The following is a 69,547-nucleotide window of genomic DNA, read 5'->3' as shown; positions in this document are numbered from 1 at the left end:
CTCTTCAACAGGGAATCCTGTGAGTATTTATGCCATTTAGGAACAAAGGAAATATCGATTATAGCTTTATTATCAGGGCAACAGGTAATTAAATAAAGCAGCCAACCAGAATTACAGGTTTCTCTGGAAGTTTGTTTTCACAGGTAACAGCACTGATGTCTGAAGTCTTCGAATTTAACAAGACCCCTTTGTTCAAATCACAGTTTCAAAGACGGGCTTATAGTATTAGAGAACAAAGTACATTTGTAACAGATGCAATTATCAACACGCAGCTTATTGCCCATAAAACAAGAGAGATAGTCTTGCGGAAGTTCTGTTTTATTACCCGACCAAATCAAATCCTTTTATCTCGTTTTAATTTGCAGAATGGTATTTCTTCCTCCATAAACATAGGGGAAATGAGACATTGCCTTCATGTCTTTCTTAGACAACTTTTTGTTAAAGATTCTCATTTTTAAAGCAGACTCTGGAGTTTCACTCATTATAGTTTATAAAACGAAGAAAATTGCTGTGGAGCTCAGTTTTACTTGCATGGAAAGTGGGCTGATGAGGAATTAATTAACAGTAAAATAGGGAGCATGTAGAGTTGTTTTCTGTAGATGAAATCCACAAAGAAAAGAAAGAGTGGTCAGGGGCTAAAACAGTGGTTCACAAAATGTGGCCTCTGGACCAGCAGTACCAGCAGTACCTGGAAACTTGTTAGAAATGCACATTCTTAAGCCCCAGTACAGACTGACTGAATTAGAAACCGGAGTGTGGCCCAGTGATCTGTGTTTCATCGAGGCCTCCAGGTGATTCTGAGGCACACTGAGGTTTGATAACCACTGGGCTTGAAAGTGACAGGGATGTCACACTAGAAGGGTAGGTGGGGAAGCTCTCTGTGAGGGAGGTGACATTTATTATCTGTCTCCTCCTTTAGAATGTAAGCTGCTTGAGGGCCAGGATTTTTGTCTGTCTTGTTCTGTGCACTAGAACAGCATCTTGCACCTAAAAGGTACTCAACAAATTGTTGAGTGAATTTAACCTAATAATCAGAGCACCTGCCATATGCCAGGCACTGTTCTAACACTTTTAAAAATCCTAACTCCCAATCCTTGCCACAAATCCTACGATGTAGGTGCTATCACTGTGCTCGTTTTACAGAGGAGGAAACTGAGGCTCAAGGACGGCAATGTTACCTACATTTACTCTGTTGAAACATGGCAGAGCCAGCTTTCTCCTAACTACCCCCTCCACAGACCCAGAAAGTGTTCCCAACTGGGCCCCCGAGGCAGCAGATAACCCCATTGGCTCCTTCTGCATCCCTCTTCCCACACTCCTGTCACTTCCCCTTCTCACTTCCCTTGTGCTAACCTCCCCCCCCCCCCATGCTGACTGCAGGGAACCTCACTTTCGTGAAAGACCACGGCTGAGGTTAAGTCAGGATGGAGGATGAAGCAATGACCCCGATGCCCCCTCCACCCCTAAGCACTTCCTGCGCATTTCACCCTTGTTCAACAACCCCATGAGGTTGACCCTGTAATTATGGTATAGATTATGCATCTTACGGATGGGGAAACTGGGACGCAAAGTGGTTAAAGTGACTTGCCCAAGGTCACACAGCCAGGAAGTTTGTCTTGCTCCATGCTATGCGCCATTTCCCTTGAGTAAGAATTTGCCCAAAGAGCACTGATTGAGCACTCAAGGGTTGCTAGGCAGAGTGCTAGGTGCTGGGGATGCGGCGACAAACAAAACAGGATGGAATGAGACGGGAAACAAGGCAGGGACCAGAGGTCCAGGGATGGAGGCAAGGTCAGGGCAGCAGAGGCCTGCACAGCACCTTCCCCTCCCCGCCCCCGTCTGCCCCGGCGCCCTCCCAGTTCCTCCTGCAGCCTGGTTCCTCTTTCCCTGCTGGCTCCAGGAGGCAGGGCAGCCCAGATAAAGCCAGACTTCCTCTCTGGCGTTGGCACAGTCAGTGCTCAGCATGACCACTCAAGCACGGGCCTCTCGGTTGCTGCTGCTGCCGTTGCCGCTGCTGCTGTTCACCCTGCCCGCCACAGGTAAGTGAGGGAAGACCTCACTGGCCTCCCCCAGGGGTGCCCAGGTCCCCCACTCCCCTGACCCTGCCTTCCTACCCGGCCCCATCACAGGCTCAGACCCCGTCCTCTGCTTCACCCGGTATGAGGAATCCACAGGCAAGTGCAAGGACCTCCTAGGGGGAGGTGTCAGTACCGAAGACTGCTGCCTCAATGCTGCCTATGCCTTCCAGGAGCCAGGCGGTGGGCTCTGTCAGGCATGCAAGTAAGGGGGGAGCTGGGGCAGTGTTGGGGTGGGGGCAGCGTGGGGAGGCAGAAAGGGCTATCTGCAGGGTAACCCAGGGCTGAGCTCTGTCCTTCTCTGGGGTTTTCAAGGGTCATTCTGAGACCCTGACTGTGACCACAGCTCAGGTTTCTCAACTTTGGCACTAGTGACATTTGGAGCCAGAAAATTCTTTGTTGTGGGGGGGGCTGTACTGTGCATTGTAGGATATTTATTAGCATCCCTGGCCTCTACCCAATAGATGCCAGCAGCAGCACACACACACCCCTCCCCAGATTGTGACAACCAAAAATGTCTCCAGACATTGCTGAACATTCCCTGGGGAGCAAAACCACGCCAGGTTGAGAACTGCCGCAGGAGCTCACACACATGGGGCCCTTCCTGCATACTAGAAGCAGGGTGGGGTGAGGCAGGGTGGGGCGGGGCGCAGCTCGGGGATTGCCGAAGATATCCCTAGTCCCGTAATCATGATGACGGATCTTATTTATTGCGTGCCTACTGTATGTGGGCACACTGTGGAGGTGAGAAAGTCTGGGGAGTTCAAAGGGCAGCTCCAGGCCCCTAATTAGGAAGACACATGACATTCATTGAGCACTTTCGGCAGACCAGATGCACTGCCGAGGTGGAGGGCAGCTTGAGGATTCCTGAGGGTAGCTCTAGTCTTCAAATCAAGATGCCAGCTTACATTTATTGAGCCCTTACTCTATACCGGATACATTTTCTAAATGTTTACTGTATATACCAGACACATTTTGGGGATTTCTGAGGGCAGCTCTGGGCCCCTGGGGCATGTCAACAGTTCACTTCTAATTGTCACTAACAGCCCTACTCAGTGCTGTGCAGGGGGTTGGGGATTGGTCTGGGGTATTTCTAAGAGGGGCTCTAAGACCCCTTATCAGGATGGTGGCTCCTATTTATTAAGCACTTACTGTTTGCCTACCTCCCCCCCATGCAGGGTAGTGGCCTGATGGGTTTCTGACAGCAGTTCTGTGCCCCTCTTCCTTACATTTGCTTACTGTGTGCCTGGCACTGTATTTGGGGACTTCCAAGGGTGATTCCAGGTCCCTAGTCATGAAGATAAATAACATTTATTAAACACTTACTGTGTGCCCACCTCTTCTCATTGAATCTTCCAACATCCCTAAAAGGTAGGTGCTCTTATGAATCCATTCCACACGCATTTATCCAGCACCCCACGTGTACCTACCCACACTCTGCAGTCCCACACGCCATTCTTGCCACCTTCACGGCACCAGCTCCAACCAGAATGGGACACGTGCTCCTTTCCGCAGGAACCCGCAATGGTCACCGTGGTCCTTGTGGACCCCCTGTTCGGTGTCCTGCACTGAGGGCTCCCAGCTGCGGCACCGGCGCTGCGTGGGCCGGGGCGGACAGTGCTTTGAGAAGGTGGAGCCTGGGACCCTTGAATGGCAGCTGCAGGCCTGTGAGGACCACGCGTGCTGTCCTGGTGAGGAGGCTCAGCGAGGCGGGCAAGCACTCCTTATTACAGAGGCCCTGAGGGTGGAATCGTGCCTGATGTTTTCGAGGAACAGTCAGGGGGAGGCCAATGTGGCTGGAAGAGAGCGAGTGAGGGGGAGAGTGATGGGAGGGGAGGTCAGAGAAGTGACGGGGGCCTGATGGTGTAGGGCCTCGTGGGCCATGGTGAGGACTTTGGTTTTCACTCAGTGGGGTTATGGGCAGGAGAGACATGATCAGTTGCGCTATAAAGGAGGGATCAGTGTGAAGCTTACCACAATAGCCCAGCCTGACTGTGACAGAGAACCAGGTGTGGTACCAGAAAATGTGGGGACAGGATCAGCAGCCAGATCAGATGTGGGGCATGTGTGGAAGCAAGAAGTCCTGAATGACGCACCTCCCCCCCATCCTGTCCTCCTTTCTTCTCCCCCTCAGTGATGGGCGGCTGGTCCGAATGGGGACCCTGGGGTCCCTGCTCTGTCACCTGCTACAAAGGGACCCGGAGCCGCCAGCGAGCCTGTGACCACCCCACCCCCAAGTGCGGGGGCAGCTGCCCAGGAGAGTCACACAATTTAGAGGCCTGCGACACCCAGAAGGTCTGCCCCAGTGAGTGAAGGCAGCCACAGGGCGCTGATGGGGGCATCCAGGGTGGGTCTGTGGGGTTACAGCAGGAACTGCCAGGGTGGGACAGAATGCATGACCGCACTTGGTATTTCCCCACCCCCACCCCACCACAGCCCACGGGGCCTGGGCTGCCTGGGGCCCCTGGGGCCCCTGCTCAGGCTCCTGCCATGGTGGACCCCATGCACCTGTGGAGAGACGAAGCCGCACCTGTTCTGCACCCGAGCCCTCCAAACAGCCTCCCGGGAAGCCCTGCCCAGGGTCAGCCTATGAGCAGCAGGGCTGCAGCAACCTGCCACCCTGTCCAGGTACGCAGGCCCGAGGCCTTTGACACTCTGCCAACAGAGCTCTTGATTCAGGGCACAGATACTCTGTGCGCACAGATACTCTGCCAATTCAGGGGCTAGAGGTCCCAGATAATGTGACCCTAGAGCTCTTCATTTGGGGGCAGTCTGCCTTAGGGGTCTAGGGACTGTGGTGGCCTCTCTCCTTACTCTCTTTTTCCCCCCAACAGTGGCTGGGGGCTGGGGGCCATGGAGCTCTATCGGCATCTGCTCCGTGACCTGCGGCCTGGGCCAGACCCTGCAACAGCGGACATGTGATCAACCCGTTCCCCAGCACGGAGGTTCCTTCTGTGCTGGTGACTCGACACGGACCCACATCTGCAACAAGGGCGTGCCCTGCCCTGGTCAGCACCTCAGGATGTTTCTATTTGCATGCCTAAGCCTCCCTGCCCATCTGTTGCCTGGTTTCTGCTGCCGATGCCTTATTCCTGCCTCCTAATTCCTCCATTCCTGGCCCGATGCCTTGGTTTCACCTCTTATCCCCCATTCCCACATCTGAGAGCCCCCATTTCCTCCCACAGACCTCATTTCTTCCTCTTGAACCCCTCTCTGGCTCCCTGGGTTGGTCTGAGCCCCTGTTGCCCCCTGTCTCTGCAGTGGATGGCGAGTGGGAACCCTGGGGAGAGTGGACCCCCTGCTCCCGCCCAAGCATGAAGTCCATCAGCTGTGAGGAGATCCCAGGGCAGCAGACACGCTCGAGAATCTGCAAGGGCCGCAAGTTCAATGGACAACGATGTCCTGAGAATCACCAGGATATCCGACACTGCTATAACATCCAGCGCTGCCGCTGTGAGTCTCCCACAGACTACACCGTGAGGCTGGGGCAGCCCATGCAGGGGCAAGGGTTCTCGGAATCTCTGCCCTGGACACCATGTCCCTGCAGCTCCTCTCTCGCCTCCCCAGTGAGACCTCCAACTCTGACTCAGTGACTCTCTTCCCTCATTCCAGGGAACGGCTTATGGTCGGAGTGGACTAACTGGGGGCTGTGCACACCTCCATGTGGACCCAACCCCACCCGCAGCCGTCAGCGCCTCTGCACGGCCTCACTCCCCAAGTTCCCGTGAGTGAAGGGGCAGAGGATGTCAGCAGTCAGGCTGGGGAAGTCAGCTACCCACAACCAGGGCTTCGACCTCTGGGCCTGAGGTGCCTGCCTTGCCGGGGGCCATCTCCTAGCTGCAGGAAGAAGGGAGAAACTAAAGAAGAAAATGAGAAAAAAAGATACTGGGGGAGAGTTAGCAGCCTCTGTGCCCCTCAGTTATGCATTCAGTCACTCAGCCATTCTACCATTATCTCAGTCCTTCAGGTATCCATTTAGTCTTATTTCTCAGGTACCCAGGCTTTGATGGCATCGTTCAGTCACTCATGCCTCCGTTGCACTGACCCATTCCTTCAGTCATTCACGCCCCCATTCACTCACTTGCTATCTCACTGCCCCAAGGCACTCCAAGGCAACACTTGAAGACACAGAGAACCTAGATCCCATGGATGCTCCAAGGGATCCCAGGTGGGCAGGGGTCTAACAGAAAGCATATTAGGGACAGCTGTTGCATAGAAAAGGGACTGTCGCTTTAACCAGGTCGAGGAAGCAGATCGGACCTCCCCTAGCAGGTAAGGGTTAAGAAAGGCATTCCCGGCATTCAAGTCTGTGTGAGCAGAGTCCTGGACACAGGATGGTCAGCCACCCAAAGTGTTTACATGTGACCAGAGTGGCCCAGGTATTGGAGAGGGTTAAGATACTCACTCATTCATCCCTTCCTTGTTTCCATGTACATCAAGCTACTAGATTAAGTGGACTGTTGCCAACTCATGGAAGGCCTGCCGTCTGGGAAGTGGTCTCCCTGCTGTAGGATTTAGAGTGGGTCCTGAAGATGAGTTAGGGGTGTTGAATGGAGGCACATAGGACTTGACTAAGTGAGACAGCTACTGGAGGAAGGAGTGATTGAGAGGAGGGGAGGAGTGAATGAAGAGCCTGCCAAGCAGAAGAAATAACCCAGGCAAAGGCCTTTCTGGACATGGGACTGTGTCTGGATAAAGCAGAGGGGAGAAGTAGAGCTCAGGCTTGGGGACAGGGATGGAGGCCCAACAACAAGGCCTTGAGTGTCAGGACAAGGCATTTAGTTTTATCCAGTTAGAAGTGGGGAGAGATGTAAAGAGTTTGGAAGGTAAAAGAGGGTAGCTATGTCAACAATAATTACCAGCATTTATTGAGCACTTAACTGTGGGCCAGGCACTGCTTTGAACATTTTACCTGAATCAACTCATTTATCCTCACGCAGCCCAGTAAAGTGGGTATTATTATTATTATTATTCCCATTTTGCAGATTAGGAAAACTGAGGTGCAGGGAAGATAAATCAATTACCCAGTATCTCACAACTAAAAAGTAATGTTGGGCACATACTAGACACTCGGTAAGTTTGTTGAATGCACTTTTGCCTTCCCTGAGTTTCTCCCCTCTGCTCACCCCTTCCCCTGCAACGATCCAGGCTCACCTTTTCCCCGGTCGAAGGGCAGGAAAAGAAGAACTTGACCTTCTGGGGAAAGCCATGGCCCCAGTGCCAGGAGCTGCAGGGGCAGAAGCTGGTGGTGGAGGAGAAGCGGCCATGTCTACACGTCCCTGCCTGCAAAGATCCTGAGGAGGTGAAGCCCTAACACCTCTCCCTCCAACTCTGAACCCCTAACCTCCCTGACCTCAATAAACCAGCCTCTTCAGGCTCTTCTAATGTTCCTTGAAGGAGGAAAAGCTCACCATCCGCCTCCCTAGGAGTTGGGCAATAGCATCTTCTAGAGCAAAGGGCACAGCACGGGCAAAGTCGCAGAGGCCTGTTTGTGGAAAACAGTTTGGCCCCAGGTTGGCAGGAGCGAAGGCGAGTATACAGCTCCAACCGCCCTTCGCAGTTGCCAGAACCCCAATGTCTGTGCGCACGACCAACTCACCCGCGCACCCCCGCTTACCTTGGTGCCCCGGGACCAGCCAGCACGTCCCTTTGCAGAGCGCCGTGTTACGGGATTTCTGATTGGCTGTTCGCCCTGGGATGCACTTTCTGGTTGGCTGGCATGTTTGTCAATTGCCATCTCCCCGCCTTCTGAAGCACTTTCTAGGTTCCCGCCCGCCCGAGCCCGGGCTCGCGGATTCAGCACCAAATCTGACGCTGAACCGCAGCGGAGTGGCTGGGTTGGCTCCCCGCTGCGCGAGCACCTGCACCCACCCACTCCCAAGAGCCCAACCCCAGCGCTACAATTAGCGGCGGCAAATAGCTTCACGGGGCGGGAGGCGGACCAAGGAAGTGCCTACGATGTGCTCTGAGCTGGGAAGGGAGCTGGAGTTACTCCTGTACGCTGGAGCTAAGTCTGGGCATTAAGGCTGGAGGAGTGCTGGCAGGAGAGGACGTCTGAACCAAGACCTCTCTCCCTATTGAGGAGGACAAGCCAAGACATATCTTTCAGCATTTGGACATTCTTTCATTTATTAGCACCTACCGTATACTAAAGCCAGGGCTGAGCATCGTGGGGGTGGGGAGGTAAAGACGAGATGTCTGAGCAAGGGAATAGACTCAGATTAGGTGGTCCTTTCTTTTGAACATTTGTTCAGCACTTATTAGTGGCTACTGTATGCCAACGATAGTGCTGGACATCATGGGGGATAGAGAACAAACCCGGACACCAATACTCTTAGCATTTGCTCATTCATTTAACACTTACTGAGTGCTGGGCCCCTTAAGGTGAGACAAATTACAAGAATAATCATAATGATTTGGGTAATAGACTTAGAGAGTTCTTACTATGTGCTTGGTAGTGTTTTAAGGCGTTCTATAGCATGAAATCATTTAATTTTCACAACAAACCCATAGGGTCAGTATTATTATTACCCCTGTTTTACAAAGGAGGAAACAGGCATGAAAAGGTAGTGGGCTGCACAAGTCTGAAGTACCATAGATTGTGGCAAGGCCTTAAATGTCAGCAGCAGAGTTTAGGACTTTGTACTGTGAGTGCAGGGGCCACCCCTCTGTGTGGGAGGGTTTGGATGGTAGATTTATGATACCAGGATTCTGTCAGGAAGCCCACTTGACTTCTCTGGGTCAGTTTCCTCTTGTGTAAATGGATTGGTTGATGTGTTGTGGTGAGAATGCTTGGTCATCTTAGGAAGACTGGGCCAAAGTGAGAGATTCTGGTTGCTACTACAGGGTGTGAGAGAGGTTGTGTGTGCTTACAGGAAAGTGGCAGTTTGGCTGTGGGTGTGCATTATAAGATGCATACCTTTGCGTATGTGTGACATGCAGGCCTATGGGTCTGTGCAAGAATTAAGGATGCATTGGGTGTATATGGAGTTTGCATAAGATTACAACCAAGTATCTGCCGTAACAATATGTGAGTTATAGGTGTATGTGTATGTGTGTATGTATATGTGCATGTGCCTTAAGGTGCCTCCCTATACTTTTGTGTGAGATGGGTGTACAGTTGTGTGAATTTAGGGTGTCTTGAATGCACATGGTGTATGTGGGTTACAATGGTGTGTAGAGGCATGGAAGTGCAAGCTCTGTGTGTGTCTTGCATGTGTGTGTATGAGTGTGTCTTGTGTGTGTATATACATTAGGGTGTCAACATGTGCATATGATATGAACAGATGAGTGTATGTGAATTAAGGGTGTATTGATTGTTTATGGTATGCAGGGTTGAGACTATGGTTTATGGTTCGAGTGTGAGTTTTGTGTGCATTATGTAGATATAAACATGGGTATTAGGCATATATGATGTGTTTGTACTCTGTGTAGGGGGCAGGTTTGAGTGTGTATTTTATAACTGTTGAGGGTGTATGTGAGTGAGTGTGTACATTATGATGTGTGTGCAAGTGTGCTAAGTAGAGGGCATGTGTGAATTAGGACTGTATTGAGTGTATATGGTGAGGGGATTACAACTGTGGAGGATGTATAACCATGTGTGAATTATGGGTGACGTATGTGAAAGCATGGTTATGTCATCTCTGTCATTAGAGTGTTCACTGTGGCTGTGCAAGTGAGTTAGGGTCCTAGATAAGTGGTATGGACATATACATATGTAAGTCATAAACGTGGGTCCAATACTGATTATGCACACAAAATTATTCTTGAAGTCCCCTCTGTAGGCCCATTCCTGCTGGAGAAGATAGAGATAGTACTCTGCCTCAGGGAGTTGAGACATTCCTGGGGGGATTCCTCATTCCTCTGTAAACCAATCTATAAAAAATTAACTTCTGGAAGTTGAGCCACCTGCAGAAAGGGGCTGCCCTTGAGGGCGACAAGTACTGGGAACAGGGTCTCTGGGAAGAGGCACAGTCTGGAGACAGATTCCTGAAGAACATGAATTTGAGCCAAGAGAGCCAGGAAGGTCTGTAGGCCTGCATCTGCTCCCGTCCCCAGAGAAGATACCATGGATCCAGCACAGCTTGTTTGCTCCAGTTACTAAGCAAAACCACTGGGAAGCACACATTTCAAAATGTCGGAAAATATCCGATTCATGGGGAGTTTCCTCATCCTGGGAACACTGGGACTTGGAATGCCAGAGAGGGCATCCAGGAGAGATGGGGAAGGAATGGTCAAAGTAAGGGCCTAGAGGTGGACTGAAGCTGTCTGGGGTGAAGGAGGGATGCAGAGGATGGTTTGGGAAGTATTTGACTTGGGGACTGTGGGAAACTAAGTGTTAGAGGGGCTAAGTCACCTTCCCAAGTGAATGATAGGGACCTAGTTTGAACCCAGACACTCTGCCTTCAGACCCCACACTATTACTGCCTCTTTAGAATGGGCCAATGATTTAATGAATGAAGAATGAAGAATGAACAAGTGAAGAAGTGGATAATTCACCTGAAAATCCTGCAGGCAAAACAGACCCCCAATCTGCCTACTTCTCACCATTTCTTCTGCCACCTCATCTAGTCCACCATCATTGCTCCTGTGGCCCACAAGGCCCTACCTAATCTGGCCCCTGCTAACCTCCTTGACTTCATCTTCCATGATCTCCCCCACTTGCTTTGTTCCAGCTGCCCTGGTATTGGCTGTTCACTTTTCCTGGCAAATTCTTAAAAGTAAAAAACATATATGAATCACAAAGTGAATATGACCCTGTGGGAATGAATTGGCATTCTCAGTTTCCCTTAACTTGTTGTGTGAGTTGAATGAGAATGCATGTAAGCAGTTTAGTTTAGTTTTGGTACAATCAGTCAATACATTATTTTTAAATTAATTTGTGCTTTCATTATAGTCAGGGTCTTGTACGGGTTGACAGGATGGCTTCCACAGCCCACCTCTGCCCTGACCATAAGGTCATTCACTCACTTGGCAAATATTATTAGGCACCTACCAAGTGCATGCCCTGGGCTGGGTCTGCCTCTGTCTGTGGGAAGTTCTCAGGTGTAGGAGTAGACACCATGAACATGGATGACACCAGGTGGTTAGCCTGGTTTTTGGCTGCATCCAGAGCGGAGAGATGGAGGCATATCAATGGAGTGGGGGAAGGGGTGGACATGTGTCAGGCTACAGCTGCAGGGAACATGTGTTGTAGATCTAGGTGTGCCCATGATTGTCTGTGGATGTGTGTTTTGCCTGAGTGTACATGCTTGTGTGTTTCCCTGGGTCTCTGTTTGTCTATGCAGTAATGTTTGTGTGTACACACGTGTGCATACACACATGCCCATGTGTGTTACCCTGGTCTTGTGTGTATCTCTGTATAAACCTAGATCTGGGTGTGTTCTCTGTCTTTGGATGACCCGTGTGCTTCCTTACTTTTGTGTGTCATTCCCTGTGTGCCTCCAGGGCCCCCTCCACCCGGGACAAGTGTGTGTACCCCGCCCAAGTGTCCACCTCCTCATGTATGATGCTGTCTACGCCGCCCCTGCACTCTTCTTTATGCCTTGCTGAGCCTGTGTGGATATAGGAGACTGATCTCCTCGTGGGGCACTACGTGTGATCCCACCTGGTCGAGAGGGGGTTATTTCTCCACTTTTGTGCCTTGGGGTGTGCCCTGCACCCCCTCCCCTAAAATGCCTTCTGCGGTGACTATCAATACTGGAAACTGAGTATCTGCGGAGGGTCCTGCGTGACTGAGTGGGTGTGAGGACTATGTTGAGACAGGTTGGGGGTGATCCTGCCTGATAATCGACCTCGACCCTCGGGAAAAACACCTACCCCGCCCCCACTTCCCAAATTGCGCATCCCCAACCGGAGGGGGGAGGGGAAGCAGGATGCGGCGCGGCGCGTGCGCACTGCAGTTTTCAGCACCGCGGACAGAGTCTTCGCCCCCGCCTGCAAGCGCACACCACCGCCGCCCTGGCACTGAAAGCGCGCTGACGTCACTCGCCGTTTCTCCTCAAACTCCCCTTTCCGGCTGCCTTGGTCGCGCCCGCGCTGCCGGCGGCCCAGCCGGGCTACACCACGCGGCGCGCGAGATAGGGGGACACGGGCGCGACCATCCGCGCTGCGGCGGCGGCGATTTGGAGCTGCTTCAGTCTGCGGCGGGCAGCGGAGGAGTCGCATCGTGTCGGAGAGCGCGGCTGTGCTCTTGGGCCCCGCGAGGTCCGCCCCCGCGGACCCTAGCCAGACTGCCCCCAGGACCCCCTGCCCCGCGCCGCAGCCATGAACTACCTGCGGCGCCGCCTGTCGGACAGCAACTTCATGGCCAATCTGCCAAATGGGTACATGACAGACCTGCAGCGCCCGCAGCCGCCCCCGCCGCCGCCCGCTGCCCCTAGCCCGGGAGCCACGCCCGGCCCCGCGACCGCCACTGCTGACAGGGCCTCCGCAGCTGCCCCTGTGGCCTCTCCGGCCGCCCCTAGCCCCGGGTCTTCAGGAGGCGGTGGCTTCTTCTCATCGTTGTCCAACGCGGTCAAGCAGACCACAGCAGCCGCGGCTGCCACCTTCAGCGAGCAGGTGGGCGGCGGTGCTGGGGGCGCAGGCCGCGGGGGCGCAGCCGCCAGAGTGCTGCTGGTCATCGACGAGCCGCACACCGACTGGTAAGCCACTGCTGAGGACGTCTCCCCGCGGGCCTGGGTCCCCGGATCGTCCCGCAGCGAGCAATTATCAAGCGCCGCTTATGTGCCGGTCACTTGGCCACCTCCCTCAAAGCCTTTTCCTTTAGATTATTCTGGGTGCTTCTGTGTGCCCCAGCCTTGCCCCCTACCCATTCGCCCACCCAAAGCCTTCTCGATGGATAGAGGGAGCAATTATGAAACGCCTGCTGTGTACCTCTTCCCCAATACCCCCTCCCCAAAGCCTGTGGCTTCAATACATCCTGTGAACATTTGAAAGCCTAATATGTTTCCTAATACCCACCCCTCGCCCTAAAGGTCTTTTCTGCTAATGGATCTGGGGAGCATTTATCAAGTACCTGCAATGTACCTCATAGAGGAGCCCTTCCTCAAGGCCCTTGGCTTCACTGAATTTTGTAAACATTTATTAAGAGTCCTATCCGTGCCCTGTCCCCCCCCCCAACCCTTGACCTAAAGCCTTCTCTAATGAATCTTGTGAGTATGTATCCAGTCTGTGCTGTGTGTCCCACCCCCAGCCCCCTCCTCAAAGACCTTTTAGACTGTTCAGTGAACATTGATTGAGTGCCTGCTGTGGATCCCTACCCTAACTACTGGCCCAAAGCTTTGCCTTTAGTGGATTCTGTGAGCCTTTATTGAATACCTTCTGTGTGCCCCAACTCCAGGCCCACTACCTAGGGCCTTTTCCTTGAAAGGATTTAGGAAGCATTTATTAAGTGTTTGCTATATGCCCCGCCCCCAAACCCCTTTCCCAAACAAATCCTTTTCCTCATGCTCATAAGCAGTTTTGAACCATCTGTGTGTGACTCGTTTCTTTTCCTATAATGTATCTAGAAAACGTTTGAGTGCCTCCTCAATTGAGTAGCCCCCGTTCTCAAGCCACTTCTTCAAAGGCCTTTCCTTTAGTGGATCCATCTAGCATTTACCAACTGCCTGATGCATGCACATTCCCTAAAGGCCATTTTCTCCAGTATTTTCAGCAAGCATCTATTGAGTGCCTGCTGTGTACCCCATCCCTAGACCCTTTCTCTGATGCCTTTTCCTCTGGTGAATTCTTTTTGCATGTATTGAGCACCTTCTGCCTGACCCAACCTTCGAACCTCTCCATAGAGACCTTTGCCTCTAATTAATCTGGTGATCAGATATCTAGCACTTGTTGTGTGCCCCATTTCAATCCCTCTTTTCAAAGACCTTTTCTTTTAATTGCTCCATGAAGCATTTATGGAGCACCTCCTGTGTGCCTGAGTATGTATCTTCTCCACAAATGCTTTTCCTCCCTTCCGTGGATGGAGAATCGTGCTTACATAGATCAAGCCTCTGCATCCCCATTCCCCTTCCCCAAAGGACTTTTCCTCCTATGGATTCAGTGAGCATTTTTCAAGTGATTGTATGCCCAGTATCAAGCCCCCCTCCTGAAAGTCCTTTTCTTCTAATGGATCCAGTGAGCATTTATTCATTGTCTGCCTCTGCTCCATTCTAATCCCCTTCCCTCAAAGACCTTTTCTTTGAGCATTTATGGAGTGCCTTCGGTGTGCCCTATGTTCACACCTCCTCTCCAAAGTCCTTTTCTCCCAGTAGACCCAGTGAACATGTATGCAGTTCTGTTGTGTATTGGGAGTACACTCTCCTTCATTACTCCCTGGAGAACCTGCCCCTACCATAAGGCCTCTCCCCAAGGTCCTGTACTTTGATAAATTCAAAGCCCAAATTATAGGGGTTACTCCTTTCCCACTCCCTTCAGCACCCCTATGATTCCCTCGGCTGACCTTGAGTTCATATCCCAAAAAGCCTTTCTTCTATGTAAACCAGTAAACATTTATTAAGCACCTACTACGTGAGTCATTCTGAACTTCCCCTTTCCATGTCTCTGGAAATTCCTGACCCTGCCTCAGGAGCTCTCTCTCCAGGGCTCTAGTTCAGCCTGAACTCATTAAGTACCAGCTGTTTGCTGGTTAGATACCCCCTCCCCCCAGGAAACTTTCCTTCTGTTCAAAGCCATTTATTCTTTCCACAGATATTTATTGCATACTTTCTATGTGTCAGAGAACAAGAGGCATTTTTTAAGTGCTGCTATATATTAGGAAGAGCCCTCTTTCAGCTCCCCTTCCCTCTATAATCCCAACCACCAGCTGCCTTCCCTATACCTTTTCCTCCACACAACCCCACAATAATTTGGTGAGCACTTATTGTATACTTCTAAGAACCCCACATTCAATGTCTCTTCTCCCCCTCTTGTAGCCCTAATTCCCCCTTTAACAGTCTCCATCCTGCCTTTCACACTACACAATCCTGAAAGCTCATGATGTGCACCTACTATAGTCTGACTAGTCCCCTTCTCCTACTTAGTAACCATCTCCTCAACTGCACTTTTCCCCCAATTAACCCAGAAAGTCCTTATTAGTCTCCTACTGTATGCTGTTCAAACAACACATTCCTGTCCCTGCAGTAGACTCCTCCACTCTTTTTTCCATCAATCCACAAAGCATTTATTGAGCACCTGCTGTGATTCCTTCACCAACACCCACTCACACAAGTGCCCTCTTCCTGGCTAAATTTGTGTCATTGAAATCAGCAAACCTTAATGAGTTCCCGTCTATCAGTAACCACCCTCCTTTAGACTTTCTTTCTCCATTCCCATCCTCCAGGCAGGTTCTTTGCTGTTTCATTTTTCATTCCTTCAAACATTTATTAATTATCTACTGAATACTGAAAAGTTCCTTTTCTTTTCCATACCCACAACTCCAGTGTTTTACTTTTTTTTTCTTGCAATCTGTCCAGCAAGCATTTATTGAGCACCTGCTGAATTCATTGAAAAAGCATTTCCCTTCCCTTTATGCATCCAAGAAGCCACCTTTTATCCCAGCAGTCCCTCAAGTCTTTACTTACAGCCAATCTAGCAAATATTTATTATTTTTTGCTGTTAGCAAGTTTTGCTGGAATATGTGAATTACAGTAAGCAAATACTTATTTATTCCTGGAGTGAAGGAAGGAGTGTACAGGCTCTGTAATGGAGTGAATGCCTATGTACAGTCTGATGCCTTTCCCACCAAACCTCACCACTCTTCCTCTGTGGTTTAAAATTGCAAACTCTGAATTGAGACTCACATCTCCCTTTTAGAGATAATTTAATCCAGTGTTTTCCAAACTATGGGTCACCTATTGACTTATGACCAGCCTTTCATTTTCTTCATGAAGTAGAATAAATGAGAATAGAAAATAACAGAGCATATCGCACATAGTAAGGGTAATTATTGTTTAGCAAAACTGCTGTTCCAATAAGATATGTAATCTGCATATAATCCATGTGTTACATAATTGGTTTATTACGTACATAACACTTAATACTTCTTCATTACGTGGAATAAAATAGAATAGGAAAAAAGAAAGAATAGAAAATATCAGACTGCATTGCATAAGGTAAATGTAATTATTTATGGAAATTCTCATTCCAATTTTATATATATACACATTCTATATACATATACCCTTAGTATATAATATATAACCTGTTACATATTACATAAGATGTATTCTATATTTTATTATATTTGCTGTATAACATATGTATTGTATAATATATATTACATATATAGGGTGGATTATTATGTACATATGTATATAGTAGGTTATGTAAACTACATTTCTTATTGTGGTTTGTTTTCTTAGAATTTCCTGGAAGCAGACTCTGAAATTTGTGTGCAGGAGATTTATTGAGAGAGCTCTTGGAAGCAACACCTGTGGTGGAATAAGGGACACAGAATTGGGCAGAGGGAAAAGTGGAGCTGTGATGTAGACACAACAGGGGCCACAGCCTACCGTCTGGGGACCTCTGGAGCTAGGATGGTCCTTCAGAGTTGTCCTAATTGAAGTGGGGTGGCCAGGCTTTTGTATTCATTGCAGTCATTGACTGCAGTCGGCCCCCTGAAAGGAGGCGTCATCTTGGGTGACGCAAATCCCTGCTGCAGAGGGCAATTCTCAGTGAGTGACAGCTGTGAGCCTTCATCAGCAGATATTCTTTGAACTTGGGGGACAGATATGAGGACAGACGGAAGGAAGGAGGTAAAGATCTAAGTGGAGCACACAGTCCACCCCTTGTATTATTCAGATCCACTTGCTTCTTATAATAAATTCACCCCATCTGGAGACAGAATTTCCAGCGTTCTCATTGGTCTTGCATTCTGGGAGAAACTTAAAAGAGCAAGGTTTGTGAGACTAACTGCAGCCTCCACTGCTGCAATTGATTGCAAGACCATACATGACATTCACTGTCTACTTCCTCTGCTATACATTCTAGATTCCCCTCACTTTCAGCCAGCACCTTTTTTGGTTTCAGTTGCTTACCTGATGGTTGATCCATTCTCTCATCCTTGGGAGATCTGAGCCCTTGGTCACCATGCCCTTCTTAGGCTGTGGCTGCTGCATTAGTCCATTTGCCATCAAAGTTGAGCAAGGAGTACCAAGAGATGCCCAAATTAATTGTCAGGGTGCCAAACACATTCCTCTCTGCCCGCACTGTGCAGCAGCAGCCCTATTTTCTCCTTATGATCAGGGTCAACTACTTCTGCCAATATAGTGACTCCTCCTCATGTCCCTTGGCATGAGAAACCTGAAGTGTTTTGGTGGCAGCCATAGCTTGTAGTTTAATGGGATTCTTGCTCTGAACCCTGGTAGCAATGTTCCCTCTTGGAGAACCAGGACCTTTAATCCTAAAGTCCTGAGGGAACAGGAAGCACAGATTACAAAAGTGAGTCACTGGGAGTGATGGTAACCTGAGCCACTTGTACTTTAATCCCTGAGTTCCCAAACTCATGTATTCTACCAGTTAGGAAAACTACACATACAATGGTCATTGATTTAAGGTGCACACAATTTTGGGGGATGATGCCACATTCTTGTATGTATCACCTCTAAGCTGGGGTCTTAACTGTGTCTTCAACAAGTTGTTCTATCACTCTATCAGGCCAGCCGCTTCTGGTTACTGTGCTATGTGATGTGATCATTGGAGCCCATCATCATGTACCCACTTTTACACCTCCTTTTCTGTGTCCTTTGGTCTGAAGCAATATTATGTGGGACCCTATGCTGTTAAAATCCTCTGTAAGTCCTTGGATGGCGATAGTCCTGCCTTTCCATATAAAGGCAAACCCATATGTGGAATATTCCAGTCAAAATGAATCACTACTCTTACGGTGGGGTGGGGGTGGTAGTAGCTCAATGTAGTCAGTTTGGCACCACTGGCTGGTTGGTCTCTTAGAGGGATGGTGCCATATCAGGGACTCAGCACTGGTCTCTGTTGCTGGAAGGTTAGAGATTAGGCAGAAATGCTGTTGGCCCCACAGATAGCCTCTATTTCTGCTACTGTTGAAACTTCATTTATGTGCCTATTTGCCAGCACTGGAGTGACTATAGAGGCTGGCTGATATCATCTGGCAGATCCATTCTGTTTACCTGGTTGTTTAGTGCCACTTCCATGATGGATGCTGGTCTGGTGGGTGTTAACATGCAATGCAAAGATTTTCACTCCTCACTTTCTACCCACTGCCATATGCTGACCCAGATCTTGTACTGATTTTCCAGTATTTTTCCTTCTAGATTCATGACCAACCACCAAAGCCATTCACCACTGCATATAAGTGAATATATATTCTAACTTTGGGCCCTTTCTCTTTCCACACAAAATGTATGACCAGGTATACAGCCTGAAGCTCTGCACATCAGGAGCTCTTCCACTGTCTTTCAAGGCCACTCCAAGTGGGGCTATAGTGCAGCTACTGTCTATTTTTGGCTTCTACACACACACCAACCCATCCCATTTGTGAACCAAGCTTGGGCTTTTTCTTCCTTCATCAGCTGGTTGTAAGTAATCCCCTTGGTGAGCAGAGAGGAAGGTACTAGTGTAATAGTTGTGGATGAAGTAGAGATCTGGGTTACCTACTCATGCAGCTTGCTTGGTCCTGCTTGGGCTCCATCCTGCCTGACTTTATTACTTGGCAGATTGGCAGGACTCAGTTCATAATGGGCAGTTCTGGATGCATGGTCATTTGATGCCCACAGACAAGTATTCTTTCTCTAACAGGGCCCAGTACTACATCAGGATTTGTTTCTTAAAAGGCATATAATTTCCTGCTGCAGATGGCATGCCTTGCTCCAGAATCCCAGGGGCCTCTCACATGGGCTTCCCAAAGGCTCCACATTGCATCTTTCCCACTGCTGACACCTCCAGTATCATAGGATCTGCCAGATCATATGGCCTAAATGGCAGGGCTGCTTGTACCACAGCCTGGACTTGTTCCAGAACCCTTTTCTGCACTGGCTCCCACTCTGAGCTGTCAGCCTTACATGTCACCTGATATATGGGTCAGATCAGTATTTCCAGGTGTGGAATTTGCTGCCTCCAGAACCTGAAGAGGCCTATGCCTACCAGATATTGTGCTTTTTTCTTCATGGTTGGAGACATAAGATGCAATAATTTGCCCTATTCTTTGGAAGGACTCTCCTGGCATGCCCTGGACCACTGGATCCCTAAAAATGTTACTAATGTGTCAGGCTCCTGAGTCTTCATAGGATTTATCTCCCACCCTCAGAAGTGCACGTATCTTAACAATGCAACGTGCTGACCAACTCTTGCTCATCTGTCAATGAGCATGATATGATTGATATAGTGATTCAGTGTGATATTCTGTGGCATATCCAGATGCTCTGGTCCCTTTGGGCAATATTATGACATAGGGCAAGAGTTATCATAACTCTTTGGCAAGACCATAAATGAATATTGCTATCAGTCTCACATGAATATGAACTGTTTCTGATCCTCTTTTTCTTATCAGAATAGAAAGAATGCATTTGCCAAATCAGTGGCCACATATCATGTACCTGAGGTCTTATTAACCTGCTTTAGCAATGACAGCATGGCCAGTATAGAAGCTACAATCAAAACTACCACTTGGTTAAGCTTGTGGTAGTATACAATCACTCTACAGGATCCATCCAGTCTCTTCAGGGGTCATATGGAACCAACAGCCCTGCATCCTTTGGATCTTTAAGAGCATCAAGTACTTCCACCATTACCCCTGGGATACAATATTGTTTTTGATTTACTGCTTTGATTGGGAAGGGAGGGCAGTTTCAGAGGTCCACTGGTCTTCCCACTACAATAGCTCTTACACCACAAGCCAAGGGGAACCCATGTAAGGGTTCAGAAAACTACAAATTATATCCATTCCAATTATGCATTTGAACCAGGGAAATGGTGACTGGGTGGGTCTGTGGACTCAGTGGATCTACTGTGAGCAGGACCTGGGCCAGGATTTCATTTATTACCTTACCCCTACTGTGCTTCTCAACATTGCTGGTGCCAGTATCACCAGCATATTCCTTATTGCTTTGTTAAGTTGTGTATATCCTCTGGGCTCTCCCATAAAACATAGTCAGCTGGTGGGTTTTCTAGACTTGAGTAGTAAATCTACCCTAGCATGTCTGCTTCTATGAGCCCTTTGGTCCTTTCCTCCACAATCTACCATGGAATTTCTGGCATTTCTGTTTCATTTGGTGTGGGATATTGTTTTCTCCAGACTTCCAAGTGTCATCCTAGTGTGTGTTAGCATGATCTTCTAGGATCCTTGCCAAGGTTTTTAATTCTATATCCCCAGAAGACAACTTTCTGTTCCACCACCTTGATCCATTGTCCTCAGGATCCAGTCCCATGCATAGTTTCCCAGCTCTTTCCAGTACATATTAACCAGATTCTTAAGCTTCTGCATTTAGTTCCTCTCCTTCCTTTATAAGCCTATAATTTCTCCAGTCAGGTCATGCTAGGATTTGACCCTGGTTATGAGCCTGGTTGCTGGGAGAGGAGGTGGGGGCTAGATTCTGAAAGGGCCAATCATTATCTTATAAGACACCTGCTTCATTTGACCCCTGCATTATCTTCAAGCAGAGGGAATCTGTAGTCTAACATGGTAGAGGTGGGGGAGCAGGGGGGATACTTTTGCAGACCTAGTGGTTCAGGTGAATCTGTAAATCCAAAGTTTTTAATTGCATCTACCCAGGTATCCCCATCCTAAGTCTCCTTCTCTGTTAGGAGCATGGCATAAGAGATGTGCTGGACCTGAGAATTTAACCTTCTCTGAACCTCTACTATACTTACAATTAAGTTCTGAGCCTGGTGCTCCCCTCTGTCCCTCTGGCTGCAGAAAAATAGGGCTTCTTTAAATGTAGCCAAGGAGGCTCCCTGGCTTCCACATTTTGCCTTGAATTGGTAATTATTCACCCTGAGCACGGCAGATCTTTCTTTACCTAATCAACAGCGTTTAGCAAATAGTCACCCAACTCTGGTTACAATTTCCCTTACACCTCTCAATTGCCAGGGATGTTTTACCAGCCACTGCATTCCCTTCCACCAGTGTCCCATTATAGTCTGCTATCCGTAAAAGTCGCTGCTGCTCCAGTACCCCAGGGGCCTACATTGTGATTTTCCTGCCTGGGCTTCCCATAAAATCCACACTACATCTTTTCCTACCACTGACACCTCCAGTGTGGTAGGATCTGCCAGATCCTATGGCCTGAGTGGCAGAGCTGCTTGCATCACAACCTGGAACTGCTGCAGAGCCCTTTGTATTGTTATAGCTTACAATGGGCTGTCTGTGCTCCACCTCCCACCCGTGATGGATCCTCATTACCAATTGACTGCTGGGTGATCCAGCTTGAGAATTGCTTGAGTCTGCTTTGTAGTTTCATTTCTCTTGCCTGTTATTTTAGGCTGAGTTCCCTGGAAACAGACTTTGAGGCAGAGATTTACAAGCAGGAGACTTACTGGGGAGTGCCCTTGAGATCACCACCTGCAAGGATGGTACGATTGGGCTGAAGAAGAAGTTGACTTACCATGAGATTGTATCAGAAGCCTCCACTGATCATAGGGGGAACCCATATTGAGGCAAGGAGGCTGGCCTTTGTATCTCCTCAGAGACCAGATATAAACTAAGGGCTGCCCTCAGAAAGTAGGTATAACCTTAGCCACAGCAGTGGTCTGTGACAGTGGACAATTCCTAGTGAGGAGAACGACTGTGTGCTCTTAATAGCTGGTATTCCCAGCAGCTGGAATATGGGTGCATTGGCCCTGAAGAGGAGATCTGAGCACAATTCCATAGTATCCTCTACACTGGTGGTCAAAAAAGTTCGAAAAACAGTGATATACTCTGAACTCATCATCATTTTACAGATGAAAAATGTGTGGATCTGAGAGACATTCTTTTCTGGCCCTTGTGAGGGAGGGGGTGGAGAGGGGGGGAAGGGAGAGAGGGAGAGAAAGAATAGCTATGCTTAGGGTCTTTCGTGTGTGTTGGTGATGTCACTAGGGCCCATTTGTACTGTATATGTCAGAGACTGATTGTGTGCATGTCAGCAACATGTCAGCAACCCTGGCAGTGTCTCCTCCCCTCATCCCCATTCTATGAGAACCTGATCGGAGGTGAGGTTCTGTCTGTGGAGAAGCCCGTCACGCAGGAATCCTGGGCTTGGGTGAGGAGGCAACTGGAAACTGAGCTCAGCTAGGGATGGGCCCAGGGACAGTGACGTAGCAATTTGTGATGTGCTTACTGCTGCTCCTACTCTTCTTCCGTCCTGTGGCTTCTCCTCATCTTCAGCTGTGTTCCTTCCCCCACCTTCTGGCCCATCAGTGCTTGTTACAGCTTCTTTAGAACCACCCCAACCCACACCCCTCAATCTGCTTCTCCTTTTCTGATACAGCTGAAAAGGCTGTTTTATCCCTCTCAGCACACAACCCTATGGTGAATGTGCTTCCCCTTGGGAAAGGGCCAGAGAGCCGAGAGATGCTTTGGGTCACACAAGCAGACACAGGCACAGAGACATACATCAGCACTGAAGTGCACCCAAACACACACTTTATATGTATGTATTATATAAGGCTCATTGCCATTTACAAACCTCCATGCGGTTTCAAAGTACATTGAGGTTTGCAAAGCACTACTCATTTGGTGAAGCTTTTCAACATTTACAATAGCAGTGTGACTAGCAGACTATACTTTGGGAAATGCCCGCTCTCCGTGGTGTAAGGGAATATTTTACGTTTTTCAGTGTCCTTTAACATGTGCACACCTCCATATGGATTACAACAGACTTTATTGTTTGCAAAGCACTGTTTATTTTTCAAAGTATTTTAACAATTATAATACACTTTATGGTTTCTATAGTGGCACTGAGGAGACAAAGGCTCGGGATCAAGGGAACAGCCTGGGTTTTGTCTTCCTTCCTGGGATTTGAGCATTGACTGATGTGCTCTGCTTTTCCTCTTCAGGGCAAAATACTTCAAAGGGAAAAAGATCCATGGAGAAATTGACATTAAAGTAGAACAGGTTAGTTGGGGCAGATGGACTTGGGGGCCAACTGTCCAGATTGCAAACTGAGTCGTCATTTTTGCGTGATTTGGGCAAATCACCAATTTCTCCCTTTCTCAGGCCGAGTTCTCTGATCTTAACCTTGTGGCTCACGCCAATGGTGGATTCTCTGTGGACATGGAAGTTCTTCGGAATGGGGTGAAGGTTGTGCGGTGGGTATAAAAAGATTACCTCGATATAATGGGAGAAGCATAAGGACTCCCTTAGAGCTGAGGAAGGGTCCTCACCTCCCCACCCAACCTTCTGTGAGCAAGATCCCAGGCACAAAATGTACAGAGAGATAGCTTTTCTTCTGAAGAAGAGCCAAGGATCCCAGCAGCCCACAAGTCAAAATTGTCTCTTTTTAATTCAATAAATATTTGTTGAGCATCTACTGCATGCCAGGCGCTGCTCTCAGCATTTTACGTTCAACAAATGTTTATTGAACACCTGCAGTGTGCCAGGAACTGTCCTAGGTGCTGAGGACCTAGCAACGAACAAAACATACCAAAAATAAAAGATAAAAAGAAATCCCTACCTTGTGAAGCCCACAGTCTACTGATTTCATTGTGGGATACACACAAATAAACAAATAAATATGAAAATTAAATAGTGTAAAAGTGCTAAAAAAATTATATGCCGGTAAGGAGGTGTAGGGATTGTTGGATGGTGGTAAGGTCTGCAATTTGGATACAGTGGCCCAATAGTATGGGAGACATATGCTTCTGAAGGAGATGAAGAAGTGATCCATATAGACATCTAGGGAGTGAAATGTTCCAGGTAGAGGGAACAGCCAGTGTAGAGGCCCTGAAGCTGAATATATTCTGGGCAGCACACTTTGAGGCCAGCTAGTGGTCTGAGAGACTGCGACTAGGTAGCTGCCAGAGCTGACCTTGGTGAGGAGAGAGGAGGAGGTAGGAAAGGCTTAAGGAAATCACCAGATGGAGAAAGAATACAAAAGGTGCTTGTGGCAGAGGGAGCAGCTTGTGCATGTCTGCAGAGGTAAGAAACCACTTTGCAATTTCTTGGAACTGCAGAGATTTAGAAACTTGGGTTTGTTCCAAGAGTGGTGGAGAGCTTCTGGGGGGACCCTCAACATTCCTATCCCTACCACCCCAGGTCTCTGAAGCCGGACTTTGTGCTGATCCGCCAGCATGCTTTCAGCATGGCGCGGAATGGAGACTACCGCAGTTTGGTCATTGGGCTGCAGTATGCCGGAATCCCCAGTGTTAACTCTTTGCATTCTGTCTACAACTTCTGTGACAAGCCCTGGGTGGTAAGTGATGGGAAGGGTGCTACTGGCAGAGGGAACAGCTCATGCATGCATGCGGGAGTCTGAAACCACTCTGATTTGGGGCATCTGAGAAACTTTAAAACCTTGGAGTCCCAGCTTGGAGACTCCCTCTAGGTGAAGGACTTGCTGACCTGTCTTTCCTGACTCTCATAGTTTGCCCAGATGGTTCGACTGCACAAGAAACTGGGGACTGAGGAATTCCCCCTAATCGATCAGACCTTCTACCCTAATCACAAAGAGATGGTGAGTCTGGGGGAAGTAGGGTGGGAAGGAAGGAGTAATGTCCTGATTGATTATTGCAATATTACCAATGAATGTGTTATAGATGGTATATCAGAAAATATAGTTGGGGTATGCATGCAGAGGTATGAAATTGCTTTGTGATACAGTTTATTAATATCATGAATGTACTTATGGTTGCAGGTGTGAATTAAATCATTGATACCATTATTTACCAGATCCCATTACTTATATTACCTATTTTCACCAGTATTAAAAATTGATTTATAATGTAAATTAACCAAAAATATAATGGATCAAATGAGAGTCACATATAGAAATCAAGTAATTGTTACTAACATTGTCAAATATTGCTCCTGATAGAAATTTTACCAGTATTTCAAATTAGGATTGCCAATACAAATTATCAGTAGCAGTGTTATAAATTAAGTTATGTTTACAAATAGAAATTGAATTATTGGTTACTGTTATCATAAAATATAATCACTAATATTAAAGATTATCACCAATACTACAAATTATGTTTACTGGTATAAATTACAATGTTAAGAATTATAGTTCCTAATATAAATTGAATAATCATTACAGGCATCATCAAATATTATATATTATTACAAATTATTACTAATATTACAAATTATGCTCTAATATAAATTATAAGTACCTTTGTGAATTATGTTATACTTAATAATAGAAATTGAATCATCACTACTAATATCTAATATTATAATTTATTACCAGTGTTACAAACTAAGATTATCAATTTAAAAGATATGTTGTGCATTAAATTGTAATTACTAAAATAAAGTATTAATACAAACATTGTAAAATATCATTATAGATACAACAACTATTGTGAATTAAGATTACTAATACTAATATAAATTAGTATCTATGTTTTGTACTACATTATAGTTACTAATAGAAATCATATTAATTAATATGGTTAACATTTCAACTATTCTAAATAATTACTAATGTTAAAGTTATAATTACTAATACAAAATATGAGTAACACAGTTGTGAATTCAATTGTAGTTACAAATAGAAATTGTAGTTACAAATACAAATAGAAATTGAATCACTGTTACTAATGTCATCAAATTTTACAACTAATTTTACAAAATTTTACCAGTGTTACAAATTATGCTTATTTATATAATTATCACCAAATAACAATTAAATATCAAGATTGACCCAACATTACCAACTTGATGAAATAAGCATTGCTACTAATATTACCAATATTACAAATTATGGTCACTGATATAAATTAACAGTGTCAGTGTAGTGGATTAAGTCTATTTACTAGTAAAGATTGAGTCACTAGCTCTAATGATACCCAATCTGTATATCATTATTACCATTCCACATTCTTTGAGAGATAGTATAGTATAGTGTGATTAAGAGCATGAACTCTGTAGCCAGAATTTTTGTATGTGAATTTCAGCTCCACAACTTATTAGATGCCTGACATACGAAAAGTCACTTAAATACTCTTTGCCTCGGTTTACCCATCTGTAAAATGTGTATAATAATAGTTCTTGCCTCATAGAGTTGGTGTGAGAATTAAATTATTTAATAAATGTAAAGTGGTTAGAACAGTGCATCTGTCATATAGTAACTGCTACCTAAGTGTTGACAAAGTTCTTTTCCTACTTTGTTGAGTGCTTTTATCATGAAAGGGTATTGGATTTTATCAAATGCTTTTTCTATGTTTACTGACATAATCATGTGCTTTTGGTCCTTTGTTCTGTGCATATGTATATTATATTGATTGATTTCATATGTTGAGTCTTGCATTCTTGGGATATACCCCACTTGGTCAGTCATGGTGTATAATCCCTTTTATTTGTTGCTGGATACAACTTGTTAGTATTTTATTGAGGATTATAGTGTTTATATTCATAAGAGATATTAGGCTGTAGTTTTTTTATGATGTTTTTGTCTGGTTTTGGTATCAGAGTAATACTTTTTTAGCCTTGTAGAATGACTTGGGCAGTGTTCCCTCCTCTTCTATTTTTTTGGAAGAGTGTGAAAGACTGATGTTAATCTTTCTTTAAACATTTGGTAGAATTTACCAGTGAAACCATCTGGTCCCGCATTTCTTATTGGGAAGTTTTTAGTTTTAGTTTTTGTTTTTTAATTCAATCTGTTGTTATAGGGCCATTCAGATTTTCCATTTCTTCTTGAGTCAATTTAGGTAGTCTGTGTCTTTCAAGGAATTTGTCCTTTTCATCTAGGTTTTGTAATATGTTGACATACAGTTGTTCATAGTGTTCCCTTATAATCCTTTTTATTTCTGTAAGGTCAGTAGTAATGTCCCCTCTTTCATTCCTGATTTTAGTAATGTGCATTTTTTTCTCCTTTTTCTTGTACAGTCTAGCTAAAGGTTTGTCAATTTTTTTTATCTTTTTGAAGAACCAACTTTTGTCTTCATTGATTTTCTCTATTGTTTTTCTATTTTCTGTTTCATTTATTTCCATCTTAATCTTTATTATTTCCTTCCTTCTGCCTGTTTGGGATTTCATTCACTCTTCTTTTTCTAGTTTCTTAAGATGGAAGATTAGGTTATTGACTTGAGATCTTTCTTCTTTTTTAATATAGGCATTTCCAACTATAAATTTCCCTCTAAGCACCACTTTAGCTACATCTCTAAGTTTTGGTATGTTGCATTTTCATTTTCTTTCATCTCAAAGTATTTTCTAATTTCCATTATGATTTCTTCTTTGACTCGTTGGTCATTTAGGAGTGGATTGTTTAATTTCCATGTATTTGTGAATTTCCTAAATTTCTTTCTGTTATTGAGTTCTAATTTCATTCCATTGTGCTCAGAGATTCTATTGGGGTCAGAGAACAAACTTTATATGATTTCAATAATTTCAAATTTATTGAGATTTGTTTTATGTTCTAACATATGGTCTGTCTTGTAGAATGTTCCTTGTGCACTTGAGAAGAACATGGTTTCTGCTGCTGTTGGGTGGAATGTTCCATAGATGTCTGTTAGGTCTATCTCTGATTTATAGTGTTGTTCAAGTCTTCTCATTCTTTGTTCATCTTAGGTCTAGTTGTTCTATCCATTATTAAAAGTGGGGTGTTGAAATCTCCAACTATGATGTTGAATTGCTTATTTCTTCCTTCAATTCTGTCCTTTTTTGTTTCAGGTATTTTGGGGCTCTGTTGTTAGGCATGTAGATTTTATAAGTGTTTTATATTCTTGATGGATTGATCCTTTTATCATTATAAAATGTCCTTCTTTATCTCTAGTAACAATTTTTGTTTTAATGCCTATTTTGTCTCATGTTACTATAGCCACTCCACCTCTCTTCTGATTATTGTTTGTGTGGTATGTATTTTTCCTTCCATTAACTTTCAACCTACTTGTGTCTTTGAATCTAAAGTGAGTCTCTTGTAGACAGCATATAGTTGGTTCATGTTTTTCATCCATTCTGCCAATCTCTGCCTTTTATTTGGAATATTTACTCATTTGCTCGATCCTATGATATGCAGAAAGTGTTTTCAGAATTGCAATACCCACATCACTATGAAAAATAAACCTGTGAAGGTAGAGCTTGGGATTTGTGTGCCTTTTTTATGTCTTTAGACAGAATACAGTCAAAATACTGTATTTGAAAGTTATTTGGTTCACTTACTTTGTTTTCAACATTTTTTATTGTGAAATATAACATATACAGAAAAATGAAAACTTTCAAAGTATGATTTAACAAGTAGTTATAGAGCACATTTCAAAGTATGGTATGGGTTACAGTTCCACAGTTTCAGTTATTTCCTTCTAGTTGTTCTAATAAGTAACTGCGTTTTTACTTAACAAAAGCATGTGAAGATAGGTGCTACAAAATTTGGCTCCTGTTTACCTTTCCAACCTCATCTTTCACCAATTCCCCTTCATTCAGTCCACCCATATCAAGTTTCTTTCAATATTATAAACTTTCCAAGCTTCTTCCCAGCTCAAAGCTTTCCACAGTTTGTTCCCCCTATCTGATGCCCTTTTATTTTGCCCAGCAAACTCTTCCCCATCCTTCAGAGCCTGGCTTAATTATCACTCCTAAACAAAAGTGGTTATCTTATTACTCTCTTTCATAGCACCTTTTTTTATTTAACTTCACTGTATTTTTCACAATTTGTAATTAGAGACAAATAATTTATATTTAATATTTATGTCCCCACTAGACTGTGAGCTATATGACAGGCAGAGCATGCTTTTTTTTTTTCTACCTTTCACACTCAGGGTCTGGCACATAATAGGTCTTCAATAAAAGGTTGTGGTTCAGTTATTTTTATTCTTCATTCAACATGGTTATGTTATTCACTTGATTTTAAATATAGTTTGTTTCTTTTTGTATTCAATTTTAGTTTTCCCCTATCCATGTGGATTTAATTTTTTGGTTTTAGATGTAAGACATTAGCATGGTTCCAAAAGTCAAAATATAGAAAGGCATACTCAGATAAATTTGAAAGCCTAGATGAAATGGATAATTGCCTAGGGAAATACAGTTTGCCAAAATTGACCCTATTGGAGTTTACCAGAACAATTTTCATAAAAGGAATAGAGAACATTATTAAGGAACTACCCCCATAAAAAGGCATCAGGCCCAGATGGTTTTATAGGGAAGTCTACCAAGCTGTTAGATACCAGTTAATCTCAATGCTACATAAATTGGTCCGGAGCATAAAAAATGAAGGAAAACTTCCACATTATTTTTATAAAGCAAGTATGACAGTGATAGCACAGAAAAGAAAAATTGTAGACCATTTTCACTCTGAATATCAACGCAAAAATCCTAAATAAAATATTAGCAAACAGAATTCAGAACCATATTAAGAAAAGAATATAGCATAACAAAATTAGTTTCATTCTGGAAATGCAAGGATGGTTAAGTATAGGTAATGTGTTAATATAATACAACATATTAATAGATAGAAGGGGAAAATATATGATTATCTCCATAGATATTTTAAAGCCTTTGATAAATTCAGTACCCATTCTGATAAAAGCATTTTAAAACTAACAATCAATTGATATCTCCTTAAATGATAAAATATCAGTGCTAAAGTTAGCATCTTAATATAATGGGAAAACACTGAAGGCATTTCCACTAAGATCAGGAACAAAGCAAAGATGCCTACTATTTTCTTCACTTCTTTTCACTATTGTTCTGGAGGTATTGAGCCAGTGCAATTAGGCCAGGGAAAACAATTATAGATGATAGATGTAAGAATGTACAAAGGGGAGATAAAACCGTCTCTATTTCTAGATGATATGATAGTGTACCTGGAAATCCCTAAAGCTAATTCAGACATTAAAAGAGTTCAGCAACATAGAAGAATATAAAATCAACATACAGAAACCAGCAGTTTTCATATATACAAATAATCAGACAGAAGATATAATGGAAGAGAAAATTCCATTTATGATAACAAAAAATATAAAATACTTAGGGATAAACTTAACAAGGGATGTGCAAACTTATATGAGGAAAAGGTTAAAACACTCCTGAAATACATAAAGGTAGACTTGAACAAGTGGAAAGACATTCCTTGTTCTTGGACAGAACAAATTAAAATCATAAAAATAGCAGTTCATCTTCAGCTCATTTACAAATTTAATGTGATCCCCAAAATATACCTACAAGCTTTTTATTTGGAGCTAGACAAGTTAATATTAAAGTCCAAATGGAAAGACAAATATGCAAGAATAACCAGGAAAATGCTGAAAAAGAAGAGCTATGAGGGGGGACTAACTGTATCACACATTAAAACATATTATGAAGCTTTTATAATTTAAACAGTATGATACTGACACGTGAATAGACAGACCAAAGGAAGAGAAATAAAAAGTCCAAATATAGACCCATGTGCATAAGGAAATTTAGTATATGATAAAAGAAGAAACTAAAGTCCCTAGGGCAAAGAGGAACTTTTTAGTAAAGCTTTGTTTTTGACATTTAAATTCTTCATCCCTCTGAAATTGATTTTCATATGCAGTGTGAAGTGAGTAGGACTCCAGTTTCATCTTTTCCCTTATAGGTAGCCCTTTTCTCCCCTACTGATCTGGTATGCCACTTCTGTGATATACTAAAATTTCATATAAATGTGGGTCAGGTTCTGGGCTCTGCACTATTCCATTGGTCACTTTCTCCATATCTGTGCCAATGCCACACTATCTTGATTACTATATCTTTGCATGAGTTCCTGATATCTGGTAGGTCAGGTCGCACCTCCTTGCTCTTCTATAGATGGTTACAGGTTGTTTTTTTCAGAGACAGAGAGAACATGACTTCAGAGGCCAGGAAGAAGACAGAGTTAATGGTGGATAATGGTGGGGATGGAGGTGGTAGCAGAGGTATTAGATAGACTCCCTGCAGGCCTCTTTCCCCCTTTGCTTCCCACCCCACTGTGTGGCACAGAGGGGCAAAATCTAGGCCCAGATTTGTGGGAGCAGTCTTCTCCCATCCTGTATTTGGCAGCTTTGGTGGGAAGGTTACCCAGTCTCCATCATGTGGGAGGAGGCACATCTTGAGACCCTGGCTCTGATATTCCTCCGTCTCTTCCCATCCAGGTTGCAGGCCCCCAGGAATCCTCTGAGGGCTGCCCAGCTCAGTTGTGTCTAAATAGTCGCCACAGGTGGCAGCAGGGGAGGTCATGGGAAGACGCTGCTAAGTGCAGTTTGGCTTCTCTCCATCCCAATTTCTCTATCCTAATGATCTGCTTACAGCAACCTGGTCATGAAGACCTAGGGGTCGGGGTGGGGATGCTGGGGGAATAAGGGATTCCCCTCCCTTGCTACTCCCCACTCCAGGTGATTTATGGTTCAGCAAATATTTATAGAGAGTTTAGGATGTGACTGGTGGGGTCTGACCCCAAGTCCTCTCTGGATCCAGTTCCTTCTCTGGGCCTAGGATTCGTGATCCCTGTGGATTGAGGAAAGAGAGGATGCTTTGGGGTGAGATCAACAGGGTCAGGAAGGTGAGAATTATGCAAAAGAGAGGGCAGGAGTGAGTGAGGAATTGAAGGAAAGAGCAGGGGAGAGACGTCAATAAAGTGGAGGGGTCTTTTTTCTGGAGGGGGTGAGCAATTTTATTGAGATATGACAAGTTCCAAAATCAGGACATATCATAAGTGTACAGCTCATTGAATTTTCACAAAGCATACACCCTCCTGTTGCCTGTACCCAGATTACCAAACAGAACATAACCAGAAACCCCCCAGCACAGTTAGAAGTTGATGGTGTTTGAGAGGCTTGAGGAGGGAACAGTTGGGAGATTTTGATGGACTTAGGGAGGTTTATGAGTTTGAGGAAGATGGAGAGTCCCCAGCTCACTGTGGCAGAGCAGAAGTCTGGGTCTGAGGCAGGACGCTGTCAAACATGAAGGTTCGATCACAAACAATGGTTCACCATGGAAGGCAGCCAAGTGCATGGCTTCATACTCTTCTTGCCAGTGCTCAGAGAAGCAAGCATCACTCTGGGAACACTGTGAAAGTGGGGGCTCAGGCAAGCTACTTTGCAGGGGAGGCGGGGAAGCACCTGGAGGATACTGGGGCACTGCACTGCTCTACACACTTCTCACAGTTCCCTCTCCTAGAAGAGCTGCAGGAAATAAGGACAGGCAGAGGAGCAGCCAGGGAACAGTGAAAGGGAATAGCGAACAGGGAGAGGGAACAGGGAGGAGTGGGGAACAGGGAGAGGGAGGAGAGAATGCAGAGGGAAGCAGAGAGCAGGGAGAGGGAGCGAGAACAGGGAATAGGAAGAGAGAACAGAGACCAAGGAGAAGGAGCAGGGTGCGGGAAGTAGGAAACAGGGAGAGAGAACACGGAATAGGATGAAGTAGACAACAGCAAACGGAAGCAGGGAGCAGAAAGAACAAAGAACAGCTGGGGCACGCAGGGGACACCTGTGGCTGCAGGGAAAGCTAAGGGGCATACTCCAGGCACAGTTGCGGCCTTTCCTGCAGATATTCTGGAAGCCCTTTCTCTGCTCCTCACTGAGCCCCTCCCAAGGATACACCACTGCATTTTTGTGAAGTGCAGGTTCCCATTCTTCAAAAAGCCTGGAAAGGACAGAGGCCATACTCTGAGGTTCAGTAAAGTGTGACCAGATGTCCCTCGGCTAGGACTTACTGTGGTCCCCAGGTGGTTCCAAAAGATTTGGACGCTCTGGGAGGGAGACAGAGTTTGCTGTGGTTGGCTGAATTTGGGAGCACAGTATCCTGTGTTGGGAGCACCTAGTGTGGAGAATGCCCCAGGGAGGGGATGTTTTATTCCAGGGCTGGTGTAGAGGGAGGCCTGAGGGTGATGGGGTCCATACAGGGTGGGGACAGGCTGACCAACCCGCAATGGGGGATTTCCCAAGGGGAATCTCTTCTCGTGGATGTGACCACAGTTGTGATTGGTGGGCGTGTACATAGATGTAATCATGTGGCTCTTTATTTTGGGGTTTTTTCATGAGCCAGAGGTTCAGGACCCCCTTAGAGCCTTGATTGTCTGTTAGGGGGCAGGAGGGAATGGAGAGAGGGACACTGGAACTGAGGAGTATTTCTGGGGTAGAAGGCTGGGGTGTTAGTATTACACCAGGAGCTTTTGAGCCTCAGAGACCCACACTACTCCCTCAGCCAGAGAAGAGTCAGGGGTTGTGTCTTGGTGGGGAAACAGGTCTGGGGAGGTAGATGGGAAGAGAACCTTGGTGATTTTTATCTCATAGCACTGCATAGTCTCGGTGAGGAAGGTAAGCCCCAGGAGTTAAGCCATGATGACTAAGGGTGGAAGAAATATGTCAGGGGTGTCCTTTGGGGTTGAGGCATTCAAGATTTCCCATCCCCAAGTCTCCTGAAAAAAAGTCTGCAGAGCACCTCCTTTTCTGGCTTTACCACCTCAGGGAGCTTTACTCACTCTTCCAGAACCTCATCGTGAGCCCGTGTTGGAGGCCGCTCTGAGGTCTGCTCTGCCCAGATTTACTCAAGTCTGAGTTATGGTAAACAGCATGAGGATGTGGTTGGTAGCATCCACTAGCATCCACAGACCTGCCCAAAGGTGGTCACAGACAGAGCCTGGGGCAAAGCAAGGGCCAACAGGAAGGTGGGATTCATAGCAGGGGGGCCTGAGAGACACCGAGAGACACAGGGGCAGAAGGTGAAGCGTGAACTTTCTCCAGTCCAGTTCACCACCACCCCACCCCACCCCCACCACCAATCAGGAGAAGATGATTCAGGAAGCATCTAACACTACTGCTTTCCTGGGGCTTGGGATAAAGGGATGGCTTCCATGGTGTGATGGGGAGAAAGGACACTGAATCTGGGGTCCCTGATACCAATGCCCCCCCACCTCCATCATTCAGAGCTATAGCTCTCAACAAGGTTCTCAGGAGGCCCACACCTAGTGGTAGATAGTCAATAAAGAGGTGCAGCTGGGGCAGCATGAATCACCTCCGTCTATTTTACTGTCTCAAGAGATCATATCTGTAGCCTTCTACTGGAGTGGGGCATTGGTAGTTGGGGAGTGTTTCTGGAGCTCTAACAGCTTCTTACCCAGACTTTCATCCAATCTTCTTTATTTAAAAAGCCCCACCTTTACCCCCACATCTAGGGAGAACTTGTGCCCTAATTTGTTCCTTTGGGGTGGGGCTCTACAGTGTCAGTGGGGTTTGGCCCCCAGATTTTCAACTACTGGCATGAGAGGTGTCCAGAGCTAGATAGTAAGGCATAGGTGCCATCACTATTGATAAAAAGAAAGGATTTGTCTTATATAAATCTACCTGTGCATCTGTCATTTGGGGGAGCAGGAGATATGTGTCTCCATGTGGGGTATATATTTGGAGCTGTTCCAGCAGGGGGAATTTCCAACTGGAAGTATCTAGGGATGGGAAAATGTGTCAGTGGGGGGCTAATCAACAGGGGCTATATTGATGGGTGGGCTTTATGAATGGAAAGATTTTCAACTAGGCTTATTGAGATAAATAATCAATGCTGGGTATTTCTGAATGGGGAGATTTGACAAGGATGCTCATAAATGGGGACATTTGGATGGGTGTGTCTGAATGGGGAGATTTATCATCCCTAGTGGACAATAAGAGCCAGTGGGTCAAGATTTGTCAATAGAGATGATCAATGAGAATTGTATCTTAGAAAGATACTTATGAATAGAGATATTTGTCAACCGGTTGGTCAGTAAGGGGATATGCCAATGGATGGATAGTTCTGAAGAGAGATTTATCAGTGGAGTTCATCAGGGAGTGACAGCTTGCTGCTGGGTATTTATGAATGGGGAGATTTGTCAGTGGGGATTACCAAAGGGGATATGTTAATGGGTTATTTATGAATAAGGAGATAGCTCAACAGTGGTATTTGTCAGCGGGGTATTTGTGAAAGATGGGATTTGTCACAGTGAGAAGGGACTTTTCAAAGGAAGGATTTAACAAGGGCTTGGGGATTTGTTATCTGTAGTCTTGGCAACAGTAGAGACTTATGAATGTCCACAGTGAGAACCTCATAGTGGCGAGTGTTACCACTGGGGGGATGCTTGTCCTTCAGAGCCTTTGAAAGTGTTGGTATTTATTGCTGGGGGGATTTGCACACTAGAAAGCAGTGTGCACGCATCACCGTAATAAGAAAGATATTACAAATGAGCGTACAAAATATTTGTAACATCTTTTGGAGAGATTATCAGGATCAGGAGTTTAAGGGTCTCGGGACCATTAAATTATTACTATTAACATAGATTATTTCTGATATCGTAAAATTATTCCTGATAGTAAATGTTATTTGCAATGTTGTAAGCAATCATTGCTGATGAGAATTATCACTATCACTATTAAAGTTATGGATGAAATTATATTTACCATTATTTATAACCACTACTAATAAATAATACTTCAGAGGGTTATGTGCCTAGTACTGTTCTAAGCACTTAACATATATGACTTCATTTAATATGCACACTGTCCCTTTGAGTTGGGCATTACTTTTTTTATTAATAATTCAATTTTATTGAGATATATTCACATACCATACAGTCATACAGAGCATACAATCAGTTGTTCACAGTACCATCATGTAGTTGTGTGTCCATCACCAAAATTAATTTTTGAACATTTTCATTACCACACACACAAAAGTAATAAGAATAAAAATTGAAGTGAAAAAGAACAATTAAAGTAAAAAAGAACACTGGGTGCCTTTTTTTTTTTACCCCCATTTTTCTACTCATCCATCCATAAACTAGAGAAAGGGGAGTGTGGTCCATATGGCTTTCCCAATCCCTTTGTCACCCCTCATAAGCTACATTTTTATAGAATGGTATTCAAGATTCAAGGGTTCTGGGTTGTAGTTTGATAGTTTCCAGTAATTACTGCTAGCAATTCCAATTCATTAGAACCTAAAAAGGTTCTAATGAATTGCCCACCAGAGTGACCTCTCAGCTCCTTTTGGAATCTCTCTGCCACTGAAGCTTATTTCATTTCCTTTCACATCCCTCAATGGTCAAGAAGATGTTCTCAATCCTGGGCATTACTTTTATCCCCCATTTTACAGATGTGGAATCTGAGGCACAAAATGGTAATGTGATTTCCCCAAGGACACAGAACTAGGGCATGGAAGGTGCAGGCTTTGAATACAGGTGGTCTGGCTCCAGAGTCCATGCTCTTAACCACTGCACTTCACTACCTGCCTTTCAAATAAAGTCATTGTTAGTAATATTACAGTTAAGTTATTGTTATGAGAGTTTCATGTATTTTGACCTGAAAACTGTGCAACAGATTAATACACTCAGTAATCTTCTTCCAACCACATAATAGACCTCTGAAGGATTCTGGGTAGGGATTGTGATAATCATTTTTTAGGGAGAACTACTGAGTCCCAGGGAAGGGGAGGGTCAGTCCCCAGGCTACTCCTTGAGCTGGACCCTATGCCTCACACAGCTGTAACCTCCACATGCTTCCTCTGAAACCATCAGAGAGTCTCTCCCCAGCAGAGATTTTCACACAAACACACCAAATGCTGGGGGTGCTCACTTTAATGGCTTTTCTAGAAGAGTGACAAGAGGGACATAGTGACCCCAGGACTGCAGATCCTGCCAATAGCTCATGCCAGGGCTCTGGTGCAGGTATTGTCCACTGTTCTGAACTCTTGTGAAAAGCTGCAGTAGGGCCTGGTGGCCCTGAGGGATAGTCTACCCTGTCCATGCTGCACTGGGTCTTGGTACAGGGCTCCACCTGCAGGGTGGGCAGGTCAGCAGAGGCAAGGCCTCCACACTGGGCTCCATTCTTCCCCTCTCACCTTCTACAAGACCTTCCTCCCAGGACTCAGGATAGCAGAAGACTCAGAGAACCAGCCCTGGGATCAGGGAACAGTGTGGGAATGCAGGGAGCTGATTGCTGGGAGCTGCCAAACTCTTGCAGGAAGCTGAGGGAATAGCATCAAGGTCATCACAGCCAAACCAGGGATTGGGCCCTCCCTTTATAGTTGTACCCATCAGCGAAGAGTGCCATTCACCCTTTTTGGTGAAAAGGGTTCAGATCCTCCCAGGGCACCAAGGTGCTGATCACAGAATTGTGGCCTGCAGTGCGTGTCTCCTGCTGAGATAGATAAGCACTGGGTGATCAAAATCATCCACCCATCCTGATCCAGGACATGCCTTGGGCCCTGAGAGAACCTTCCAGGAGTGCAAAACGCTCTGGGGCAGGACCACAGAGGATCCAGGGGGCCACCCTTGGTGGCCCAGAATGCCCTGAGGGAGCCTTGGATTACTGGTAGGGCTAGTCTAGTGGGAAGGAATTTGAGTGTGCTTTCCTTCACTGAAGAAGATATATTGAAGTCCTTTTTTTTCTCCAAGCAGATTCAGGCCAATGGGTCACCTGGGTGTTCCACTGAATGTTTGTATCAGTCAGAAATTCTGGGTCCCCAGGGGTCTCACTTGAGTCTGAGGACTTCTGGAGTATAAGGAGCAAGAGCCAAAGCCTGGGAAGAGCCCAGAGGAGCCTGGGCCCAGCTGTGGGAACAGGAAGGCTAAGGAAGGGAGTATTCGGAGGGTCCCTCACTCAGGTTTATGGGAGATGAACCAGATTGGTGAGGGTCAGATCTAGGAGGCTCTAGTCTGGAGAAGGAGGGGACAGCTGCACAGGGGGAGGCTGGTGTACTTGGCTGGTCCTGATTTTGAATCTTAGATTTATTTTATTGCTGTAAATATTTCCTTCAAAGTTGGTCAGAGCAGTGAGGGGAGGACAGTCAGGGATCCGGACAGGTGGGGAAAGCAGGGCAGAGCTTAGGGATTGTGAGAACACACCCTCACCCCATCCCATCTCTCCTATTTCCCATAACCATTTCCAAGGAATCTCCCACAGGCCATGGGGAGGGGGAGCAGAGCTACCCTTTCTTCCAGATTTCTTGGCTGGGTTACATTGGGGACTCTGAATTTTCTGCATTTTCTGTAAACCTACAACTTTTCTGATTTAAAATATATATAATATATATCCCTAAGGGTGGGAACAGTAACATCCACGGGTTTGGATGGGGCTTCTCACCTGACAACATCACCACAATGCCTGAGGCAAGGAGAGCTGTTTTGCCAATCCATAGGGCATTAGTCATAAGCTTGTCAACTGGAGATATTTGTGACTAGGGGAACTTGACATTGAGGTAGTGATTTGTCAGCAGTGGGAAGAATTTATAAACTAAAGAGCCCTGTGCAAATAGGAATTATAAATCAGTATCTTAGAATGTTTTAAAATATTGAGTAGAGAAACTATCCAATAAACTATGGTTGATAATGCAGGTTAAATTACCATTCCTAAATTGTAACAAATGTATCACACCAATGTAAGGTGTTAATAATAGGGTGGTATATAGGAACTTGGTATTTTATGCATGATTTTTCTGCCAACCTACGACTTCTCTAATTAAAAACAAAATCATGTTGCAGATCAACAGTGTTAATGCCAGTGTTGAGAATTATTATCGTTACATCAAACTTTATGTAAAATATTTTTAAAAAACATTGTTTTAAACATTTTGCGTCCCTCACCCCCACAACATTGGTCCCAGGGTGCCCCCACCAGGTCATCAGCGAAATAGGTTTGTGCACAACATGACACATGGACAGGGCCTGCTGGGTAGTAGTTCTTTTTATTTCATCATCTGGGAGAAAGTTGGGAATTGGAAAGGGGGTGAACACTGGGCAGGCTCAGGCTTCCACTGGAGGCAGGATTCAGGCCATTCGGGGCCGTAGGGACTGCCAGGCACACAGCCCTGGCTCCCGTGGCAGGCAAGCAAGGTGGCGGCTCTGGAAGCCCTTCTCAGAGCCCGCGAGGAGCTGGTCAGTCCACAGGCAATGAGTATCACTCTCCAGCTTGCAGGGGATGGATGAACAAGGAAACACCTGGAGGGGGGGATAGCACATCTCAGAGGGCTTCTCCTTCTGCCCCTACCTCCCTTATGGAGCAGAACTTTCCCCTCCTCAACTTTCATCATCAAGCTTCTGGGGAGACTTAGTGTCACCCCACCTGGGCACAGACTCAAGAACAGCCCCCTGCCATTGGTCTCTGCGGGGTGACAGTAAGCCAGCGAAAGGACCAGTTCCCTGGGAATGGTGGTTGAGACAGTTATTGGGTTGGGGTCAGACAGGCAGGTTTCCTGGGGAATAATCTCATAGGATGTGGAACAATTTGGCAGTAGTAAGGAACAGTTGGTGGCTGGGGAACTTAAGCATAGACTAGCCAGTGGGGCCAAGAGATAGTCATTGGCATCACAGACACTTGGAGCCATCAGGGAACAGTCTTGGAACAGTTAGAAGGTCAATGTAACAGTCCTTTGTGTCAGGAACAGTCAGAGCTGCAGAGCAACAATCAGATGTGCTGGAGAAGAGCCAGTGGTTTTGGGGAATAACACTTTGGGTTCTTGGAGAACATTCTAGGGAACTCAGAAACAATCCTGGAGGTCGGGAACAGACAGAGGGACTACAGAAAAGTCGCAAGGGAGAGTCAGAAGGACAGGGAACAGCCAGAAGGTCCAGGAGACAGGGAATCCCAAGGTATCAGACACAGGGCAAGGGAGCAATCTGAATTTTCAAAGGAACAGTCTCAGGTTTGGCGGAATAGTGAGAGATCAGGGGCGGTCCTACAGTTTGGGAAGCAGCCATGGGGATAAGGAATAGCCAGGGGGCACAAGAAACAATCCCAGGAATTGGGGACGAGCCCAAGGAACTATCTCCAGGGGGAGAGCAAGGCCCAAGCACTCACTGTGCATTCCTCACAGCCAGCCGAGTAGGTCTTGGTGAAGCCTCGGCGCTGAGCAAAGCTCAGACTGCTCCAGGGAACCACGAAGCTGCAGGTAGTGATGTACAAGTTTCCGTTCCGCAGTTGTCCTGGAAGGGGAAGAGAGCCAACAGGAAGCTTCTGATTGGCTGGCCCAGGGAAGGGGCGGCGCCTGATTGGCGTCCCTGGAGCACCAAAGCTCCTGCCTTCCGATAGGCTGAAATTAGGGCGGTCCCGGTTTCAACTGGGCCCTTTGGAAGCCTCGCTCCCCCCCCTCGCGTTTGCTAGGCAACGTCTGAGCGACGGGTTGGCGTGGCACAGGGCGAAGGGGTGGGACCTCACCAGCGATGAGAAACTCCTCGCTGCGGTTCTGGGACTTGTGGAAGTATCCGCAGACGCTCTCCATGGCGGGGGTGTAGACGAACCGGATATCGGGGGCATCTCCCAAGGCGTTAAATCCTTTGAACATCTGTTGATAGGTGAGAGGAAGAGTCTTTGTTTTACTGATATATCCTCCCACTCCACGTTCTGCTCTGAAGTCACAGAGCATCCTGAGATGACAGCCAACTTCCTCCTCGACCTGTGGCCGGAGGCTTCTATTTTGATGGGGAGGAAGATGTTAGGAACTGCTGGGGAAGGGGCAGGAAGAATACCTTGGTCATCTTGATCTCATAACGCTGGTATAAGGCGGTCTGATTGACTTCCGCGGGCCCCACGAACTTGGCCCTGATGACTGCAGGAGAAGAGGGGAAGGAGTCAAACGGGCGGCACGCAGACAATAAAAATTAAATAATCACAATAATAAAACTAGTAAAGCACACACTTAAACAGGGATCACTGAGTGGCCGACCGCACACTAAGCGATTTATGCCTTCGTTAATGGATCCATCCATACAGTGAGAGCCTACTCTTTGCCAAGCACTGCTTTAAGCCTTTTTCATATATTCATTCATATATCCCTTTGTTCATTCTCTCACCAAATATTTTGGAGCACCCACTCTGTGCCAGACACTGTTCTGGGTGGTAAGGACAAAACTGAACAAAACCCAAAAAAATCTCTTCCCTTCTGGAGTTCACATTCTAGCCAAGGGGGGGGGGGCGGGGAGACAGACTAGAAACAAGTAAAATAAGAATATGGAATGTTAGAGGATATTAAGTGTGATGGAGAATTACAGAGATGGGGGAGCGGGGTGGTTCAGGAGTACTAGGGAGTAGAGGTTAAATTTTTAAGGAAGGTGGCGAGGGAAGGCAGCCCTGAGAAGGTGACATTTGAGGCCCCCACCCATGTGGATACCTGGAGGGAAGGGTGTACCAGGCAGAGGGAGCAGCCAGTACAAAGGCCCTGAGGTGGGACTGAGCCTGGTGTAATCAAGGAAGTGGGAGGAGGCCAGTGTGGCTAGAGCAGAGTAAGTGGAGGGATGGGTGGAATTGCGTTCTAGAGGTGGGTGCGCCACTGTCAACCCCACCAGATTGAGAGGGAAACAGAAGCACTGGATTGTGTGGGCAGCATGGGGTGCAGACTCACCGAGATCCGAGCTGCAGAAGGCCGTCTGCGGGTGGGGTGGGGCACAGGTGCAGGCTCTGCTGGGGGCTGCTATCAGCCACAGCAACAACAGGATACCAGAGGCCAGGGATGCGAGGGAGGCCATGATGGGTTCTGTGGGAGGAGCGGGTGGGGGGAGGTCAGGCGGCTCCCAGCCGATCTGGTCTGCTGGTCTTGGCAGGCCTCCCTACCCCATCCCACCCCTGCACATCCTAGAGGGGGATTTGGGGATTTTAAGGGACTTGGAGATATGGGGGGCTCAAAGGAGTTCAGGAGTCTGGAAGAGTTTAGGGGGCGTTCCGTGAGTGATTTACGGGACTGAGTGAATTGGGGGATAGGAGGTGGTCGTAGAGTTTAAGGAATAAGGGGGCTTGAGGATTTAGGGGAATTGGGGGGATTTGGAGGTAAGGAATTTGGGGTTTGGGGGCTGGAGAAGTTTGGGGGAGGTTGGGAATTATTTAAAGGTCGTGGACCTTGAGAGATATAGGGGGCTAGAGAAATTTAAGGTTTAGGAAGGTTGAAGAATTTGGAAGAGGTTGAGGGTTTAGGGAGTTGAGGGAGTTTGGGGGGGTTAAGGGGTTAAGGTGCTTGGGGGATTTGGAGCTGGAGGAATTTAGGGGAGTTGGTAGGTTGGGAGGAGTTTGCGGTATTAGGGGATCACAGGTATGGGGGAGTTGGGGATGGATATCAGGGGTAGGGGGAGTTTGGGGTGTGGGGGATTAGAGGATCAGTTCCAGCCCCACCCTCTTCTCCCTTGACCAGCCCAGGATCCTGGTGCCCGCAGCGAGGCCTCTGCCACGGGAATGGACAGGCCTGGTTGTCAGCGTTCAAGCCCCAGCCCAGCTCCAGGCTCTGCAATGCCACCCAGGCTCCTTGCCTACCTCTGGTGTCTCTCTAGGCGGTGCGTCTGCGGAGAAGGCGGCGGGGCCTGAGCGGTAGAGGATAAATGTCCATGCGAGGGGCGGGGGTGGCAGCGGCGCGGAAACCACAGGCGTCCAGGCTTCCTGGATGCATTACTCATCCGCCCACCATCAGCGCAGAGGCCAAGGGGCGGGCCGCTGGGCTGCGGAAAAGGGGATGCACCCTCCTCCTCTCCCTCCCCCCGGGGCCTCAGGCCCTGGCTCCCCCCCCCATCTCCACGTGGAGCACCAATCCTTCCGAGCAGCCTCAGTGGAGGGCTTATAGGCAGGATTCCCCCAAATCCTCTCAAATCTCCAGACCCCCTCCACATTCCTCAGCCGTGGGGATGGCTGAAGTCCGAATTAGTTTATTCCTTCAACAAGCATTTATTATTGTGCACACGCACATAAAACACAAAAACCCCTTTCCTGGTAGATCTGACATTCTGGTGAGAAGCAGGGAGGCAGAGAGGAAACCAATCGAGTCGAAGTAGTGAAGGAGATAAGGCACTTGAAAGAAGGAGGAATACAAGGTGGAGAAACTGAAGCACAGAGAGGTTAAGTGAGTTATCCAAGATCACAGAGTTCGTAACGGGCAGAATTGGGATTTGGACTGAGGTCGTCTGCAGCCAGAGGCTGGGTCTTATTAACCCACCCTCAAAAAACATAAGCAAATAGCCAGCATTTACACGGCACCTACTGTATGCCAGGCAGTCAGCATAATTTATCTCGTTTAAAGTTCATGACAATATTTGTAGTATTCCCATTTTACAGATGAGAAATTATGAGGCATAGAAGGACTAAAGAACTTTCCCAGGGTCACAAGGAATGGCTGGTATTCGAACCTAGGCTCACTAGCACCAGGCGCTTAACCCAGGCGGGGCACAGTCCTGGCAAGCAGGGAATGTGCCAGTGAATAAAAGAGCATTTGGTTAGAGGGGGTAGTTGAATGGTGGTGAAAGAGGCCGGTGAGTCAGTAGAAAACTGATCCCCACCCCATCCTGCCCTGCCCCTTCCCCACCAACCCTCCCACGGCCCTGGTGAGGGGTGGGGTGAGGCAATCCCTGCCCACCGGCTTCCAGATAATGCCCGAATCTTCCCTGGGGTCGTGGGGGTCTGAGGGCTGGTTAACATCCTTGGTTAATTCAGGGAGGGTAGACCAATAATAACGATGATGATAGTGCTGATAGCGACCACTTATTGAGCACTTACTGTATACGGTGAGCTAAAGTCTTTGTGTAAATTCTCTCATTCAATCTCCATTCCCCCTTTGCTAATTAAGCTAGATTAACTCAGGGCACTCAGACCAATAGTAATGACAGAAAGGAGTATGACATCAGCAAGTAGCCTTTACACCTTGAGATTACTGGGTATCAAGCATTGTTCCAAAGTCTTTGTATGTCCATTATCTCATTCAGTCCATCCTGATTATCTCTTTGTTAATGAATGCTGGTTCTGAAGGGGTATTAAGACAATGCCCAACACTTATTGACGATTGAGATTTCCCATGTGCCCGAACTTGGGCTAGGCGGGTTTTTATTTTTTTTTCCAGAAATAGCGAATTTACTCTTCAACATTCCTGTGAATTAGACAAATGAAGAAACTGAGATGCAAAGGGGTCGCGTGACCTTCCCAGGAATAAGAGTGAAGAAATGACTTTTTTAGAGGGCAGAAAAGGGGAAAGTAAACCAAGAACTCGGAGAAGCTGGCTGTAAAAGTGGATGCGTGCCTGGGGGTGGGGGGAGGGGGAGTGGGAGTGAATGAGACGGGGCTGGGTAAGTCAGTGGCGTGGCTGAGGGAGAAGTGAGGGAAGGGAAAGTCCTGCCGCAGCCCCTCGCTGACAAGCTGACCCCAGTTCTGTTCCTCTGAAACCTGAGTCAGCACAGACTTTTGCCAACTATCTACATGTGAGAGATTTTGCAGGTCCGGGTTATCACGCACGTTGGGAAACAGATGGGGTTTCGTGAAGGGATGTCTGGGTGTGTGACCATCTGGGTAGCCAGGTGGGGGTGGGGGCCCATGGGACCCAGCTGGGAGGTGCAGAGCTGACACCCGACAATCCCAACACATCAAGTGCTTGGGTCTGACTGTGTCCTTTGTACAGATCAGGAAACTAAGGCCCAGAGAGGGGTTAAGTGGCTTTTCTGGGGCCCTACACGGCCTTAGGAAGAGAGACCAAGATTCAAGAACTCTCCGGGGGGACCCCAGAGTCAGGCACACACATCCACATATACAGAGTCTTGTGTTCAGATTCAGAGGAAACAAGGGCTATTTATGAAAAGAGGGGCCTAGAAAACTTGGGGTGTGTGCATGTGTGTGAGCAACTGTCTGGTGTGTTTCAGCCTCTGAAACTGTGTGCCTCTCAGACTTCTGTGTACATGCCGCTGAGATTTGTGTGTGTCTCTGAAAGTTGTGTCTGTGCGTCTGAGACTTATGTGTGTCTCTGAGACTTGTGTGTGTGCCTCTGAGACTTGTGTGTGCCTCTGAGACTTGTGTCTGTGCTTCTGAGAGTTGTGTGTGCCTCTGAGAGTTGTGTGTGTGTGCCTCTGAGAATTGTATGTGCCTCTGAGAGTTGTGGGTGCTTCTTAGAGTTGTGTGTGTGCCTCTGAGAGCTGTGTGTGCCTCTAAGAGTTGTGTATGTGCTTCTGAGAATTATCTGTGCCTCTGAGAGTTGTGTGTGCCTCTGAGAGTTGTGTATGTGCTTCTGAGAATTATGTATGTCTCTGAGAGTTGTGTGTATCTCTGAAAGGTGTATGTGCCTCTTAGAGTTGTGAATGCCTCTAATGAATTGTGTATGTGCTTCTGAGAACTATGTGTGCCTCTGAGAGTTGTGTGTGCCCTGAGAGTTGTGTGTGCCTCTGAAAATTGTGTGTGTGCCTCTGAGAGTTGTATGTGTGCTTCTGAGAGTTGTGAGTGTTTCTGGGAGTTGTATGTGTGCCTCTGAGAGCTATGTGTGCCTCTGAGAGTTCTGTGTGTGTGCCTCTGAGAATTGTGTGTGCCTCTGAGAGCTGTGTGTATCTCTGAGTTGTATGTGTGTCTAAGAGAGTTGTGTGTGTGCCTCTCAGTGTTGTCTGCCCTGAGAGTTGTGTATGTGCTTCTGAGAATTATGTATGTCTGAGTTGTGTGTGTCTCTGAAAGGTGTATGTGCCTCTTAGAGTTGTGGGTGCCTCTGATGAATTGTGTATGTGCTTCTGAGAACTATGTGTGCCTCTGACAGTTGTGTGTGCCCTGAGAGTAGTGTATGTGCTCCTGAGAATTCTGTGTCTCTGAGAGTTGTATGTGCCTCTGAGAGTTGCATGTGCCTCTGAAAGTTGTGTGTCTAAGAGTTCTGTGTGTGCCTCTCAGTATTGTCTGCCCTGAGAGTTGTGTATGTGCTTCTGAGAATTATGTGTGCATCTGAGAGTTGTGTGTGTCTCTGAGAATTGTATGTGCCTCTGAGAGTTGTGTGTGCCTCTGAGAATTGTGTGTGCCTGAGAGTTCTGTGTGTGTGCCTCTGAGAATTGTGTGCCTCTGAGAGCTGTGTGTATCTCTGATTTGTATGTGTGTCTAAGAGAGTTGTATGTGTGCCTCTCAGTGTTGTCTGCCCTGAGAGTTGTGTATGTGCTTTTGAGAATTATGTATGTCTGAGAGTTGTGTGTGTCTCTGAAAGGTGTATGTGCCTCTTAGAGTTGTGGGTGCCTCTGATGAATTGTGTATGTGCTTCTGAGAACTGTGTGTGCCTCTGACAGTTGTATGTGCCTCTGACAGTTGTATGTGTCTCTGAGAGTTGTGTGCACCTCTGAAAGTTGTATGTGTGTCTAAGAGAGTTCTGTGTGTGCCTCTCAGTGTTGTATGCCCTGAGAGTTATGTATGTGCTTCTGAGAATTGTATGTGCCTCTGAGAGTTGTGTGTGCCTCTGAGATTTGTGTGTGTGCTTCTGAGAATTATGTGCGCCTCTGAGAGTTGTGTTTGTATCTGCCTCTGTAAAACGGATCTGCGTTGTATATATAATTGTGAAAGTTTGGTTCCCTCTCTGTGTGCTGGTTGCATGCCTGAGTGTTACGTCATGTGCATGCCTCTGCATTGTTTCCCTAGCATGCTCACTAGAGGACCCGGAATACCCCATTCAACACTGAGTCTTTCAGCCCTCCCCACCCCCCCCATAATGACGCCAGTCATTTGGGAAATGAGGAAGGTGGGGGGTGAGGCAGAGGGAGGGTGAGGCCTGAAGGTCAGTTGGTCACCCTGGGCCTGCGGGCTTCCTGTGCCTGTCGGGAACCGGGAACTGCCTCCGCCCCAGCACCCCCTCTTGGAATGCCATCTCTCTCCCCTGTCAGGCATCAGTCTCCACAGTGGGAGGGGGTGGTGAAGAGGGACCCTGCGCATGCATACATGCTGTGGCAGGGCTGGGATCATCCAGCCCCATCCCCTCCACCCCACCCAGGGCCTGGAGAGACTTGAGGTGTCTCCCACACCTGAATATGTGTTTGTGACTATGTGCATGCACATGCACTTTAGGAATGTTGTGTGTGCACACACCCAGGAGTGCTGTCTGTATACTTAAGAGTGCTTTGGATGTCCCTGACCATGTGTCTGCCTCTCTGTGTCGTGTATATGGCAAAGCATGCTCTGTGCATCTAGATATTCTTTTTGTATGTGCCCAGGAGTGTGGTGTGGGTCTCAGTGGCTATGTGAACACCTAGAAGTCTGTGTGCCTCTGTATGTTTAGTCCTTCCGTTTGTTGTGTGGGTACCTAGGGGTGTGGCATGTGTGCCTGTAAGTGCTGAAGATGTGTCAAAGCTGTATGTGCCTTTGTGTCCTACGGCTGTGCCTCTGAGGATTGTCCCTGTGTTGCCTGGGTTATCATTTGTGTGTTGTGTGTGTCCCTCTGTTATGTGTGAGGGGACGGGGGGACGGTGTTGTATCTGTACCCCAAAGTGTTGACTGTGAGTCCAGGAGTGTTGAGTGTGTGCTGCTGGGTAAGGAGGCCGGCCGGTTCCCGTCTCTGTGCCATGCTATGAGCATGTGGCTGAATGAATGACTTGTGGATATCCCGAGGTAGGTGTGCTTTTGAGCCTGTGTTGGTTGTGGGTCTCTTGGGCATATGTGTCTCAGTGTACCTGGGCATCTGTGGGTTTGGTTGTATAGCTCTGAGTTCTGAGTATCTGTGTGTGGCTCTAGGCTATGTGGGGGGGGGAGTGGAGGGTGGGGGGGGGGCAAGACTTGCATGTAAGGCCTGGCTGGGGGGTCTAGTTGCCACATGCATACACACACTCACCTCCTTATCATTCACTCACTGTAAAAACAAACTTTCCCTTTTCTGGAAAATCCCCCATTCTTATCCCATGCCTCTGCCTGGGAAAGCATGGGCGGGAAGTCTGGAGACCTGGGGGTGGTAGAGGGAAGGGCAGGCAGGCAGGACTCTGGGTTCAATTACAGGCTCAAAGGGCACTGTGTGACCCCCAGCTGTTGTCTGCCCATCTCTGACCTGCCTCTTCTGGGAAATGGCCCATCACATTGTACCCCCCTGGATGGGTTCCCCTCAGCACCACCCCTGCCCCTGGCGCTGTGCCCTCTTGCCCTGACTGTGCCTCCTCTGTCTTTCCACCCTCTCCAGCTCAGCAGCACAACGTACCCCGTGGTTGTGAAGATGGGACATGCACACTCTGGAATGGGCAAGGTGAGTCCCTGGGCAGCAGGGGTGGAGGGAGTAGGGCACTTGCCTGTGTATGTGTATTTGTACTCAGTGCATGCATTTGGCATTGTGTGTCTACATATAGATGTGTGTTTATGTATCAACACATACCAGTATAATTGTGAATGATTGGGGGGGGGCTTTATCTATTTATATTTTTGTTTTTCACATTCAGCTGATTTTTTATGTGGACCCAATTTTCTAACATGCACTCAGCCAATGCTGTGAGTCCTGCAATTTTGTTAGTATATCCAGCATTGTATGTGTGTGTGTGTGTATCTGCAGGCCTCTGCATTGAACATACACAGCTGTAATCCTTATGTTCAACGGTCTTAGGTCCTTGTATGCTTTCTGTCCATCCTATTTTGTCTCTGTGTGTACACAGAAAATGGACTTGTAATTTGTATGTTTGAATGCTTTTGTATGTTGTGTGTACAACTGATGTTCTGCCTGGGGCCCATGTGTGTATACTGTATATACACCCAGTTTTGTTTTTTTTTAACAGTTTACAAGATATAATTCACACACCATACAATTCACCTATTTAAAGTGTACAATTCTGGGTTTTTTGTATGTTCAGAGTTGTATATGCCCAGCTTTGTGTCTGTGTGTTCATGTAAAAAACAGAAGACCCAGAATTATGCATGTTTGATTGCCTTGGTGTGTCTATTACTATACTGTGTCCACCTCATTTTTGTGCACTCACCTCCCCTGTGCGTCATGTGTGCACGGCCTCACCCCCTGAGGCACCCACACTGCTGCCCTTGTCCTGATCAGGCCCTGCTCTCCACTCCCACTCCCACAGGTCAAGGTGGACAACCAGCACGACTTCCAGGATATCGCAAGTGTCGTGGCACTGACCAAGACATATGCCACTGCTGAGCCCTTCATCGACGCCAAATATGATGTGCGTGTCCAGAAGATTGGGCAGAACTACAAGGCCTACATGTGAGTAGAGAAACTGAGGCCTGGGGAGGGGTCCCTTGCCCTGTCCCGTCCACCCCAGACCACTCTGAACCCCTCTCGCCCTGTCTCCCAGGAGGACATCAGTGTCAGGGAACTGGAAGACCAACACTGGCTCTGCAATGCTTGAGCAGATCGCCATGTCTGACAGGTGGGTTGCTCGAGCTTGGGGCAGGACAGTGAGGGTGGGGGCACAGCCATCCTGGCAAGGCCCTGATGAGTTTCCCTGCCCCACATCTTGGCAGGTACAAGCTGTGGGTAGACACATGCTCAGAGATTTTTGGGGGACTGGACATCTGTGCAGTGGAAGCTCTGCATGGCAAGGACGGAAGGGATCACATCATTGAGGTGAGAGCACAGAGGGACTGGTGGGAGCTCAGAGGGAGGAGCAGGGGCACAGCAGCAACACTGTAGACTGTGGAACACCCTGTGACTCAGAAAGTTCTTAGCAAATGGCAAAGTGCTTAGTAAACTGTGAAGTGCTTTGTAAACTGGGACGTGCCTGGCAAATGGCAAAATACTCAGTAAATTCTAAACCGCCTCTGTGAAATTGAACATCCTTGGTGAATGGCAGAACTTGTTAAATTATAAAGTGCTCTGAGAACCATGACATCTTGGTGAATGGCAAAGCGCTTGGTAAACTGTAGAGTGTTCTGTGAACCGGGAGGTCCTTGGCAAACAGCAGAGCACTTTGTAAGGTATAAATACTTTATAAAGAGTGGTGATTGATAGTAAAGCACTCTGTAAACTATAAAGTTCCTTATATATCAGGTAGTGCTTGATGAACTGCAAAGTGCTTTGTAAAACTATTAAAAATGATCTCTGTAAGCTGGGAAGCCCTTGTTATTGAAGCAAAGTGCTTTTGAAATTCTAAAGCTCTAGGTAAACAGCGGTTGCCCCTTGGAAAATTGTAAGCAACTTATAAACTGTAAAATGCTCTGAAAATCAGAAAGTGCTTGGTAAACAGCAGCACTTTACACATGTTAAAATATTTTATAAGCAGTGATATCTTTTGTAAAGCACTTTCCAAACTCTAAACACACCATATATTACATAGTCCTTTGTAAAGGGCAAGGCGCTTTGTAAACTGTAAAGTGCCATGTAAATGGTAAAGTCCTCTGTAAAGGGGAAATGCCTAGTAAACCATAAAGCAGGAATTGGCAACTTTTTCTGTAAAGGGACAGATGGTACATATTTTAGGCTTTGCGGGCCTATACAGTCTCTGTTGCAACTACTCAGCGCACACCAAAGCAACCACAGATGATATGTAAACAAGTAACTGTAGTTGTGTTCCACTAGAACCTTATTTATGGACACTGAGATTTGAATTTCATATCATTTTACGAAATTTTCTTTTGATACTTTTTTCAACCAATAAATAATGTAAAACCCATTCTGAGCTCACAGGTCATACAAAAACAAAAACAAACAAACAAAAAACAGGTGGAGGACCGGATTTGGCCCACGGGCCCTAGTTTACCGACCCCTGCTCTAAAGTAGCTATAAGGTACAGGTACCTTGTAAAACGCCAGCCTTCCTCACAGGGCACAATGAGCGCCTCTTAAACCGAAGCTCATTTCCTTGGCAGCCTCTGTGCCCGCTTTTGCCAACTTAAAGCTCTTGGTAACTACCTCCTCCACATGCATTTCCTGCCTCTCTCCTCACTGGATCCCTTTTCCTCCCCCAGGTGGTGGGCTCCTCCATGCCACTCATTGGAGACCACCAGGATGAAGACAAGCAGCTCATCGTAGAGCTCGTTGTCAACAAGATGGCCCAGGCCCTGCCCCGACAGCGGCCGCGGGATGCCTCCCTGGGCAGGGGCTCCCACAGCCAGGTCAGGCCCCTGGCCTCCTGGGGCTAGGGGAGGGGAGGCCAGCCCTTGGTCACATGGCACTGTAGAGGTGCTAATCAGTGGCAGCAATTACCAATTGTTGGAAAAGGAAAAAAAGAAAAACAGAAAGCTGCTACCCTGACTTCCCTGAGTGCCCCCTGACCCACCCCCCTCTCCCAACATCCCCTCTGCTCAGCCACAAATGGGGCAACACCCAGCACAGAGGGAACCCCTGGCCCTCCGATTGGCTGATTCTCCACCGGCTGCTAACTATTTTTAACCTCTCTCCCGCTCCATTCCTCTGCCCGCAGACTCCATCCCCTGGGGCCCTGCCCTTGGGCCGCCAGACCTCCCAGCAGCCCACAGGGCCGCCGGCTCAGCAACGACCCCCACCACAGGGTAAGTGAGAGGCCGTCCCAGTAGCCCCCACCACCTCTCACTTGCTCACTCTCATGTGTACGCTCTCTCTCTCTGTCCCTCAGGCGGCCCTCCACAGCCGGGGCCCCCGTTGCAGCAGCGCCTGCCCCCGCAGGGCCAGCAGCACCTTTCGGGCCTTGGACCACCAGCTGGCAGCCCCCTGCCCCAGCGCCTACCAAGCCCCACATCGGCGGCCCAGCAGCCTGTCTCCCAGACCCCACCGCTGACCCAGGGTCAAGGCCGCCAATCCCGGCCGGTGGCGGGAGGGCCTGGGGCGCCTCCAGCAGCCCGCCCACCTGCCTCTCCCTCGCCCCAGCGTCAGGCAGGTCCCCCACAGGCTACTCGTCAGACATCTGTCTGTGGTCCGGCTCCTCCGAAGGCCTCAGGGGTCCCACAGGGTGGGCAGCAGCGCCAGGGCCCGCCCCAGAAGCCTCCAGGCCCCACTGGTCCCACGCGCCAGGCCAGCCAGGTGGGCCCTGTGCCCCGCACCGGGCCACCCACCACACAGCAGCCACGGCCCAGCGGCCCGGGCCCTGCTGGACGTCCCACCAAGCCTCAGCTGGCCCAGAAACCCAGCCAGGATGTGCCGCCACCCGCCACCGCTGCTGCCGGGGGACCCCCGCACCCCCAGCTCAAGTAAGGGGTCCCCCCACAGCAGCCCTCACCTTGCTGCTCATAAAGTGGGCTCCTGCACCAACGTGGCAGCCCCAGCTCCCATGCTCCTCAGACCGAGGTCCTATGGAGGGGGATCCAAGAGAACTCCCTCTCCAACTGGAGACAAACCACTCCCAGAAGCTGCTGCTCCTCCTGGCTCATCAGACTCCACCTTTATCCAAGATCCTTTTCCCTCCATCTCAAGGATCTGGTCCTAAACTCCCAGAGAAACTCCACTTTTAGTTCGTGTTCCTCCTGAAAGGCCCTGGGAAACTCCCCTTGGCCCATCCCAGGCACCTTGCTGACCCTCCTTCAGTATCTCCCTGCCCATCTCATCCTCCTTCCAGCCATCTCAGCGTCTTCCCTGCCAAACCCACCCTCCTCTTGACCAATCTCAGACTCCTTCTGGCCCAATTCATAGTTCTCCCATGTCACTTCAGTCTCTTCCTAGCAGGCTAGACTCCTTTCTGGTCCATCCCCAAATCCTCCTGGTACATCTCAGTCTCCTCCCAAACCATCACACCATCTTCGCTCCACCTCTTCTGATGAATTCAATTCCTCCTCCTCAGCTCAGAATTCCTCCCTGCCCCACCCAACTGCTTCTCCTTGGGCTTGCCCCCTACCAGCCTGTCCAGAATTCCATTTCCTTCGTCCAGGGCTCCTCCCACTCCATCCCAGACACTCCTCACCCTTAGACCGGAATTCTCCTGGCTCACTTCCCTTTTACATGAAACCCCTCCCAGTCTAGCCTAGAATTTGAAATTTCAGCTCCTCCCAGACTCCTTGGCCTCAGGTCCAAGTCCTCCCAGCTTGTCCCAGATCCTACCTTCTTGGCCTAAGGCGCCACCCACTCCATCTGAGTCCTCCCAGTCTTGAGAATCCTTCAGGGTCCAGGCCCATGAGGGTGGGTGGGAAGGTCACAGGCACAGCCCCAGGATCAGAGGGGCAGGGCTGGGGCCGGGCCTGGGGTAACATTGTGTTTCTCTCCCCTTCCTCTCCTTCCTCTCCCCTCTTCCTCCCACGCCTCCACCTTGTCTCTCTCTAGCAAATCCCAGTCTCTGACCAATGCCTTCAACCTTCCAGAGCCAGCCCCGCCCAGGCCCAGCCTTAGCCAGGACGAGGTGAAAGCTGAGACCATCCGCAACCTGAGGAAGTCTTTCGCCAGCCTCTTCTCCGACTGACACCCCACTCTGAGAACCCCTAAATCCCTCTCTGGGCAACCCCTCTCTGGGCCCTGAATCCATTTGTCACTTTTGGAACCTCCAAATCCCTTGAGAACCATTCTCCCTGGTTCTCCAAGATCGCACTTCCCATTCCTTGAGATCCCTAAATCCCTTGAGAAGCCTCAGTCCTGGTCCTAAATCCACTTCTCACATTGGGATCCCCCGGTCCTTTAAAAACCCTACTCCCTGGTCACCTCAGTATCTCCTTCTTGGTTTTAGAACTTCCAAGTTCCTGAAGACCTCTGCTCCTGGTCCCCCCTGTGTGCGTGCAGTTTTCCTTCCCGGAAGCTCTCAAATACCAGGCAACCTCTTTGTGGCCCTACCACCCAGTCTCCTCCTGAAGCCCTGAAATTCCTGGAAAACCCCACTCCTGGTCCCCAATCTCTTAAGCGTACCTCGTTCCCCCTCAAAATTTTCCAACTCCTTAAGAAACCCCTCCTTTTGAACCGCTTTCCATGGATCTCCTCTCTCTGGAGAGCCACATCTTCAAAGGCCGCCCCCCAGGCCCAGGAGGATTTCCGTTCACCCTCCCTCAACCCCATTCAACACACTTGGGAACTCCTCCCATTTCTAGGGCCCCTCAGTTCCCCCAGGGACCACCCCCTCCCCAGTCTCCTGCCTCTGACAGCTGTCGTGAAATATGCAAACTCCACCCACCCTCCCAGAATCCTTTGCACATGGAAGGCCAGTGGTCCCCCACTTCCCCACCTTTGCTGTGATGTCTGTGTCTGTGACTGACGTGGCCTCCTCTTGTGCCGTGCTTGGCATATGTGGTCCTCGTTCACCGTGCCGCCTGTGGTGACACGTGCAGTGATGCTGTTTGTGTGGTACGCACCTCCCACAACCTCCACTCCCTGCCTGGACTGACCTCAGCCCCTCAGCAGCTCTGAACCCCAAGAGAAGAGTCGGGAAACAAAATAAACAAGCAAAGTCCTAGCAGAATTCTGTGCTTTTTGGTGAAGAAAGAGGGGAGTCCTTGAATGGGAGGGGAGACACAGGGGTCCCCCCAAATCCACTTGGGGTGCTAGGGATCCCGAAATCCAGTGGAAGGCACATCCGGCATAAACTCCAGAGAGGTTCTGAGTGGAATCTGTCATAAATCCCAGCCATTGGAGCTACCCAAATTTAGAAACACCCCCAGAAGCCAAGAGGAACCCAAATAATGGAGGAGGCAGGGCTTCGGTCCTTGAAGGTCCCCTAATTCCAGAGGAACTGGTAAAGCACATGGGGAGCCCCTCACCCCCCAGGATAGAGAGGGTGGAGGATCCTGAGGCAGTTATCAAGGCAGAGAGAACATTGATTGGTTGGTGGGTGGGTGGGTCTCCTCGGCAAGGCAGGCTGAGATTGGCTCCCTGGTGGCTGTGGGTGGGGCCTAAGGCACAAGGCGGGCTGCGCTGAGTAGGCAGGCAGGCAACTCATCAGCCTGGGTGCGGTGCAACGAAGGTTCCGAAGCACTCCGCTCTATCTTGGGGAGTGACCGCTGCAGCAGCTCAATCGTGGCCAGGATCTGGGGGCAGGTGGGGTGAGGAGGGGTGTCCAGACCCCCAGGGCACCCCAACACCCCAGACTCATGGGGGAACACACATGCACGGTGTACATCTCTGAGCCTCCAACACAGTTCACATCCACACCTTTGTGTATTCCTCCTCTTCAGAATCCGCCTCCCACCCCATACCAAGGTATTCAGCCCTGATATGCAGCCCACCTGGGGGAAGAGGGGCCGTTCCTCCCGCTGGAACTTGAGGCAGTCAGACAGCAGACGTCGCATAGCCTTGGGGCAATTGCTGGAGATTTTGCTGAGGTCCGGGGACAGATAGCCACGGCCCACCATAAAGATAATCTGGGAGGCAGGGGGAGAGATGGGGGCAAGATTGGGGTGACCCCGGGGTCCAGGCTGGCCCCAAGAGATTTTAAGTCTCCAGGGACTTGACAGGCTCCTTTCTGGACAACTGGAGTATTCTGTGAATTGCGGCCCAGAGGACTGTGGGTATCTTGTGGCTCCAAGGATTCTGGGTCTCTGAGGACTTGGAAAGATTCTCTGCTTGCAAAAGAGGGACTTAAATTTAGGGAAGTGAAGGATTTTGGGTGTCTGGGGCCAGAGGATTATGGGTGCACAGGTTTCTGGGGAGCTCAGGGGCCTGGAAAGTACCGAGTCTGGAGGAAAACATGTGGCTCTAGGTCTGGGGGGAGCTAAGGGATTCTAGCCCTTAGGAGCTTGCAGGTTTGTGGGTATCTGGGACCCAGAGGACTGTGGGTCCATGGGGCCTGTAGGATTGAACATTCAGAGCCCAACGACCTTGGTTATCTGGAGTCCAGAGGATCCTGGGTTTCTGAGGCAATAGGAGATTCTAGGCCTTGAACCTGGGATACTGTGGGAGTCTGGACCTAGGGTATTGTGGGTACCAGGGCCCAGAGGCCTGCTGGATGCCCTGGGCCTGGTGGTGAGGATGTGGAAGCACAAAGGGATTCTGCTTCTGGGAGGAATGGGAGTCTGGGCATTAGGAGCGTAGATTTTAAGCACCCAAGCCAGAGGACTAGAGGTGTCTAGGGGTCCAGAGGACTCCTGGGTGTTTGGGCAGCCTAGGAGGATTCTGGGTATGGGGGATTCCGGAAACGGAGGACTTTAGGGATCCAGAGGATTAAGGGTGTCTGGAGTCCAGAGGATTATGGGAGTTCCAAATCGCAGAGGATTCTGGGAGAAGCATAGCACTCGTGGTCTGTGCGAAGGAGGGGATCTGAGGTACGGAGCCTGAGGGGATCTCAGCCTGGGGAACTGTGGGCAAGGTGTGGGGCTCACCTGGTCACGGCTGCCAATGTGGCTGTAAGGCAGTGAGCCGGTCATGAGCTCGTACAGCACAACCCCGTAGGCATAGACATCCGACTGGAAGCTGTAGGGGTTCGGATCCTGCATTCGGATCACTTCAGCTGCCTTTGATAGACCAGACCAGGCAGGGGGACCATGGGGTCGACAGATGGCTGGCCCACAGTCCCAGATCCCACTGGCCACAGCGATACAACTCTGAACCACCCACATTAGGTGACACCCACACATGGTACAAGTGTCCCCACACGGCCCCCTATATCCCAGCCCAGGAGCTCATGTCCCTCTATGCCTCCTGTCCAGCCTGGTCGAACTCACCATCCACAGCACAGAGCCTGAGGGCTGCTCCAAGGGCTGGGCCCCGCTCCACCGTGTCTTCACTGTGGCCAGGCCAAAGTCGCCGATCTTCACTGTGAGCCCCTCGTGTAGGAAGATGTCCACCAGGGTCAAGGGCCACTATGGGGACTCCCAACAGCCACACCTCTCACCCTGACTGGGAGGCTCCCATTAATGCCCCCACACCAGTCATACCTCAGACCTTGACCAGAAGCCCCCCAATTCCACACAAATTATCTACAACTTTGGTTCAGGTGGGAGCTCCAACCAATGCCCCCCACACTTGGCTCCCCTGTGACTCCTGACCAGGAAGCCCCTCTAATGGCACCCAAAGCCACCACCATATGACCCTAATCAGGAGCTCCCTGTAATGTCCTACACAACTACTATGCCTCACACCCTGACCCGAGTCTCCAAGGGCTGCACCCAAACCAGCTACAACTGTGACTCCTGACCAAGAGGCCCCCTTTAAGCCCCCTGCACCTGCCACAGCTGTGCCACCTGGAAAGCAGCCATTCAACACACCTCCCTCCCGGTTCACCCCCTTGGAGCCATCCCTCTAAGCCCTTACCCTGCCCAACACCCCCATCCCAATCCCAGCCCTCAGACAGGGACAGGTAGATACTGTTAGACTTGAGATCTCGGTGGATAATGTTCTTGGCATGGAGGTAGCTGTAGGGGTGGAGGTAGGTGGTAAATTGGCTGGGGGCCATCTCATCTCCTCCACCCCCAGTTCCCTCATTCCCCTCCCTAGTCCCAGGGACAGGAGGCTCACTCCATGCCCTGGGCAGTCTGCCGGGCCACATCAATGAGCTGGACCATGTCGAAGCGTGTGTCGGCCACGTGCAGGTGGTGGTAGAGGCTGGAGCCCTCGCACCACTGTGTGATGATGGCAAATCCCGGCCGCGTCATGAAGCCCATGAACAGCAAGATGTTGACATGACGTGTCTTCCTGCAGGCAGGGAGGGTAGGGTCAGGGTCAGGGAGGAAAAATGAGAATCAAGAACGGCTTTGTTCATGACCTTCTACTATCTTCATTTTCTTTGTTTTTTTCTTGACCCATAAAACAGCTATTTCATTTAATTTTCCATTGGCCATTTAAAAGAAACACATGAATTTAAGCATACAAAAATACCTGATAAATGGTGACTCTCATTTAACTTCTGTAACATGAATATTTATTATGCACAATTATAGACACTCTACAAAATCCATGATCCTGCCAGTTTTTCATTGAAAAAATTCATGTCACTTCACAGGAAGATTTACATTTAGCCTTAATCATATGAACAATTCTGCTTCTAAATTCCTTGTACACATGGTTATTCCTTACGAAGTACACCCACGGGTTATCCCCCTCAGGGGACCTGGGGGAAATGATGATTTCACTTTCTGGAGAGGCCAGTTTTCCTTCCTCTCCTGATTAGTAATGATTCCTTGGTTATACTTTTGAGATTAAATTCATAATAGTTCTTATTATCAATAAAATTAACATTTTTCATTAAATTTAAAAGAACAAATCTTTTAAATGTTTCATAGGTCATTGGTGATTCAATATATCTTCAATATTATGTCATAATATAATTTATTTACATTATAATGTTTCCATAATATCCTGCAAACCCCAATAAAATATATTATCTAGCTGTTGGAACTAATATTATGGCATGAAGAATAAATAGAAACTTTTTAAAATTAGCAACGATAAACCCCCAAAATTTCCCTGTAGCTATTAAATTAAGGAAAAATGGGATATGTTTTAGAATGAATTTTATAAAGAAACAAGCACAGGAAGTTTTTTGCCCAGTGTGGCACTCTTATCAAAACTGCTTTGAAGAGATCCTTATATGTAGTACATGATAATAATGAAAGGTACCACTCAGATTTTAATTTACTAGGCCCCAAATCAGTTCTGATATCATTCACTTTCACCCTGTTTTTTAGGCAGCTCAGGGCCACACAGTTGCTAGATTCAATGAAGTTGTGAAACAAGCATGTTTGCTGGGCTTTGATTCTGCACTGGGGGCTATGTCCTGGGCTTCCTCATCAGAGTCTCCCAACAAAAGCATTTTCTGGTCCCACCTCTCTGGCTACCAGTGGCATCTCTAATCATGACTGACAGCTCCCCCACCATTAGCACACTCCCCACTGCTGACTCTGACCATCACCTGGGCCTGTGACTATTTTACAGATGAAAAAGTAGAAGATCAACCTTCTTCGACGATATATCAATATCGTAAGGATAAACGTACGGTAAGAATACTGGTGGCACAGGATAACTGTTCCTGTTAATCTCCACCAGAGGCTTAGGGGTAAAGAACATTGAGTATGGACTCAAGTGATATCCTGTGTTCAAATCCAGACTTCGCCAGGTATTCACTGTGCAACCTCAGAGAGGGCATTTAACCTCTCTGGGCCTCATTTCTGTCAACTGTCAAATGGTGATAATTATATTTGCTCCCTTCTAGGGACAATGGGAGGAGCAAGTGAATGATCTGTTAAGGTGCTTAGAACCACACCAGACACACAGTAAGTGCTCTGTGTATTTTACTGTCCTTTGTGGTTGCTGTTATTGCTACTGGGTCCCTGGGTCTACCTCATGGAAACTCTGTCCCATATGAACTGTTTATCGCCCCAGTTTAGAAGAAAGCCTTCATTCCTCCTAGAAGTATTAAGTGCAGTTGTAATGGTAATGCCAATGCACATAACAGCAGTGATGCACTGTAACACTGCTAACATCAGAGGACAGCAGAGCACAGAAGGATTCAATAGTAGTGGTAAGATTATGGCTCAAATATTAATATAATGCAAATTAGCAGTGTACTCAAACCATCCCCATTTCACAGAGAGGGGCATCCATTATGTTCCAATGTGGCATCCATTAGGAGGATAACTATTAATATAGCACAAGTAATAATTATAAAATCAACTCTGCAACATAATTATACCCATTTGATAGATGGGAGAAGTCCACAATGGCAACTAAGGGGGCAAACGGGGAACGCCAGGGTTTCTCAGCGTGAGTGAATTAATGGAGTGTTAACTACATGTTAATTACAGCGATTATAATAATTAAACAATACTAAATTAAACATCATTAATAATACTGTTTGTTCCATGATGGTATTATTAGAATGAATTAATAGCAAGAACACAACCTAATATACACAACAATAACAATAATGATACCACATTAGTGGAGGGGAAGGTAGGACACAAGCCTTGCTGGTGATGCAGTTACCTAACATTTTGCTACTAATAAGTACATGTAATAACATTAAGGACATCTTATAATTAAACCCATTTCAAAGTAGGGAAATGAGAAGACTGGCCTTTGGGGGAAGGGGGGCCATAACCACTAATTAATATTACTATCAATCCAAATACAAACAATAACATCATCAGATGTACTCTAAACGGACCCACTTCCCAGAAGGGAAAGGGACATCTTGATAGAGAAACAACTCACGATCATGGCTGTAACACAAGGCAAACACTGGTGAGATTCACAAAGCACCCTAAGCATGGCCTCTTCCCAGAATGGCAACATCAAGGCTTGTCCCTGCCACCCTCCCCCCTCCCCATCCATACCCACCTATGCGCTCACCTGAGCACCTGCATCTCGTTCTTGAAGGCCTGGGCCTGCTCAGCAGTGGGTTGGGCCACCTTGAGAACCTTCACGGCCACATCGCCATGCCACCGCCCACGAAACACGGTGCCAAACGAGCCTGTCCCAATCCTCTTCAGCAGCTGCACCTCACTGGGTGGCACCTCCCAGTAATAGCCTGAGTCCCGGTACCCCAGGTTCTTCTGTGGGCCAGATGGGCAGCACCTGAGAGGCCTGTCCACATCCCTCATCCTGCCACCTGTGGTGTGCTCCAAAACATTCCCTCTCGAACTTACCACCTTCTTCTTGTCATCAGCCAGGGACTTCCGCTCCCGCTGCTCCGACGGCGACTTGGAATGTGGGGACTTCCTCCCCGAAGACACACTGGCCGGGCTGGGGCTACCCCGGGGGGCTCCATCACCACCACCTCTACTGCCAGCAGCTGAGGCTGTGGAGGAGATGTCAGTGGAGGGAAGTGGGGCAGGGGTGGGGCTCAAGGTGCAGGCAGGGGGTGGCTCACCATCGGTGCTGAAACTCTGGCCAGTGAGCTGGAAGAAGAGGGACAGGGGTCAAAGAGGCATGGGTGCCAAAGGGAATGGCTCACCCCACCCCACCCCGTGCCAGTGGCCTCCCGACTACCCCCCGCCGGCACCAACCTGGATGAGGCTGGAGTCCATGGGGGCTGTGGTGCTGACCATATGGACGTTGGGAGTGGATGTGGAACGGAGGCGCTGGAGAGGGGCATTGGCCGGGGCAGGGAAGGGGAAGTGTTCAGGGTCGCCGAGCTGCGTGCGGGAGCTGACAGGGGAAAGGCTGTGAAATCGCTGTTGAATGACTCGAAGAACCAATAAGGCCCTCTTGCCCCATTGTAAACATGCAGTTAGCTCACATGGAGGAAACGTCCAAGGTTATTACCGTTATCCATTTGTTCAGTAAACATTTACTGAGTGCCTGCTGTATGCCAGACACTGTTCTAGGTGCTGGAGATAAAACTGAGCAAAACAAATAAAAGTTCTTGCCCTAGTGGGGCTGACATTCAGTAGGGGGAGTGAGAAATTAAAAACAAACCAAGAAGTAGTTAATATGTCCGATGGTGACAAGTGCAATAAAGAAAAGAACAGGGCAAAATACAGGGACAGAAAGTGTCACTGGGGGTGTCAGAAATGGCCTCTCTGGTGTGGTGACATTTGAACAAAGACCTAAAGGAGGGATAGGAAGCCACATGGATAGTGAGGGGAGGGAAACAGATAATATTTTATAATTATATATTATAATTATATTTTCTATTCAAATGTTATGTGTATATAATATGCAGTATATAGTAAAGTGTTTAAAAATACATATTATAATATTACATGTAATGTTATACATATTATGTTACACATATTATGTTACAAAATTATTTCTTAATGCTTCCTTTATTATCCTGAAATGAAATTCATAGGTAATTAATCCACAAGCACCCATAATTAAAAATAATCAACAAAATGCCTGGCCTTTACTATTTTATATATTATATAAAAATACAAATATGATTATGTAACATAATACATAATGCTACAGTAACATAAACATACCATACAAATATACATAAAATATGATATATATAATGGATAACATATCAATTTGTGACATATTAGAATAATACCATATGTGATGTATAAATACTATAGTATAATATTTCACATAAAGGAGAAATAAAAAGGAAGTAATTTATGATAAAATAATGTGTATTTCAAAATGGAAAGGCTTGGCCATGGTTATACTGGAAGAATTAACAAAGTAGTAAGATGGTTATATATTTAAAATTAATAATAATAAGAACCATTTATTTACTCTGTGTCAGATCCTGTACTAAGCACCATACATGCCTAACTCACTTAATCCTCACTAAAACACTATGTGGTAGAAAGTACCACTACCCTCTCTCTACAGATGAGAAAACTGAGGCCCAGAGAGATTAGGTGATTTGCCCAAGGTCCCATAGCTCCATGCCCTTAATAACTTTGCTTGTGTTTATAGGTTCTCAATAAACACTTGTCAAATAAACAAATTAATAAAATATGACTTGTGGTCCACTGGGGCTGCCAGATCTTTTTTCCCAACAGCAGCCCTTCAGCTAACGTATCCCTACCTGGGACCCTGGGGGGTTAGCAGCTCATTCAGGGGGCGGTTTGAGGGAGCCTCGTGCTGTCTGGATACTCCTGACAAATCCTGGACACTATGGTAGAACCTGGAGGGCAAAAAGGGTATAGAGGGAAAGAACATGGGTCAGCTCTCTATAAGGGCCTTGTGGCTGGGCCTGTATCCTCCCCATCCCCCCCACCCACCCCATGCCAGGCTCACTGTCGGCGATTGGTGCTCATGTCAACACAGACTGTGGGGACCTTGGAGGAACAATGCTGGTGGAACTTGTAGCCACAGGTTTGGCAGCGGAAGCCATGGAACAGAAACTTAAGGCAGAAGTCACAGAACACCAGGCTGAAGAACGTCTTCCGTACCTGCTGCCACAGAGTAGGGGAGGCTGAGGCCTGGTCAAGGACCCTCCCCCAACTCCCACGGCCTGCCCCCACTATCCACCCTATACTCACAAAATTGTGCATGGTCAGTGGGACATCTTCAAGGACCTCAACAATGAGCTCCTCGCCATCCAGGGGGGCAATGGCTGTGTCCCAAGCAGTGACCGTCTTTCGCCTGCAGAGGGCATGGAAGGGAATGAATGGGAGGGTGGACAGGGCCATGGAGAGACAGGAAACCTCCCAGAAGTCCCTCCAAGCCTGCCATCCATAGAGTAATATCTGGCATGTTTAATTCTCATCACAGCAACCCTAGAAACTAGTTGCCATCCTTGTCCACATTTTACAAATGGGGAAACTGAGGCCCAGAGGGAATGAAATGACCTGCCCAAGTCCATAAGGGTAGTGAGTGGTAGGAGAGTGTGAAGAGTCCATGTTATTAACCACAAGGTGAGGATCAAATAAGACAGTGAGCAAACAACTAAATATTAGGAGAGCTGTGCAAGGGCTGATGAGGCACTGAACCAGCAAATAAAAAGCAAAGTGTGGAGAAAAAGGTAAGGAGCCCCAGAACAGAGGAATAAATAGGAGGTTGGCAATGTGCCACTCAGAAGACTCGGGAAACTGAAGAAGGAGGGAACTGATGAATTAATGAAATAGTAAAAGAACAAAATAGCTGAACTCCAGAAGGAGGCAACAGAGCATGGTAAGGAGCTGGTGTCCAAGCAGTGAATGAGTTGTTGAGCTTCCAGGCCCACAAACTAATGAAGTAATGAAAAAAAGATGGATGAACTCATAAATTAACTGAACTAATGGAAGACCAAGGAAGGTAAATAGAAAACTCCATGGCAGCGTGGAAGAGTCAGATGACTCTGACGAGAGGATGGCAGGGAGGTTAGGCACCCAGTGGGTGGTTGTAGGGGTGCCACACTTACCCCTTGATGAGTCGGTAGACCACGCAGCAGTCCTGATTGAGACCCCGCACCTTGAGGGCCTTGTCCAGAGAGTCGTAGACACTCATGCCATCCCGGACAGTCACCTGCGTTATTTGTGTGCATAGGTGGGGGCCCCAGCAGACTTCCCATCCCTCCACAAAGGCCTCGCCCCACCCTTTGTTATCCTTCTGATTGCAGATTTACAACTAGGTCCGTCCCCAACCCCTGCCAGTTTTGCCCCCATCTGACTCACCACTGTGCGTTGCTTATTGGGCAGGTACACTTTGACGGTGCCTACTGCCCGGGACGGCTCAGCCCCGTTGGCAGGGGGGGCCCGTGGCGGCTCCATGGAGCCTAGGACTTTGTCAAGATGGGCTGAGGTGGGGCTGGGCGGGTGCCATGGGGCTCCTAGGAGAAGACAGGCAGAGGAGGAACTCAGAGGTCCAACAACAGTCTGGAAGCAAAGTGGCAGGGGACAAAATAATATTCAATCTCCAAGCTCCATGTTGATCCAGCCCCTCCTCTGCTCAGACCTTGTTGCTTGTCTCAGTCTTCAGTGCCAAGGTCTCAGATTCACTGCACTGAGGTGTGGGAGAGTGGGTGTGGGGTGGAGGCAGCACGCTGTACTGGAGGGCACGGGAGTACACAAGACTCTGTGGCTGCCTTCTGGGGACTAATGAGGGAAGTCAGCACACACTGTACTGTGGGTGGTAGGTACATAATGGACATGAATAAGCACCTCTCTGGCTTTTCTGGCTTTTTAGTGGAGTTCCCAGGTACTGTGGTAAGGGAGGAGTGGGGAATAGAGGATAATAAGACACTGCCCTTAGTATGGGGGAAATGGTGGCTGTATCAATTTTCTTAAAACAGGGGTACTGTGGGCATCCCTAACCCCTTCCCCCCCAACCTGGGTTGGGGTAACATTGATGGGAGGATCGCAGGCCCTGGGTTAGGTGGGTTATAGAAGTCACAAGACTATGTGATAAGGAGTTCATATGGGGTCATCAGACAACGTGCTGAAGGGAGATGTAATTGGGGTCACTAGGAACTATAATGAGGAGACGGTGGAGAACGGGGATCACCAGACATTTAGCTAAATGGGATTGGGGTAATGGTGGATCACCAGATATGGGGAAAAGAAAAGGAGGGTAATGGCGCATCGTTAAACATTGTTGTCGTGAGATAAATGGGAGGTAATGTCTCCAACATTCTCCCTGACAACTAATGAGGGGTTACAGACATATTATTGGTATAAAGTGAAAAGGGGATGATGGAAGGAAGCCAAACGTGCTGGGGAGAATTAAGAAGCGGTAGTGAGTGGGGGAATTTTTAGACATTCTCCTGGTTGGTGAAACATTGATCCAGAATAAGGAAAGCGAGTAAAGAGGCCACATTTCCCTGCACCACCTGGAGTTGGTAAGGAAAAGTCATCAGATACCTTAGGAGGGTTAAGAGGGACCACTGAGCACATCGCGCCACCGAGAACCCGGTCGACCCGGCCCCGCCTACCGAGGACCTCCCGGCTCTGCGCAGGCGCGCTGACACTTGTTGCGGCGGGCGAAACCATCACCAGCCGCCTTGCTCCTGTCTATCTCACGCTCCGCCCCCGCTGTCCATGATGGTTTTGCCCCAGGTCAAACCACTCCTCCGGTTCCGGACGGGGGACGCCGAGGCCCCGGCGCAGCTATCCTGGAGCTGAGTTTTTGGTTCGGACTCCCTGCTCGTTGCCCGGCGGCTGCTCCAGAAACCTAGTCTTGCCGGGCCCGCCCTCACCTGTCACGCCGCCACGGCCGCCGCCGCCTCCATCTTGAGCCTGTCTTCTTGCTTCCTCGCAGGACCCGCCTCCACCGCCCTTCTGGCTTTCGCCATTGGCTTGGCCGGACTCAGTCCTCCATCCTTATTGGATTGGGGTCACGCTTGTCAAGGCAGGACCGGCGGAATGTGGGTCGTGTTCCGGATTAGGAGTGTCTGTCTGAAACGTCAGAGTCTGGGGCAAATTCGCACGTCCTGACTCGCGCAGGCGCAGTCGGGGCGAGGTCTGCGCGCTCCGGGGTTTAACCCCAATCGTGCCGTGGAGAAAGAAAGCAGGGCGCTTTTCGGTCACTTAGGGCTGATTTTAGGGGTTTTGGAATCTGGATCGGGAGTCCTTAAGCGCCCTTTTTACGCCAATGACTGGGAGCCTTACGCATCCAATTGGGATTTCCCTGTTGTCTCAGTTTTTCCTTCTTTGAAATGGGTCGTAACCAGACCAAATGATCTGCAGTGTTGTCCAGCTCTAGGAGCCTATAGTCATGGCCTTTGATAACAACGGGTCTCGGGTGTGGCCGGAGCTGGGGGACTGGCCCTAGAAGGGACGGTCTGCTGCTGTTCTGGGAGGTTTCCTTGAGGAACGGGGTTGATGAGGATTTTCAAAGATTAGACCGCCAGATGAAGAAGGGAGGGGAGTGTGGACCTGGAGGTATCATAAGGGTAACTACAAATTTAAAAAAAAGAAAAGAATTTTCCCTGGTGCTAAAAGGGAAAGAGACCCCTCCCCACACACACACACTCCCTTTTCTTAGAACGTAACTTAAAAAAAAAAACTTGTAAATTTTTTCTCCGTCCCTTTGAGATGTATTTAAATCTTTTGAAAACTAAATAAACCTTTTGCAACTTTACAACTCCAGAAGGTTTTTCTTCAGAGCCTTAGAGCTATCTCTTTGAAGTGTAAACATTAAGGAAGACAGCAGCCCTATCTCCATGTCTCTATTGGAGTTTAGCCTAGGTGCCTGGCTCCAAGTTGTATCTACCTACCTGCTTGTCATAGAATTATGAGGGTTTTTTTACCTTTGGATAAAGGCAATTAACTAACACAGATGGCCACCCCCAATTATGAGATGAGTTTAGGATGAACTATAGGTAGTATGATGCTGTCACGTTTCCTTACCTGAGGACAAATTACCATTTTATCTTGAGAATATGTAATGGGTTGAGAATATGTAATGGGTTGTATCTGCTTGGCTGTATAAAAGGGTGAGATTTCTTTGTCTTTTCAATCACTTTAGCAGATTTCTTGTGATGCGCATTGCAGTCTGGTTTAATGCTTATTCAATAATACAACTGCTTCATTCTTTTCTACCTTTGTGAAGAGGATTCACTGGGTTGGCAGATCTTAATTTTAATTATTCCCCCAACAGTATGAACTGCCCGGTGTATTTGAAGTGACTGCCTTCTCCTGTTTGGAGCCTCAGCATTCCTCCACAATGAAATGGGGAAAATTAGAGGTAGGTCACTCGGTAAGGAGCCTCAACATGCTTCAACTTGTATTTATTGAGTACTCTCTCTGCCTATAAGAAGACAGACAAAAGTTCTACTTAGTTGACTGTCATATATCCATTTCCCATCACCCCTTTTCCACTCGGATCAGCACCATTCTATAGCTAAAATTAAAGGCTATCAATATCACATGTTGAGGAGAATGTGGAACTGCAACTTTCATACATTGTTTTTGGGAATGTAAAATGGTAGGACCACTTTGGAAACATTTTGGCAGCTTCTTATTAAGGTAAACATAGACCTGCCATGCAGTCCGGCAATCTCACTTCTAGGTATTTACCTGAGAGAAATTAAGACATGTCCAGTAGTGTGCTGGTAAATATTTAACAACCAGCTCTCCAGGAAAATAAAAGCTGTAACTTATAGCATTCACCAATTTCTGTGCTGTAAATACTCATACCATGAGTTATTTCAAACTACCAATATGACATCACCAAACCAAAGTTGAGAAGAGATGTGCAAAATCAGCTCTGGTGAGCCAGCTCCAGCGTGCTACTGCAATATGTCCACAAAGACTTGGACTAAAATGTTCATATTAACTTTATGCATAATAGCAAAAACCTGGAAACAGCCCAGTGGTCCAAAAGCAGCAGAATCCACAAAGAAACATAACACTGAAATGCTAAATGCTACTCAGCAGTGAAAGGGAGGGAAATACTGATACATGGAATAGCATAGATGAATCTCATAGACAAGGTTGAACAAAAGAAGCCAGTCACAAAAGAGAAGTACTGTATTATTACATTTGTACGACATTCTAAACCAGGCAAAACTAATCCATGGTGAGGGAAAGTGGTTGTCTTGGGGAGGATTGATTGGGAAGAGCATGGGGGAGCTTTTGGATGTGATTGGATTGTTCTGTATGTATTTGTCAAAACTCATTTATCTCTGCACTGAAAATGGGTGCATTTTATCTTATACAATATACACCTCAATAAATGCATGGCAAAGAAATGGCCTCAAACATAGCTTCAGATATAAATGATTTCTTACAAATACCTATTGTTTAAATAAATTTTTTAAAAATTCTTTATAAATTCTCTTCTTTTCTGAAATTGAATCCCTTGACTCATGGCCCTATCCCCCAGTGCAGGAGCCCCAGCAGCCACTTAAGCATTATGTGGGGTCAGGAACTCCTCCTCAGTCAGGGACTCCAACGTGCTCACCAAGAGGAAGGATGATTTCAGGGGGGTGGGAGGGTAAAGAGGAGTGCATTTTAATTTCAATTCCTTTAATTTATTTAAAAACTTTAATTTCTAGACAGTATTTGAAGACAGACTTCTGGTTCCACTGCCCATTGCTTACAACAAGATGAGCAAAATGATGGTACAAACTCACTGCACACACACGGGGGGATGGAAGTAGCGAGCACAGCCCACTCAAAGGCAAGCAGTGCAGAAACCTCTCTGCTTTCTCTCCCAAGGATCATAGATTCTCTCTTCATATCTCACAGGTACACGACAAGACTTGAAGGATTCTTGAGTGATTTGGGGTTTTATCAGGAGCAGCGCATTAAAACCATCAGAAGCACCATGTATTGAAACCCGACCTAGCTGATTATTCTGACATACCCCTCTAAATGAACCACCTAGAAAATTTAAAGGATTTTAAAGTGGTTTTTGGTTTTTATTAGTTATTCATTTTATTTTCTCAGAATTTAAAAAAGTCTTTGGAAAAACTAAAATTCCTAAGTGTTCACCGACGCTGTTGCAATGCTACCCATTTTACAGTTGAGTAGATTGAGGTTCACGTTGCCCTAACAGGGTTGGGGGCTGGGGGGCAGGACATAAGAGAGAGCGCTCCAGGAAATCAAGTTTAATAAAAAGGGTTTAAAAGGGTGCGGGCCAGGGCCATCTCCTTAAGGAATCTTAGGTCCACTCCAGCAGTCCTGCGTGCCCGAAACACGCCACACTCATTTCCCAATGCCAACGACCTCGCCGGCCCCTGCCGTCGCCTCGAAAATGCCATCTCTGAGACCCCATCGCGCCGCCTCCCTCTCAACTACCCATTACGTGGGCGTGGGGAGGGGAAATGACCTGGCATGCCCATTTTACAGAGGCAGAGGCAGAGACTTAGATGGCTGTCCCACAAGCCTGACTCAGACAGCTCAACCACTTGTTCACTTAGGCCAATAGAGCAGTCTGCAAGGATCTGGCTCCATGCCCCAGACAGGCAACAAGATCAGCCAATAGCAGTGCAGTGGAAGGCGGGCTTTGGGATACCGGGGGTACTGATAGGCTCGAGCTCAGCTCCGGGCCTGAGTGACAAGAGGGAGTAGACACGCAGACCCTGAGGAGCCATTGACAGACCAATAGCTATGCACAGGGCGTGGGTTTTGGGCGGTCCCAGCCAATGGGATGGTGACGCTCCCCGAGACCTGCTACAAAGGAGCAATTTAATGTTGCTTTTAAATTAGTGACAATGCAACTGTGATTTTCTATCTAAGGCCTTGATAAAGGCAGAGTATGAAAGTTTCCACTTCTGGATATTCCTTGCAGAGATTTTGATATACAGACCTGGGGTCAGAAGGGTGGGAAATTTACAAGTAAGTGAATCTAAACATTACTTTTAATTTTCATTTTCCTTATTAAAAATTCTCTAACAAAATTCATTGAGCAGTAATTTGAATTTCTTATCCCTATGATCTAAATTGATGAAAAACACACCATTACACCAACAGAGTTCTTTTGTTTTAAATTTTTAAAAAAAAAATTCATTGTATGCTATAGATGGTACTTCCATTTTTCCATAAAATTAAAGAAATGTGTAGGTGTCATGGCCCAAGAGGGCTTTTGTAGGCAAAGGACTAAAGAAAGCACCGGACACGTTCTGGGACATGAACTTTTATTATAGGGCTTACCTACAGGGTGGGGAAGTC

General features: G+C 47.5%; 4 protein-coding genes across 14 annotated transcripts; 2 read left to right on the top strand and 2 right to left on the bottom strand.

The window, feature by feature from the left end:
• The first annotated feature begins 1,882 nt into the window (after nt 1-1,882).
• On the top strand, nt 1,883-7,465 carry LOC119522795 (complement factor properdin). The gene is made up of 9 exons (XM_037821439.1): nt 1,883-2,039; nt 2,130-2,280; nt 3,591-3,766; nt 4,210-4,380; nt 4,512-4,703; nt 4,910-5,083; nt 5,337-5,528; nt 5,688-5,799; nt 7,224-7,465. Exons 1-9 carry the CDS (start codon nt 1,964-1,966, stop codon nt 7,387-7,389), a joined length of 1,410 nt encoding a protein of 469 aa, XP_037677367.1. The 5' UTR covers nt 1,883-1,963; the 3' UTR covers nt 7,390-7,465.
• A 4,876-nt stretch (nt 7,466-12,341) lies between these two features.
• SYN1 (synapsin I) lies at nt 12,342-54,078 on the top strand. 2 transcript variants are annotated; one of them, XM_037821279.1, is made up of 13 exons: nt 12,342-12,718; nt 23,064-23,121; nt 23,224-23,315; nt 24,262-24,418; nt 24,590-24,679; nt 47,974-48,036; nt 48,857-48,999; nt 49,091-49,165; nt 49,260-49,362; nt 50,702-50,848; nt 51,157-51,244; nt 51,328-51,898; nt 53,000-54,078. In XM_037821279.1, the coding sequence occupies exons 1-13, from the start codon at nt 12,342-12,344 to the stop codon at nt 53,025-53,027; spliced, it is 1,992 nt and encodes a 663-aa protein (XP_037677207.1). In that variant the 3' UTR covers nt 53,028-54,078. The 2 variants fall into 2 exon arrangements, with proteins under 2 accessions (XP_037677207.1, XP_037677206.1); XM_037821278.1 differs by having other exon boundaries at nt 52,962-54,078.
• TIMP1 (TIMP metallopeptidase inhibitor 1) lies at nt 38,790-42,522 on the bottom strand. The gene is made up of 6 exons (XM_037821280.1): nt 42,360-42,522; nt 41,461-41,592; nt 40,589-40,668; nt 40,278-40,404; nt 39,921-40,045; nt 38,790-39,061 (listed from the first exon to the last, which is right to left on the bottom strand). The coding sequence occupies exons 2-6, from the start codon at nt 41,582-41,584 to the stop codon at nt 38,891-38,893; spliced, it is 627 nt and encodes a 208-aa protein (XP_037677208.1). The 5' UTR covers nt 41,585-41,592; nt 42,360-42,522; the 3' UTR covers nt 38,790-38,890.
• ARAF (A-Raf proto-oncogene, serine/threonine kinase) lies at nt 54,058-65,259 on the bottom strand. Of its 10 annotated transcripts, none has more exons than XM_037821274.1 (15): nt 65,128-65,259; nt 63,608-63,762; nt 63,355-63,458; nt 62,495-62,597; nt 62,250-62,407; nt 62,038-62,136; nt 60,560-60,716; nt 60,200-60,451; nt 59,904-60,106; nt 57,072-57,248; nt 56,922-56,968; nt 56,279-56,397; nt 55,937-56,068; nt 54,845-54,979; nt 54,058-54,646 (listed from the first exon to the last, which is right to left on the bottom strand). In XM_037821274.1, exons 2-15 carry the CDS (start codon nt 63,701-63,703, stop codon nt 54,512-54,514), a joined length of 1,917 nt encoding a protein of 638 aa, XP_037677202.1. In that variant the 5' UTR covers nt 63,704-63,762; nt 65,128-65,259; the 3' UTR covers nt 54,058-54,511. The 10 variants fall into 10 exon arrangements, with proteins under 10 accessions (XP_037677202.1, XP_037677201.1, XP_037677203.1 ...); XM_037821273.1 differs by having other exon boundaries at nt 63,608-63,808; nt 65,128-65,182; XM_037821275.1 differs by lacking the exon at nt 65,128-65,259 and adding an exon at nt 64,864-65,104 and having other exon boundaries at nt 63,608-63,808.
• Nucleotides 65,260-69,547: the final 4,288 nt, after the last annotated feature.

Source organism: Choloepus didactylus, chromosome X (genome assembly GCF_015220235.1).
Source record: "Choloepus didactylus isolate mChoDid1 chromosome X, mChoDid1.pri, whole genome shotgun sequence".
NCBI lineage: Eukaryota > Metazoa > Chordata > Mammalia > Pilosa > Megalonychidae > Choloepus > Choloepus didactylus.
This window is presented reverse-complemented; position numbering and strand designations above follow the sequence as displayed.

Excerpts from the sequence above, each read along its gene's own strand:
- TIMP1 (XM_037821280.1), bottom strand. The coding sequence starts at position 41,584 with ATGGCCTCCCTCGCATCCCTGGCCTCTGGTATCCTGTTGTTGCTGTGG. Across the intron at positions 40,405-40,588 it reads ATGAGATCAAGATGACCAAG|ATGTTCAAAGGATTTAACGC; the intron begins GTATTCTTCCTG and ends ACCTATCAACAG. Across the intron at positions 39,062-39,920 it reads CTGGCTGTGAGGAATGCACA|GTGTTTCCTTGTTCATCCAT; the intron begins GTGAGTGCTTGG and ends CCCCCCCTCCAG.
- SYN1 (XM_037821278.1), top strand. The coding sequence starts at position 12,342 with ATGAACTACCTGCGGCGCCGCCTGTCGGACAGCAACTTCATGGCCAAT. Across the intron at positions 48,037-48,856 it reads CACACTCTGGAATGGGCAAG|GTCAAGGTGGACAACCAGCA; the intron begins GTGAGTCCCTGG and ends CCACTCCCACAG. Across the intron at positions 50,849-51,156 it reads GCAGGGGCTCCCACAGCCAG|ACTCCATCCCCTGGGGCCCT; the intron begins GTCAGGCCCCTG and ends CTCTGCCCGCAG.
- LOC119522795 (XM_037821439.1), top strand. The coding sequence starts at position 1,964 with ATGACCACTCAAGCACGGGCCTCTCGGTTGCTGCTGCTGCCGTTGCCG. Across the intron at positions 4,381-4,511 it reads CACCCAGAAGGTCTGCCCCA|CCCACGGGGCCTGGGCTGCC; the intron begins GTGAGTGAAGGC and ends ACCCCACCACAG. Across the intron at positions 5,529-5,687 it reads TAACATCCAGCGCTGCCGCT|GGAACGGCTTATGGTCGGAG; the intron begins GTGAGTCTCCCA and ends CCCTCATTCCAG.
- ARAF (XM_037821272.1), bottom strand. The coding sequence starts at position 64,921 with ATGGTTTCGCCCGCCGCAACAAGTGTCAGCGCGCCTGCGCAGAGCCGG. Across the intron at positions 63,763-64,863 it reads GCAGAGCCGGGAGGTCCTCG|GAGCCCCATGGCACCCGCCC; the intron begins GTAGGCGGGGCC and ends GTCTTCTCCTAG. Across the intron at positions 56,069-56,278 it reads CAGGCTCTGTGCTGTGGATG|GCAGCTGAAGTGATCCGAAT; the intron begins GTGAGTTCGACC and ends GGTCTATCAAAG.